The following is a 65,255-nucleotide window of genomic DNA, read 5'->3' on the forward strand; positions in this document are numbered from 1 at the left end:
ATCAATGAGGCGTGGCATGTGCCAAGCAATCTGCTAACACTTCATAGATTAGCCCAAGGCGTCTTCTGCACAGTCCTCTGAGTGAAGTGTAACTGTCCCCTTTTTACGAGGGACCGGAGGTTTAGGATGGAAATGCCTGCCAGGCTCACAACTCTAGTGGGAGAGAGCCCACGGCCTTAGGAGAGCTCTCCCATCACCCTGTTCCTAGTGGAATTCTCCACAACGAAGTGGAGGCATGCATAAAGCGCTCTCCTGGGCCCCGCGCTCCTCCCCCTCCTCTGAAGTGGCCTCCCCTGGCCATGTGCGCTCACGTCCTGTATGAAGGACACGGCACCACAGGAGAGGGCGGCCTCCACTCCTTGGCTCCTCACCTTACACCACGACCCTCTCTGACTGCAAGTCTGCAGTCCGTATTACCATGAGAATCATGGAAGAGCAAGCTGGCCAGACTCACAGGGTGGTGGGGCCCGTTGAGATAGGGCACATTTCAGTCCTGATGTCACGGACTGGCAGGCCCACCCATGTGACCGACAGTGTGCCTTCTCATAGCATGGACATCGCCCTCACACCTTCCTTCCAGTAGCCCTAGAAACCTAACGTGCGAGTCCATCCCCAGTTCCTCTTTATCTAAAAGCTCCCATAAGCTCAGGACCCGCTGAGCGTTCACTCACATGAGAAAGCAGGAAAAAGCTTCTGCATCAGGACTCAGGTGAAAGTGTCTCCGGGCCAGGGGTTTGATGCGCTGCCAACGTCGGAAGTTACTGTACTCTCTCTGGGTGTTAGCGGAGCCATCCTGCGAGGCGTTGGACTGGTTGGTGGCCAGGCGGCCCTCCCTGGAAGCGCCATGTGGCCATGGCCCAGAGTTCACTGGGCGAATGATAGGGGCCAGCTGGGCAGCTGGTGGTGGAGCTTGAGGAGGAAAGCCTGGGGTCCAGCCTCCCTTGCCAGCCTGACGTCCTCGAAAGGGAACAAAGACTCTGAGCACGAACGGGCCAGTGTCTGTTCGGATGGGCCTATGAAGAGCCTCAAAATCAATCGCTGGTGGGCAGGCTTCATCACTGACCCCTCGATGGCGGTCTTGGTCGTGCCTCTGGGCACCTTGGCCGGCGTGGGACTCAGATGGACTTGAGCCCATTCCGGGTGCACTGTGGCTCGGGGCTGCCAGCCCACCTTCCTCCTCTTTCAAGTCCAGGAGTTGTTTCTGCACCAGCTGGTAGGAGGGAGGAGGACAGTGACGGCTCCACGCGCACGTGTGAGAGGAGGAGCACTGGGCAGTGGGACAATGGCCCTGGGGGGGAGGAGGGGACGGGTGACCCCAGGACTAGACTCCAAATACAGATACGGTGGCATTCCTGCCATCCTCCTGCACCTTATTCCCAGCTGTGTGTCCTTCCCTCCGCTCCCGGCTCCCCATCCTCTCCTTCCTATCACCCTGCGCTGCACCCACCCCGGAGAGGGCCCTTCCCCATGCCAGGCCTCCGAGGCAGGGAAGGGACGGACAGAGCCATGTGGGCCTCCTGTTCTGGGGCCCTACCTCTCCCCTGCTCACTGGGGTCCCTCCGTCTTCCTGGGTGTCCCTTGTCGCCCCTGTTCTACCTGCGATCCCTCCCTCCTCTGGCTCCCCTGGGCCACCTGGTTTCCCCTGTCCCCTGGATCACCTGGGGTCCCCCCTCCCCTGGAGTCCCCTGGCTCCCTAAGTGTCCCTCTCCCTCCCCTGGCTCACTTCTTCAGGGGTGAGTCCTTCCTCCTGCTTCAGCTCCTCAGCAAGGGCCAAGACATCCAGCTGTGGGTCTGGGGAAAACAATTCTGCCGGGAATCGAGGGTGAATGACTGCCTCCACCTCGGACAGAAAGAAGAGGCTGTGAGCATCCTTGGCCAGGAGTGGCCTGTGACACAAGAAGACCAGGAGGGAAAGTGAAAAGCAGAGACCCACCCCCACTCTCCTCCACAAGGCGGGGATGGTCAGCGCACACACACACACACACACACACACACACACACACACACGCACATGCACATACACAGTCACACACAAAAGAGCACATATACAGATGCACATACACAGACACACAAAGGCATACACACAGACACAAACATATACACACATACATCTGCGTAAACCTCCCCTAACACCAGGCTCAGGAACAAGGAGCTGAGCTTAAGTCCCATCGGCCTGAGCAGAACCCAGATCTTGGGTGCTGAGAGTTCCACGCCCTGGCATCTTGTAGACCCCAGGCTCCAGGCCCAGCCTACCTTGGTGACAGAGTCTTCCCGGGAACGCAGCTCGTCAATGCAGCTCAAGAGACACGGGTCCAAGTAGGTGTCGTCCTCTTCCTGGTTCAGCTCATTTCCGTCCTTTCCACATTCTGCAGGTGACTTGCCTGTGGCTGAGTGGACGTGCCCCGCCAGCGCCTCCATCCTGTCCACATACTCCCTCACAGTCTCAGGGGGAATCACCTTGGGCGCCTTGGGCTCCGGGTTCCGCTGGGATCTGTGTGGCTTCGGGTGCGAGGGCTGGGCCCTGGGGCCGGACATCCTGGGAGCACAGGCTGAGGCAGAGCAGGAGGAAGGGAAGGAAGGTGAGGGACTCCCGGTCCACCTCCTGACCACCAAGCGCACGTTGGTGAGGGCATTGTTTGGGGGACGTTGATGTGGGTGTGGGAAGGGTCAGGACCATCTGAAGCCTCATGCACAGTTGGAGAGGGGAGGTTAGGGGGTCATCTAAGAGAGTCACAAGTAAGGAAGTGGGGAACCTCCAATTTTCTAGGGGTCTCCCCATCAAGCCCACTACTTAGGCAGACTTCGTGTGGGGTCCTTTGACAGGGAGGTGTGAGAGGAGTTACAAAACTGACCAAGTCAATACCCCGTAGTGACAAAGGGCAGCTGAGACCCCACCTCCCCACCCCCCGCCTCGGTGGCTCTTTTGGTTGAAAGACCAATGCCCCTGTCTTGAAAGAAAAGGATCCACATGGGGACGGTGGCCAACCCTAGGCCCCTGTTACCTGTGCCTTCAGCTCCAGTGGGAAGCTGGGTGCCTGGCTGAAGGCCCACTTTCGGGGCTGGGGGCCCCCGAGGATCCAGCTTCGGTGGGGCTGGAGGAGCCAGGTCCTGCGCGCACTGCATGCACTGCAAATTCTGAATGTGCATCTCCTCCTCGGCTGCAAATTCCATGAACCTGGGGGGTGACGGAGGCACAGGCCACCCTGAGAAAAAGGCCTGGGCTCTGGAGCCCAACAAAGGCAGCCAGGACTGAGGCAGTGGGAGAGGACGTGCCTTGGGGCCGTCAAGGCCCTGTGAGGTGCTGTCCGCAGCAGAGAGCTGCTCCTGGAAGTGATAACAAGATCTGGGACCCTTCCTGCCTCACCAGCACTGGAGGGCATTCAACAGCATAGACCCAGGTCGCTGAATTGAACCAGGTCAACGGGACACATGGTTGACCCAGGGGGCACCCTCCTCATGCCCCCGTCCCCATCCAGAACCACATGAAGGGCTGACAGCCAGAGGCTGGAACAGGCATGTGTTCCCCACAGGGGTCCTTGCCCGAATTCAGGACCCTGGGCTAGGACTGAGAGTCCTGGAACATAGACCTGGAGACAGGGCCCAGGAGAGGCTGGACGATGTGGATGCTGAGCTTAGAGGAGAGGCTTTCCCTTCCTCTGAGAGGCGCTCGTTTGTTTGCTTTTGTTTCTTAAACCAAGGGGATTACCATGGAGCAAACACTGGAAGGGCCGGAGACCCTTGGGCCGACGACAGCTGGCTTCCCCAGCCTCTTCAGGGATGCCAGGGTACCCACTCAGGGCACTTTTCATGAGGAGAGGTGGTCCCAAATCTATGTTAGTGGCCGCCAGCCACCCACCACTAAGGAAGCAGCAGGCTGGCGGGTGGAGCTCTTTCCCCGGCCCAGCCCATATGGCCGGAGTTGGACCCCTACTGGACTCACAGCTTCACCCTGCCCCGTCCTGAGACCTTCATGTCAAGGCAAGGGTAGGTCAAAATCAGGGGAGGGCAGAGCTCCTGGTGGAGGAAGGACAGAAGTCTCAAACTCTCAAGGTGAGGGATGGGTTTCTGGGGGAGAGTAGGGCCCCTGGGCTGCGGGGACCCTGTGCTGGGTGACAGCCCTTCTCCTCTGTCCTCTCTGATGAGCACCCCCACGGCCAGACCCTGCCCTCACCCACTGGCCTCACCCTCCACGCAGCCCCTGGGCCCAGGACGCTGACTCACTTTTCCGCCCTCTCGTAGTAGATCACCCGGTCAGGGTTGCTTCTGCACCGCCATTCCTGCACGGCCCTCCACAGTCCCTCCTCCAGCGGCATGTTGGGATTCAGGCGGGCCACGGATCGAAGCACTGGGCTGTAAGCCCTCGGGGTCAGTCTCCGGGCCCAGCCCAGCCCCCACCTGCCTGACCCCACCCGCCCATGTGGACCACACATCACTCAACCCAGAATGACTGAGCAACAGGAGGGTGAGAGGCGGGCGTCTGGGAGGGCAAAGACAAGCCTTCCCGGCCACTGCTGTCACCGCCTCACACTCACTCAAGGATGACCATCCACTCCCAGGCTAGAGCTGGGACATTGTGCCTTGGGGAGCTCTTTTCCTCCTCAAGGCTGCATTTTCATAATAAAAATCATCATCATCAATGAGGCGTGGCATGTGCCAAGCAATCTGCTAACACTTCATAGATTAGCCCAAGGCGTCTTCTGCACAGTCCTCTGAGTGAAGTGTAACTGTCCCCTTTTTACGAGGGACCGGAGGTTTAGGATGGAAATGCCTGCCAGGCTCACAACTCTAGTGGGAGAGAGCCCACGGCCTTAGGAGAGCTCTCCCATCACCCTGTTCCTAGTGGAATTCTCCACAACGAAGTGGAGGCATGCATAAAGCGCTCTCCTGGGCCCCGCGCTCCTCCCCCTCCTCTGAAGTGGCCTCCCCTGGCCATGTGCGCTCACGTCCTGTATGAAGGACACGGCACCACAGGAGAGGGCGGCCTCCACTCCTTGGCTCCTCACCTTACACCACGACCCTCTCTGACTGCAAGTCTGCAGTCCGTATTACCATGAGAATCATGGAAGAGCAAGCTGGCCAGACTCACAGGGTGGTGGGGCCCGTTGAGATAGGGCACATTTCAGTCCTGATGTCACGGACTGGCAGGCCCACCCATGTGACCGACAGTGTGCCTTCTCATAGCATGGACATCGCCCTCACACCTTCCTTCCAGTAGCCCTAGAAACCTAACGTGCGAGTCCATCCCCAGTTCCTCTTTATCTAAAAGCTCCCATAAGCTCAGGACCCGCTGAGCGTTCACTCACATGAGAAAGCAGGAAAAAGCTTCTGCATCAGGACTCAGGTGAAAGTGTCTCCGGGCCAGGGGTTTTATGCGCTGCCAACGTCGGAAGTTACTGTACTCTCTCTGGGTGTTAGAGGAGCCATCCTGCGAGGCGTTGGACTGGTTGGTGGCCAGGCGGCCCTCCCTGGAAGCGCCATGTGGCCATGGCCCAGAGTTCACTGGGCGAATGATAGGGGCCAGCTGGGCAGCTGGTGGTGGAGCTTGAGGAGGAAAGCCTGGGGTCCAGCCTCCCTTGCCAGCCTGCCTAACTCCAACAGCTGAAGCAGTCACAACGGTCCCCATCACAGGGGTTGCTATGAATTCGGGTGCAGGACATGCAGCACTCCTGCTGAGGGCCCCTGGAGCGCTCCAGTTGAGGGGGGCCTGAGTAACGACAGAGGTCTGAGTCTGGGGGGCCTCCACTGTCCTCCCTTGTGACCTGACTTCGACAGTGAGGTTGCAAGCCCCAGGGGCACTGGGGCCACGGCCACCATTAGCCACCATAGGCGTCCTGGGGAAAGCTGGCAGCAGCAGGCTGCTGCCAGGAGGGAATGCTGGGGTGATGGGACGTGGCAGGTGCTGCTGCCAGGGTGGCCGGTGCTGGGCGCCAGGAATGGGTGGAGGGAAGGGCACTGCCGTGAAAGTAGACAAGGAGGCACCGGGGTTCATGGTCACATCCGTTCCCAGCACTGGACATGCTGTTGAGGCAAAGGAAAGGAGTGAATGGAGGAGGAGAATGGGCAAGTGGGACTGAGGCTTTCTGTGGCATCAGAGTGTAAATCTCCACAGGTGAGGGACACTTGGACAAGGGAAACTGTGCAGCATGCAAATGTCTTCAAGTGATTTTCATGCCCTGACCTCCACTTGAGAATTATTCCACTGGTGACCCCGCACCCATCCACCAAGGTCCCTGACCCCTGTCTGCCGAGAAGAAATCGCCTCAGCAAGCACTGACTTGGAGAGCCTCCCTAAGGCACCCCCTGGCACCTAAGCCTCACAGGCTGTCTCCCAAGATCTGGAACTGTGTGGACATCCGCTCTGTGAGAAATGCCCCTCAGCCGGCGTACTAGCAGCTAGGGACCTTCTCCAAGGTAAGTTCTAGGCACCCAAAAGCCCTTTGTGGACAGGTATTGTGTAAAATATTAGGGCCCCACCTCCTCCTCAGTCCTCCTTTTCCTGATGCTCAGTAGAGATCCCCTCTTTCTTTCCTAGCCTCACAAAACGAAACAAAATGCTGGAAAATATCTCTCTAATGGAATCCTGATACAAACCCATAACACTGGCCCAGAATGCACCTGCATCTCAGAACAACCCACAGCAGACACGTAACATGGGCCAGGTCCTGCCACCCCCTCCCCAGTGCCCAGAGTCACTGTCATCACTCAGGAGTTCTGTTCCTAGGAGGCGGGGGTGGGGGGAGTGGTGTGTGAGAAGTAGGCGCGTGTCCCTTAGATTCTGTCATTTCACAGCCAGTGATGGCTGCAGAGGATTAAACAAGGGCCAGGGAATTGTCATGTTACATTGGTCATGGGAGTACAGACCGCCTGTGGTCCTTCCCCCTCCAGCTCCCAATAACGGAAAGTCAATCTGAGAAGCAGGCAGAAGCCAGTTGCCATGGCGATCAAGTTGTCTGGATCACATCCCTGTTCACGAGAACAAGGTACACACCACGGTGCACCTAATTAACCAGAACAGGTGTCATAGGACGTTTAATAATAATACAGAAGATCGTCTTCCTGCCCCTGGGCTACACTCCTTCCCCCTTTAAAAGAGGAAGCAGCCTTCACTGACATTCCACCCGAAACAACCCCACTCCACATCTGTCTCCTGTCCATGAAGGAGTGACAGGAAATATGAACAAACTCTTCCTCTCAAGGCAGCCTGAGGGTCCACCATGAGATACTGGACGAGATGAAGTAGGTCTGAAGTACTGCGATTCCACAAAAGGAAGAACAATTCAGAGCAACTCAGGAACCTGAGCCCTCTCTTGGCTGAAGTTACACGGTTGCCCATCCCCTGTTGAATCCAAAGCAACAGTTGCCTGAACTGAGAAGTGAGCTCTGGGCTGGGAGGAGTGGACGAGGTGTGGGCTGCGGCAGTTAGAGTAACCTCCTGCCTAGCTCTCGGAGAGGACACTTCACTGCAGGTGTGGCCACACACAGCCCCACTGAATAGTTTTCTCACCAAGACCATCTCTCCCCACGGCCCCCTTAGATACAGTATGCTCCTGTTCCAATCCCTTAGAAAGATATGGTGAGGCAAGCTTCAGGTGCCTCAGGAACACAAGACACGTCTAGGCTTTCCTCATGACCCTCCCTGTGTCACCACCAGGACATCACACACATCCTTACACACACGTTTCAAAGTGGCTTGTCTCCCTTCTAGAAAGAATCAACCTGCCTGCTGCCATCCTTTCTCCATAGCCAGGGCATTTCCTCTTGATCCACCTCCAATGACCCCTCCTCCCCAGTGCAGTCTCAGGTTTCTTCAGGCTCCCCAGTCTCCCCAGGTGAAATGTCCTCGTGTGTCCAGTGCTCTCTTCTCCCTCTACTTCAGTCCAACTGTGTGCCCACCGTGAAGTGTCACGTGTGAACCCGAAGGATGTGAGGGATGGCAGGGTCTCTGAGAACACACCCCCAGCCTATAGGCTTACCTCCTTCTGAAGTCGTCCTGCAGGCTTGGGCACGGACTACTGCTGCCTGGTAGCCTCAATGAGAAAAGTCAAGACCAGGACCCAGAGAGTGACCTGCTTCAACAGACGCTCAGGGTCCAACTGAAGGAGGGGCCGGTTTGAGTCATAACAGTAGAATGTGGCTGAAACGTTCTGCAGTGCGGGAGGGGCAGAGGGCACGTGGGTCTGGGTAGGGTGGGGGTGGGGAGACATTCCACGAGGGCTCTGGCAGGTAGGCAAGAACCGGAAGTTCCTTCCACCTCACACAGTGGCAACACAATTGGCGTGTGCCTCTTTACGCAGTTTATAGACTGTTTTTTTTGATTCACGGCACCGAGGTTGGACTTGACGGTCCCTTCCTTTCACTTCTTTTTCCATCAACCTAGTTTTGTGTCCCTCAACACACTCTGCTTCCTACCTGGCTCTTGACTTACTTCAACAGAGACTAGACTTTCTGAACAAAATTCAGAACGGTTAGTCTGATAAACACTTGGGTATTTATGGCCACATGGAACTGAGTATTTGAAATTAGGATTGTCTCAGCAGATCCAGTGTCTTTGACTGCTGTATGTACATCACTCCTAAGGGAGTGGTCCTTGTGCTCCAACCAACATCCAGCAGGACCAGCCTTACTAATGATCCTTTGTGCTGGAAAGCCCCCGTCCATCAAAAAACCGTCATGCAGCCCCCATGTCCAAGACCAGAATTCACTAAATGTCTTTCTCATAGTATTCCATGGTTGTAAAAGATTTAGTTTTTTACCTTTTAAATGATTTTAGTATAATATTTTAAGCGAGCAACACCTTCTCATGGTTCAAAATTAAATTGTGCAAAATGGAATACGCAGTGGCGAGTCCTCCTCCCACCTCTTTCCCCTGTCAACCCAATCCTCTTTCCCGGAGGAAACCAGTGTTATCTCTTTCACTAAAATCTTCCCAGAGATACGTCATGCAACTAAAAACGAAGGCAATCTGTTTTCAGTTTTTAAAATGCCTTCATTTTTTTTCTAGATGAAAATTCATATATGTTCCAATATATCTGACGAGATTTTCAATGATTGTCTTTCTACGGGTGTCGTGGCTCCTCTGTTTCTGCACTAGATTCCTAGAACAAGACTTTCTAGTCTCTTAAATTTCAAAGCACCTGAAAGAATAGGGTGGCTCGATCTAGTAAAGAAAAGTATCAAATGCCTAAATGAATTTGACTTTTGAATTTCACATAAACAATGAATTCATTTTTAGTACAACTTTGTCCCATGCAACATTTTGGACATAGTTTTACTGCAAATTCTTTCCCTGTTTATCTGAAATTTATGTTTAACTCAAAATCTGTATTTTATCTGGCAACACTACCAAAAAATTAGAACATACTAAGCTATTATCAGTTACTCATCCTTATGAGAAAGAGAACTTGGAGTGACGAGACTCAAGTGTGCATCTTGGCTCCAACAGAAAACACAATTGTAAACATACACAAAATCTGCAGGCTCTTTGGATGAAATGGATTTGGAAGAGCAATCATATAGCACTGAACATCTTGGCTTAGTAGGGGTAAGGACAGAAGTAAGGAACAAGAAGGCAGAAAATCTTCTTCTCTTTCCTTATGTTAAAGGGACTAAACATCCTAGAGCCCTGGTTTTTCTAGGTGTTAAAAGTCCACTACCCATGAGATGGATGTGCACCTTGACACAATGCCAAGAGTTTATCCACCAGTGTCCAATCCCCATTCAGACAAGCCCACTTCCATCTAAATCCTAGCCTGCAAGCCCTGCTTACAAGTTTGTTAATTTCCTGTCTGCATTACATACACTTGCTCTTTACAATCTAGGCTCATCGTTGCATATGGCCCCATCTGCATGGGAATGATGGTAGCATTCCTTTTACAAAACTTGTCTGATTATTATTTTCATATTGAGAATCCATGTCAGTCAGTTTACCACTATCAAAAGGATATGAAAGAGTATTCGTGTTTTGTGTTGTGAGAAGAGAGGACTGTTAGGAAACTTGTCAAGGGAGATGAAGGCTGAAAACCTCAGAGGATGGCAACCAAATCTCTTGCGAGACGAGATTCTCTCACTGCTGTAGCTGCAGTAGAACTCCACCTGATTGTGGGGTGTTGGGGAAGGAAACAGAGGTTTAGAAGGACTGTTCCACAGTGTGAAAAAGACTCCTGTTGGTGCTTAAGAAGTTCCTTGCCTCTTGTCAGGAAAAACTGACTCAGAAGAAGATGAGAAGATAAGGTGAGAATATTTCAAGCAACAGCATGGTGAACTTTATATCTAAAGAAACTCCTGTCGGGGACTGAAAAAAAATAAACAGTTTGGGAATATCGCTCAGTACTGGAGCTTTTACAATGAGGGAAAACTCATATGATTTTCAACCAATAACTTCATACTAGAGGGACGGTGAGGCAAAATATTGTACCCAGGCACTCGAGAAAGGCAGGCTTCCTTGTTGCTTCCTCCCTTTGTTCAGTCATTCAACCAATTATTTACAAGATTCTCACTCATAATTCTGATACAGTATTTGAAGGACTCTTCTCAAGGCCACTGATACAAAAATTGCACTGTGCAAAAATTAGCCAGTCCCAATTCTGCAATCACTTTTGTAATACTTCAAAATCCTACACCCCAGAGACAGAGATAATCAAATTAGCCCAAATGTAATTTGGGAAGACCAGTCACAGAAGCGAGTATCTAAAAGTCCTTTGGATCATGATCTCTGACTAGTCCTGCACAGAGGCTGCAGGCAGGCATTGACTACTGAGAAAAAATAATTCTGGACATGCATCACAAGCCTCAGAAGACATTTCATCTTCCACTCAATCACGAAACGTTAAGGAAACGAAGAGATACCATGTTTGTGTCTTGTGGAGTTTTCAAGTCTGTGCACTTGGAGGCGCTTAGTGCTGTTAGACGTGAGGGGTCTTCAGAGGCATCCTGTTGAGTGAGAAATGCTCTAATCTTGCAATTGACCAGAAAGAGGATCTGATGATTGAAGTTTCTTTGGGAAGTATTACAAAGTCAGGTCAGTTAGTTGATCCTGCTACTATTTTTGTTGTTGTTGTTGTTTTTAATGCCAACTGAAAGTCTGCAAGATATTACAAAAAAGGAGGGAGGGAAAGGAAAATTGTTCCCATACTACCTGCTGTGTTGAAATTGGCCCAGATTGTCCACTCTCTTTCAAAGTTATTAAAAAAAAAAAAACCATACAAAGGAAACACCTGTGAATCAACATTTATTGAAAAACCTCCATGTATTAAATACACTGAGAAAAAATATTCTAGTAGAGTAAATGCGTTTGGAAAGACTCTAGGAACGGAGTCAGGAGACAGTATCTTAAGAGTGTTTCCCAGGTCTGAATTCTTTGCTAGAATTGTTCTTTAGCGGAAACTTCACGCTTGCAAGGAAAAAGGACCTACTGTTTTTTGAAAGGCATAAACAAGAACCAAGGAACTGCAGTCCAAAGGGCATGAAAGCACTTGCCCCAATTTGAGGCTACTGTGCTTAGAGCGGAGCTCTCCAGAACTCTTTGTAGCTAAGTGCATGGGTTTCACGTGTGCAATAGAAAAATCACGAGTGCACATCTCACAAGAGCTGGTTTTAAGAAGACACTGTCACGAAGGTTCCCGGCGAGGAGCGTCGCCAGAGATGCTGCGTAGCGTGCCCGACCCTGCATTTCTCTCCTCTCCTGCAGAGACCTCCTGGAACAGATCCCCGCGTGCCCCGCGCCTGCACGCCTGCGCACGCCCACTGGGGCGGGGCTCTCAGGCACGCGGACCGCCGTCCTCCAACAGCTCCTGGCGTCTGTTGGGGCAGTTGGCTTGGCTCCGGAAGACAGGAGCGCATGCGCGAGCGCGGAGGTTGGGGCCCCAACGGCTGTCCGGCGGGGGCGGGGCCTGTCATGGCCGCCTCTGGAGTCAATTCCAGGAACCCTGAGGTAAGGGGTACGGGGACTTTTCACCCTTCCGGTGTCACCGCTCTGCGCTGTTGTTCACCCTGTGGGTTGTTTGTGCCCTTGTCCGTGTAAGGAGACTCCCCACAATGTGGATTCACGCCCCCATAGAGCTCGAGTCCCGTGAGGGGTTTACCCCAGGGTTATTGGCACCACTGGGGAGCCGGCTGCATGAAGGGTTCAGTGATTGCGGGGCCTACGGTGGGGGGGGAATAGTGTGTGTGAGCTATTAAACAGGTGCCCAGGTGCCGTTCTAGGCTGCGCGTTCTGAAGAGTACAAAAGCTAGAGGGACGTTCTTGCGAGTTGAAAACCCTCATCTGGTTCCAAAGGTGTAGCTCAGGTGATTGGAAAATGAGTGAAGATCTAGCGAACATCCTCATAGCTTCACTAGTAACTTTTTAACATAAAAATACCAAACAACACTTATGTTCAAACGGTACTCTTTTGTCAATGAGAGGAGTAAGTTTGCTGAATCTAACAATAAACATGTATTCGTAGTCTGATACTCTCAGATCATGACGGAATTGCAAGCATAGTTTGGCTGGTGATGCAAGAGTTCAGCAAAAATCAACGAAAGGATTAGGTAAGAATCAATTCAGTATATAGAATTTACAGTGAAGAATAGTGTACATTTTCAGTTATTTGTAAATTATGTGCACACATCCATTATATCTTTAAAATTAATTATATGGTATATATCTCCACATTTCTTTAGGGAGTGCTGATTCAGGTTATTAAGGCTTTGCTTGATGACACACCACTGCAGGTGCGTATGGGGCTTAAGGTAGTTTATGTTTGTATTCTGGGGTTGTGAAAGTACTGTGTGGGTGTGTTTGTAGTGTGAATTACATATATGTGCGTTTGTGGCTTGTTGGAGTTCAGTGTCTGTATTTAAGGATATTAAGAAGTTACATCCTTGTTTTTGGCAATTGGGGAGTTGTGGGTGTTTATGTGTATCTGGAAGTGTCATGTTGTATATGCCTATTTGTAGATCTTCCAGGGATTGTAGGACCTCATGGGCAGTGGGTGGTTTTATGTATATCATTATTTGGGAGTCTATTGGGAATGTGTTTCCATGAATTCCTGGCGTGAAGTTTATTTGTGTATTTATGGAGTTGGTGAGAATCTGAGTAGTGTATTTGTATTTGAAATATGTTAATATAAATGTTTCAGACATTACATGAAATTTCTAAAAATCTTATATTTGTATTTGTATGGAAATATGTATGGAAATATGTTAATATAAATGTTTCAGACATTAAAAAAAAAAAAAGGAAGGAAATTCTGATACATGATGTAGCATGGTTGAACCTTGAGGACATTATGCTAAGTGAAATAAGCCAGTCATAAAAAGGACAGATACTGTACAATTCCATGTGTATGAAGCATCTACAGTCATCAAATTATAAAATCAAAAAGTAGAATGTGGGGTGCCAGGGGCTGGGGGAAAGGGAATGGAGAGTTAGTGTTTAATGGGGAAAGTTTCTGTTTGGAATGATGAAAAAGCTCTAGAGATCTTTTGTACAGCAATGTGAATACACTTAACACTACTGAACTGCACACTTAGAAATGATTAAGTGGTAAGAAAAAAGATTACCTACCTATATCTATATTGATAGATCTCTTGTATCTCATTGGTCACAGACCTTCTTGGAGAGTATCTCTGTGACTGTGTCAATCTGTGTCCAGTCAGAGGGTAGGGACCACACAGTGACCCGAACAGGATGTCTAATAGGCCCAGTTAGTAAGCACTGATGAGACATAAAAGAAAGCTCCAGAGAACCCAGGGCTGAGGGAGGGCACTCGCGGAGGTCAGCTTGGAAGGAGCTAGGCCTCAGTGGAGAAGGCATGCCTGATCCCACTAGATGTCAGGGAAATCTGCTGGTTTGTGTGGGCCAGGCTGGTCTGCAGCCACCATGGCGCAGGCGCTGTGCCTGGTGGCCAGGTACCTAGCAAGCTCAGGGCATCAGGATGCAGGTGGGGGCTGAGAGCGGGAAAGCTGAATCTAGAGGCCTTGGAAAGGTAATCACCAGGGTGGGGCTGCGAGGTCACAAGGGAATGTCATTTGGGGTGCATGGCTGGGCACCAAATGTCCTGACCCCCACACCTCAGACCCCCAGGCATCAGAGCCTCCTCCCCTTTCCACCCCTCCAGTGCCCTGAACTGGGGGAGCCTGACATTTTGCTCACCAGGAAGGAGAAACGTCCAAGGGTATTTGGAGCTCAGAGGCAATGAACTGGTACACTGACCTTGGGAGAATAAGAGGCCTCCAGTACAGGATGCCAAAAAAAATAACTGGTAAAATAATATAAAATTATTATTTTATCTGAATTTATCTGAATAAAATTTAATAAACTGGACTACATAAAATGGAAAACTTCTGCTTATCGAGGAATGGGCTGCTGATACACAAATAGCACTGGTGAACCTCAGAAATATTTTGTGAGTGAAAGAAGCCAGACATATAATAAATGAATCCGTTTATTTGTGGTTCCAGAACAGGCAAAGTGAATTAGAACAGTGGTGGCTTCTGCAGTGGGGGGAGAGGGCTTGACTGCACAGGGGCCAGAGGAAACTTTCTTGGGGACAGCAATGTTCTAAGACTTGATATTCGTGATGGTCCATCTAAACAGTTCTCAAAACACATCAGTCTGGACCTCCAAGATGAGTGCTTTTTCGGTGTATGTGAGTTATAATTCACTGCTAACATCTAAAGCATATCTCACCCTGGCTGGAGAGGTAGCTCGAACACGGGCTCTCCCTGCAAAGTTCAGAGAAGTAAGACCAAGGCCTGAGGCTGCACGGCCAGAGGGCAGAGGCCAGCCTTGAGACGAGAGTGTCCCTCGGGTTCCCTCTGCCCTCCCCAGTCCACACCCTGGTGACTAACTTCTGCATCCAGGAGCCACCTGCACACCTCTGGCCACCCCAGCTGACACAGGGCGTTCCCTAAGGAGTGTGTGATGGACAGTGCACTCAGTGGGTGGTGGGCTGGGAGCAGAGGCCACCTTTGGTGGGGGGCAGGGGTGGGTCCCTCGGTATCACTGGGGGGCTATGGGCATCATGGAGGTCATGAACATCACAGGGGCCATGAGCATCACTGGGGACATGTACATCACAGGGGGTCATGGGCATAATGGGGACCATGGGCACCATGGGGCCTGTGGGGGTCATGGATATCATAGGAGCCATAGGCATTTGGGACAATGGGCATCATGTGGGCCATAGATATTATGGGAGCTATGGGCACCAAGGGGGCCAAGGACATCATGGGGTGTCATGGACATAATGGGAGGACATGGGCATCACAGGGGCTGTGGGCATCATGGAGGACACGGACATCATAGGGGAATATGAGCATCATGGGGGCCATCAGCCTCTGGGGCCAGTGAGGTGGGAGATGTCCCCAGTCTTAGGCTGGGCTCTCGCTTTGGCCTGAGTGGGTGGTGCCCAGGAGCCCAGGGTTATCCCCACCCCATCTCTGGGGATGCAGAACCAGGACCCTGGTACTCTCTGAAGCATCCCTGATCCTACCTGGCCTGTGCCTTCTCCTGCATCCACTCCTGGGGAAGCTGTCACCTGAGAGGGGACAGTGAAGCCAATAGACGTGCCTTTGACTAGGGATCAAAAAGACCAGCAATACTTTTTAAGTTGTTTCTTTTAACTCTTTTGTCTGGTTATAAAATAATGTAGGAAGTATACACACAGAACTGTAACTGACAGAGGCAAGTCCTCTAAAAAAAAAGGCATTTTTGTCATGCCATTTTTGTTATGGATGAAGAAAGAAGCCAGCGGGCTTACAAGGTGTCACATGCCCACTGGAGAAAGCTTGGTAAGTCAGCAAAGGTGATTAGGAGGAAGACCTCATCCCACCACCCAGGGAAAACCATGGTTAACATTTCAGTGGGTTTTTTCTAAGGAAGTGTGTTTGTATCATTGAAATCACTTAATTTTGCAACCTCTCCCCATAACAGTGTAGTGTCAGCCATAACAAGCTGCACTGTAAGCATCTCTTGTAATGGTCACATGATATTCTATCACGGAGGGGCCACAAATCATCCTTTCCCTGGCATGCATTTAAGTTGCCTACAATTTTTCATTACTTCATATAATGCTATGGTGAATTATTCATAATGCTTTTATCATATTAAACAATGTCTCTTCAGAATAGATTCCCAGCAGCAAAATTATTTGGGTCAGAGGATATAAATATTCTAAAGGCCCTTGATATATATTGCCAAATTGTTGTGTGGAAGAGTCAGTCACTGTGTTTGCAGATGCTTCTCATGTAGCAACTGTGGAAATTTGTGTACATTCAGGGTTTGTTGTTCATTGTGAATCATGGTTTCAACATATAGGTCTTTAGCTCTGAGGCTATTTTTTAAAATATGTGGTAGCCCTTTATATTTCTTTTGATTCACTGGCAGAGACAATGCTCAGAGTTTGTCAAATTATTTTCTTGGTCCCATACATCTGGGTGTGATCACATGACTAATTCTCATGTGTGAGAGGAAGTGACCTGCTACTAGATTGAAATATGCTGGGTCCCTGGGCACCACTTGGTTGAAAAGCAGGAGAGCCCCCTTACCCACATCAGGTGTGTGAGAGTGAGAAATAAACCACTCTGTATTAGCCACCAAAATGCTGGGGTTTATCTGATACCACAGCAGAGTTTGGCCTCTCGACCAAAATACTCACACTATTAGTTATCTATCACTTTAAAACAAATAAGTGGCTTTAAAAAATAATCATTTAGTGTCTCTAATAGTTTCTGTGGGTCAAAAATTCAGAAGTGTCTCTGCACAGTGGCTCTGGCTCAGGGCCTCTTATGAGGCTGCAGTCAGATGTCAGCTGGGGCTATAGTCTCACCTGAAGATTTGAGTGGAGCTGGGGATGTACTTCCAAGGTGATTCACTCCCTCATGGCCAGCTGGTACCGGTGGCCATTGCTTGGAGGCTTCAGCTCCTCCCCACACTGGGCTCTCCTCAGTGCTGCTTGAGCATCCTCACAATACGGCAGCTGGCTCCCGCAGAGAGAGTGATCCAGGAGAGGAAGACAGAAGCCACAGTGCCTTCTATGACCAAGCCATAGAAGTCACACACCATCACCTCTGCTGTAATTTATTGGCCATATACACTAGCTCTGATTTACTGTAAGAAGAGACTACAGAAGGGTGTGAAAATGAAAGCAAGGATTATTGTGGCCATCTTTTTTTTTTTTTTAATTTTTGGCTGCATTGGGTCTTCATTTTTGCACACTGGCTTTCTCTAGTTGCGGGGAGAGGGGGCTACTCTTCGTTGCGGTGCACGGGCTTCTCGTTGTGGGGGCTTCTCTTATTGTGGAGCACAGGCTCTAGGAGCGTGGGCTTCAGTAGTTGTGGCTCGTAAGCTCTAGAGTGCAGGCTCAGTAGTTGTGACACACGGGCTTAGTTGCTCTGCAGCATGTGGGATCTTCCTGGACCAGGGCTCGAACACATGCCCCTTGCATTGGCAGGCAGATTCTTAACCACTGTGCTACCAGAGAAGTCCCTTGTGCGCATCTTGAGGCCAGCTATCTCACTCCCTAAATCTGCTTTAGAAATTTATTCTTTAAAAAAGCCATGGGTATGTGCAAAGATTTAGGTACCAGGAGAGGATGATCATTGCAGTATTGATTTTAGAAGCAGAAGAAAAAGGTGGGGGGGGGGGGACATAAATTCCATAAAGTTGAATAAGGCGTAATATGACATTAAAATAGAATTGTATGCAGTCATATGTCGCAGAAGAATTTTTATGACACGGAAAGTTGTGTTTGTAACATAATTAAGCAACAAAATAACATAAGTAGAATGATTCTGTTGTGTAAAGAACATGTCTTTATAAAAAAGCATAGAAAAGGTATGAAAGGCTATACGTCTGGGGTAATTTGGATTATAAATGGGCATGTATCCACACACCTCCCCTTCAAATGTGAGTGGAGGACACTTTCCCACCATGTTGATCTTGGGCTTGGCCAAATGGCTTGCTCTGGCAGCAGCATCAGTAGCCGATTCCAATCCTAAACCTTCAGAGGACTTCCATGCTCTTCTTGCCAATCTGGGAGCTCCGGACTCCCAACAGGAGAGGAGCATGCCGAGAAGCATGTCCCAGGAGAATGGGAGACATGCGGAGCACACCTGGACCACACCTGAAGCTGAGGCTGAGCCCCATCCAACCCACAGGTGCAAAAGCAAGACGTACACCCTCACCCTCCTGCACCTCCTAGTATTCACGATGGCTGTGACTGATGATACAACATCAAACTAGGAAAAGCTGTTATTCCTGCATGATAGAATCATTTTCCTTTTTTTCTCTTACCTTCATTGTCTAAATTTTCTGAAATGGACATAATATTATATTATTATATTAACTAATTATATATTTTATTCAATATATTCATTATTTATATAATATATTATATTTTATTATTTAATTATATTATATTATTTATATAAATTTTTATTGTTTATTTAAATGTTTTTATTATTTTATATAAAGAATGTGTGCATGTGTGTGTATGTGTAAAACAAGGTTTTGGGAAGTTTAAAAAGAAAACCTTGCCCTTAAGGCCACCCTGTCTCTCTGTTCCCTGCCTCCTGCAAATGCACCGTAACTAGTGATAATCACAATGCACATTTTGATATCCTGTCTTTTCTCTGAAGTTACATTGTAAACACTCTTTTTGTTACTATATGTCCTTCACGAGTAACATTTACAGTGATGACAGAATATCCCACCAAGTGAATATAACAGCATTCTCATGTGTTTTACCTGCTGGAAATTTAAGTTACAGGCATAACTTGTTTTACAGTGCTTTGCTTTATTGCACTTTGTAGATACTGCATTTTTCACAAATTGAAGGTTTGTGGCAACCCTGCATCAGATGATAGTTAGCATTTTTTAGCAATAAAGTATTTTAAAATTAAGGTATGCACATTGTTTTTTGTAGACATAATGTTATTGCACACTTAATAGACTACAGTATAGTATAAACATAGCTTTAATTTGCTCTGGGGAACCAAAAAATTTGTGTGACTCACTCATTGAATTGTTCATTTTATTGCAGTGGTCTGGAACCAAAGCTGCAATATCTCCAAGGAGGTCTGTATTTCGGAATTGTCGTTTAGTGAATGTGTGACCATGAATATATTCATGTATGTGCATTGTGTTTTTCCCTTTGCTTCCCAAAGATAAAATCACAGACTTGAGACACACAGAAGGGGATGAATATTTTACTCGCTCTTGATATGTATTTAAAAGTTTGCCTTCCAGAAGGAATCAGCCAATGTACCTCTCCACCAGCTGTACTTACAGGTGTGCCGGCCTGTAGAAGACACCACAGATTACCCACTGCATGTCCCTCAGGAAATGAGACCTGATTTGATTCTGGAGTGTGGGGGGCAATTTGCCCATCCCACCCTGTATCTATGGGTAGCTAATGAGATGTAAGCAGAATTACTGAGTGAGTCATCTGGAAAGCTCCTTAAGAGGGGATAACTGGAAATGAGCCCTTTTTGCCCCCATGCCTGCTTTCTGTTGTGATGGTTGGATCTCCAGCAGCCATCTTGGGCCATGAGGCTATTTTGAGGATGGAAGCTCCACACTATGCAAGGCAGAAAAGAAAGATCTCCCACACTCCCTCCTGCTGAGCTGACATTGCCCTGTTGCATATCCCAGCTGCTCTGTGGGTTTTGTGAAACTGTGTGTGAAGTCTCTATCTCATTGTATTATATGCAGGCAAGACTGAACTCTCCTACAGATGTCTGGAGTAAGCTATGGTGTAGTGTTTTTTTTGGCACATAATAAGCACGTTACAGCAGAAAAAAAAATAATAATAATAATACTGTGGAGGAGCCATGCCAGCCTTAGATTTCCTGTCTCCAGGCTTGTTTCAATGTGAGGGTAAGATAAATCCAGTATTAGTTAAGTCTTTGAATTTTAGACCTCTGTTACTAGTAACTGAGCTACTTCTTAACCTCTCCAGAACATTACTAGCATTGGCTTTAGCACATTACATTTTTTAAAATTATGTATAGGTGTCAAATAAGACTTATTGTTGCTTAATTGTACATTTTTTTTTAAATTTTTATTTATTATTTATTTATTATGTTTATTTTTGGCTGTGTTGGGTCTTCGTTTTTGTGTGAGGGCTTTCTCCAGTTGCGGCGAGTGGGGGCCACTCTTCATCGCGGTGCGCGGGCCTGTCACTATCGCGGCCTCTCTTGTTGCGGAGCAGAGGCTCCAGACGCTCAGGCTCAGTAGTTGTGGCTCACGGGCCCAGTTGCTCCGCGGCATGTGGGATCTTCCCAGACCAGGGCTTGAACCCGTGTCCCCTGCATTGGCAGGCAGATTCTCAACCACTGCGCCACCAGGGAAGCCCGTTAATTGTACATTTTTGGTGGAACATTACAGGCAGAAGGAGTAGCACAAGCAAAGCTGTGCAAGTTGGGAATGACAGCCATTTTCAAAATCACAACAGTCACTTCCTGGGGCATAACACCGTCTGATATCATCTTACTGAGAGGGTGTCAGGTAAGATATAAATGCACGTCACTCCCATCATGGAGAACCATTGAGGCAGAGCATCCCTATGGAAACTCAACCTGTGTTTTCACGTCTCTAGTCTCTCTCTCTCCGCTCTTGCTCGCTCTCCCCCTTTTTCCCTCACTCTCTAACAGTTTTAGCAGGAGAGGGATCAGCGAGTCCCCTGCCCAGGACAGGGTGAGTAACTCACATAAAAAGGGACAGGTTGCACAGCTTGGAGAAAGAGCTGGAAAACTGACACCCTCAGAGCAGGAGAGCCCAGCCCTGCTGGCACTCTGTGAAAGGCTACTTCTCTCCTCCCTGCATTCAGATGGAGACACACCATCCAGCCCAATAAATGCCCCTTTGTGCTGGATGGGTTTCCATCAACTTATGAGATGTCTTTAATGAGAGCTGGTTGTACTCTGCCCAGCCTCTGCCCAGCAACAGGCCTGCCAGCCTGGACACCGTAAGAGCCAGCAACAGGAGATGGACGTTTTGGGGAGACTCCCCGGAGTTTTTAGCATCTGCACAGTGCAGACAACATCCATGGGCTGGACAGGCAGCTGGCCCCATGGAGAGGCCAGTGGGTCACATGCAGGGCCTGGCTCTTGGACCTGCCTTGAATATGCAGCTGGAGGCCCCAGTGGTCTGGTGGTTCGGCCCCCAAGCAGTTGTGGCCCCAGAACCAGGCCCTGGGGTCAGCCAGCTCCCATCCCACTCCATGTCAGACCAGGAGGACACACCTGCTTCCTACCTGCTCCTAAAGGGACAAGGGTCCTTTCCTTGGGCAGGCCAATTCACCCCTCAAACCTCCACACCCTCTCCCTTAGATGGGAGGTAGCAGTTGTGGAATTGAAATGGAATATCTCAGCTTCCAAATTCTTCTGATCAGCCTTAGCTGAAAGCAAGGAAAGAACCAGGGGTTAGCCAACCAAACAGGATTCAAGAGAAACTTGAAAGAAGAGGCTGTGGGGACCAACATTTTCAGACCGAGAAGCACAGCCCAGGCATTACAGCAGGCGAGCAGCGGCCAGAGGGCAAAAGGCAAGTTAAAGTAAAACCATCTTGCTCCCTCACCTCGTTGCCCTACAGTTGTTCTTAGCAAACAAGGTCCTCTGGGAACTCCTGCTTTTGGATGACATAGGCTTTACCAGGATGAAGGTGGCCTTGCTATCTGTTGGACCAAATCTGCTCATCAACTGTGAGAAATGACCGATGACAGGACATCACCTGGTCATCGGGAACCCAGCCAGCATGGAAACTGTGTCGGCTGACCCTGGAACCTATACAGGATCCCTCTTTAGGACTCTTTTCTTCACGGACTTATGCAAGTAAAATAACTAAAAATGGTGCCTTTGCAGTGTAGTCATTTCTAACATGCTACCCTGAGCAGTCAATTTTTCCACAGCAGAAGACACATGCCCTGTGCTGAGGGGCAATTAGTGAGCGCATCTGTGCACAGGTGCCATGGCAGGTGCTGAGAAGCGGGGTCTCTTCCCCTCTGCACCCCTCAGTCAAATCCACTCGACTCAAATCCCCACCTTGGGGCTCAGGGTGGGGTCCCCAAAGCAGCCACACCAGCCTCCCTGGGACCTGGGTAGAAATGCAGGGGGTGGGCAGCAAGGAACGTCTCTCAGCAGTTCTGATGCTGGCCTAAGCAGGATCAGAACAAGGACACCCCTTTGGATGGCACTGCCTGACGTCCGGCAGGCACAGGGGCCGACCACTGTCCCCTCCCCACCTCAGAGCAGGAGAGATCTACGCCCGTGCTCGAAGCCCCCCCCCCCCTGCTGTGGCTCCTAGGGCATTCGCAGGGGTCTCCCTAAGGAAAGCGAAGCCATGGGTCAGCCTGCGATCTGAGGTGGGCCACGCTTCTCCAGGGTAGAGAGGAAAGGGCCTGAGATGGCTGAGTGCTCCTGCGGGACTCACCCCAGCCTCGCGGTAGCTCCCAACACCCATCTGGGGTAGGTGGGGTGGACTCAGGGGACCTGGGTTAAAATCTCAGCTCTTAGAGCCTCAGTTTCCCCACATGCAGAATGGGTTCATAGTGAGATAGTGCACACCAAAGCCCCAGACCAGGGTCCCTTAGCAACGCCTGCTAGTTCTATCCTTGGCTTCTCAGTGGCAGTGTCTCCACTTGTCCACAACCTGTGGGAAGCTGTGGGTGCTAAAGGAGACAGCCCCCAGCCTGAGCCTCCAGAGCCTCAGTGGGGCTGGGGGTCGTGAAAGGTGGTGGGAAAGACCTGGGGATGCAGAAAGCATGTCCTCAGGGGCATCTGGAGGTTTCCTGGAGGAGGCAGTCCCCAGACTTGGATAATGAGGAGACTGACCCTGGGCCAGGAAAGGCAGGAAGGCGGGGGGCTTCAGGCTGGGTATGTGCGGGCCCCACCAGTCCCTCAGCAACTTTTCTCTGAACACCTGTGTGGAGCTTTCAGACCCAGTTTACTATGGAGGAGCCATCGCCTGTCCACAGGACCTCCTCATGGCCTGAGTTTGGGCCTTCTGCCCAGCTGGCTCCCTGGACAGGCCAAGGCTAGCAATCAACCTTCGGGAAAGGAAGGGGGGTACTTAGACTAGACCTGACCTGCCAGCAGACACCTCTTTGCCAAACCACAAGCCACCTACCCCAGCAGAGCTCCAGACACCTGTCCTCACTCCCACGTTCACCTGTGGCCCAGTGGTTTCGTGGTCTGAGTCAGCGGTCAATGTCAGAGCCAAGAACATGGCGCTCCATCATTAGTGGTTTGCAAAGCATGGGCTTGGCCGAGCCGGCTAGGCTGAGGAACTCCTGGAGACTGGACAAAGCCCACACGGCCAGGGCATGCCCCGGGCAGCCACCAGGTGTGGACTGAGGGTCAGCAGTACCTGGGGTTTTGCGTCTGTGGTTGCGAGGGAGGGGGCAGTCAACACACAAACAGCAAGCATGGTGCTTTCAGGAGCTGGCCCAGTGCACGGGGTAAGGGAGGCCAGGGGCTACTGCAGACAGGTGGTCTACAATCAGAGGTTATGAAGAAGCAGGCCACATGGAGACCTGGGGGTAGGATCTTCAGGTAGGGAATATGGGGAGTGCAAAAGCCCTGAAGTAGAGATGAGTCCAAGGAACAAACAGAAGGGCAATGGGGAGGGTGAGGAGAGGGGAGGATGTAGGGGCTTCAGTTGTACAGGTTCCAGGAGTGAGGATTTTCATCAGAAGACTTCAGAGGGACTTAAGCTGGTCAGTGATATAATCTGATTTACTTTTTCAAAATAGGATTGTGGGGAGGGATGAGTGTTTTAATCTGTTATATGTCCTGTGTTTAAAGAAAAAAAAAACCTATTTATCAATGAAAAATATAACATATAAAAACTAGGACTGAGATCAGATGTATCAGGAAAAAAACAAAATTACAGTACCCTAAAACAAGACAGTGTTGGTTTTTTTTTTCACATTTAAGAAGTATTGAGGTGGGCAGCCTAGGGAAGGCCTGTGATCCAAGCATTGGGGACACAGGCTCCTTCTGTCTTTGGTTCTGCTGTGTGAGACTCCCATGCCCAAAGTCTCATGTTCCAATATAGCTGCTGGAGCTCCAGCCATTCCAGCCACATTCCAGCCAATGAGAAGGCAGAAGTAATAAAGAATGGCATACGTCCTCTGTTTAAGGTCTCTTCCCTAATGTTGCACAACCCTTCCATTGCCAGAATGTAGCCACACGGCCACACTTCGATGCAGGAGAGGCTAAGAAATGCAGGAGAGACCCCTATTCTGGGAAGCCATTTGCTGAGCTAAAAATCAGGAGCCTGTGACTAAGAGAGAAGGGAAGAACCAATAGTAGGGATGACCACTGTTCCTGCCACCTTTGCCCTGCTCCTGGGGACAAGGACTTTGCTGGGCATAGATACCCATAGACGGCAAGTGGAGTCAGCCCCTCGGGGACTGGGGAGAGACCAATGCACAGACAGGCAGGACGGATGGGTGGATCAGGGCTCCACAGAAGAAGCTGCATCTCACTGTTCTCTCTCCACAGTACTGGGTGGGCACCTCCAAGCCAGCTGACCTGCCTCTCACTAGCTCTGTCGATAGCTACATGACAGTCCAGAACATGATGAGCATAACTCAGCGACAACCTCATGGGGGGAACTCACTTTGTTTTGGGGTTGAGGGCCTTACTGTGTGACCTTGGGCATGTCACGTCTCACTAGAGGATCAAGTGAGGTGGTGCATATGCCTGCCTGGGTGCCCATCTCATGCTACCTAGTCCATTACCATGCTTGACCCAGGCATGTCTGCATGACCTTGGCCAGTGCCTCCCCACCCCCGTCTTTAAAATGGGGGTGATGACACAGAACCTCCTCACAGGCCTGGCCTCCTTCCTCTGTCCTTCTGGAAATGGGGTGGCAGCCCTGCCCTGCCTCCCGGCTCTGTGCCCTGAACTAGTGGGAGCAGTGGAGCCTGGAAGTGCCTGACAGGAATGCAGAATCCTAGGCCCACCCCACTGCCATGAGATGGTTCCCCTCAGGTGGGTGGCGGGCAGGCGGGCCACCAGCTCCCAGGGAGTGCCCATTGCCCCAGGCTGGCCTCCTCCTCCCGCACTCCCTGCTGGTGGGCATGTGTAGGCCAGCCTGGCCCTGGCAGAGGCAGGAGCTGTAGCTGCAAAGCCAGCCTCCCAGGGCAGTGCTGAGCACAGGCCTGCTTCACTCCGCAGGTGCCTGGGGCACCTCAGACATGCCACACCATGTTTCCAACCTTGGTCTCTCTCTCTCTGTAAAATGGAAATGCCATCTCTGCCTCCTTGCCTCTCAGGAATGGAAAAGGGCCAGGGATTCAGCCACTTTCGAAGGTTCCCGTTCATGAGGTCTATCCGAATGCACATCTTCCCAGATCCCAGGTGACACAGTCATGATCTCCCCACAGTAATTCGGGGGCACAGGCAATGTTCATCCCCCTCCTGGTGGTGTGTTGGGTGAAGTGGGGCCCAGGCCCTTCTAGCCATGAGACCCCCATCCCTCCTGATGAGTGAAGCCGGTCAGGCATCCTCATCTCTGTATCACCCAGAGCATGAAGCCACCGCCCTAAGAGCCACCAGACTCTGGTGATGCGGCCCTGGGCTGTCACTGGCCAGCAGGGTTTCAGCACCTGCTCAAGGCAGCAGCATGAGGAGGGGGCTTAGGTCAAGGCCGCCATCACCCTCAATGCCGGGAGCTGGTCTGGGCTTCACCTGGGCTGGGTCAATTCATCTTCACAGCATCCCCATTTTACAGACAGTAAATGTATCCCCAGTCACACAGCTCGGAAGGGGCAGGTGAACTCAGCATCATGCTGCATGTGTGTGTCTGCACATGTATGTTGGCTGCACATACAGCCCCTCTATCACATGTGTCTCTCTGCCGGAGCATAGCGGCTGGCCCTGTCCCTCCCCAGCCCACCCCCTCTCCTGGGACATTACCCAATTGTCACTTCCCCTTGGACCCAAGCCTCACGGGCAGCAGCTGGGAACCGGCCTTGGACAGTCATACTGGTCTCTCCAGCATTAGAATTTGAAACCAGGTAGATGTGAGGACACACGGTAGGCACTGCCCCTTTCAGTCTGTCCTGGGAACAATCTGGTAAACAGACACAGCATAGGCAAATGAAAACGACAAAGCAGACAGGGGAAGTCCCTCCCTGAGGACAGGCACGCCTGGAGAAAGAGACCCTGCCCAGGGCTGACCAAGCCCCCCCCAGGTCTACCCTGGGAAGGTGAAGTGCCTGCCTGAGTCCCTGGTGGTCAGTACAGAGCAGTTACAAACCCAGGTTTAAGTGCCCAATTATTCCACCACGATCTTCCCTCGCTCCCGCCTTTTGGACAGAGGGAATAATGAACCTCAGCACAGAGCTGCCACGTGGCCCACATGAGAGACCCCTATGACACCCACCGAAACCCTCTCACTCAGCAAACAGGCAGGAACAAAGCCCTCTCCTCCCGCCTCTCTTCATCTGCCCCACCCCCGCACCTGGGGCCTCCCCTGCAACCTCAGAGCCCTCTCTCCTGGCTGCCTTCTCCCTGGCCCCTCCAGGAGCCAGCACTGCCCCTAGGGCAGAGAGGCTAGTGCTTTTGTATGAATAATACCAACTTAAAATATCTGGATTTCCAGCTGCTCATGAATAGTTAGCTGTGGGTTATGTGAGAATAACAGTAACTGCTACTTGTAATGGCCACCATGCCCAGGCCTGATCAGACCCCCAGGCACTGCTGTGTCCCCACTCATGGTGTCTTTGTGAACTAGGCCTGAGGCAGTAGCCACCTCTGTGAGCCTCAGTTTCCTTAGCTATGAAGTGGGCCAACAGCAGTTCCTCCTTCACGAGACGGCTGTGTGTGGGCAGAACTGATGTCCCGTTGGGATGCATTGGGCCCTCAGCGGTGCTGCGACTGGGCAGGCCCTGCCCACACCTGCACAAAAGGGATACCTGTCGGTCTGAACTGTGGGCTGCAGGACTTCAGGGCTAAGGTCAGGACAAGCTCCCAGGGCAGCCCATACAGACCCTAGATACTAGGCCCCCACCATGGGCAGAGCACTGAGGAATGAAATCCAAACACCTCACTGAATGGAGACGGAAACCAGCCACATACAGCGGGCGAGCGCCCAGCTGGGTTCAGCCAGTACTGTGGGCACCCCATGGCCCCCAGTCTGTCCTCTACCACAAATGGTTTGGACATGGCAGCAGGTCAGGAGGAGGACCTGGAGCAGGGTTTAGCAGAAGATTCTCCCCCTGCACCTCACCTGGCTTTTCCACAGCCTTTTCTCCCGGCAGTCCCTGCCTGAATCTGAGCCCCAAGCTCCTGCTTGAGGAGGGGTAGAAAGGCTTGCTGGGAGGAGGGGCAAACCCCAGGATCTTCAGATGTGTCCCCACTTAAGCAAGAGCCCCAGACAGCAGGGTGTGTGGGCTGGGTCACCACTATGTCCTTGGCTGCAAGAGGACTGAGTGGGAGGCCCAGGCCCAGAGCCCCCATCGGTCTCGAGACGCCCTGCCATGGGGCCTTGGGCAAGTGCAGACCCTCTCTGAACCTCAGTTTCCTCCTCTGTGAAGTGGGCAGGATCACTCACCTCCCAGGGTGGCTGGGCTCAGGGAAGAGTTGTATGTGTAATCCATGGGCAGATGAGACCTGTCGGGCCAGGGTGGTGGGGGAGCTCTGCAGATGTCCCCCTCCACGTGCCCCATATCCCCATGGCCTCCATGCAAGGCCGGTCTGCTCAGGTGCCCCGCAGGAGTGAGTTGGAGTCTTCACTAAGTCAGCTCACTTTTGGCTGGCAGCAGAAGGAGTAGTAAACAGCAATTTTATTGTGAAAATAAATGTGGCCCTTGACTGTGTCATGCCCAGGGATTTATCTCAAGGGGCAGCTGCGTTGGACCCTGCAGCAGACTCTGGGACCACAGCCAGCTGAGGACACAGCAGGGAGGTGGCAGGACAGGGTGCAGTGAGGCTCCTGGGGCTACAGTTGGGCTTGGAAGCCAAGTCCTGGGAGGGAGGGGGGCGTGCACAGCCTCAGCTGCTGGGGGAAGTTTGCTCCTTTTCTCTTAAACTTTTTTTTTGGCCATGCTGCACGACATATGGGATCTTAGTTCCCCGACCAAGGATCGAACCCATGCCCCCTGCATTGGAAGCGTGGAGTTTTAACCACTGGACCGCCAGGGAAGTCCCAAGTTTGCTCTTTTTCTCATTTCTGCTCTCCTGGCAGATCCCGAGGCTGGTGGGGTCTTGGCCATGTTCCAAAAGGCAGCCCTGACGTGGCTGCGGGGTTACTGCTGGCCATTGCTGAGTCCACAGGAAGCGGGACTGCCCAACCCAGCCCCGCTGCAGCAGGGAAACCCCCCCGCCCCCCGCCCTAGGAAACTTCCTGCCATGAGCTCAGACATGGAGCAAGAGACATCTCGGGGCTGGCTGGGTGCTGACGGTATGGGGACAGTGCAGGAGTAAGCCAGTGTGACCTGAAGCAGGTGCCTTCATGCTGAGTCCAGGCAGTGGCCACAATAACTGCTTACGCCCCGCACTGGTGGGTCAGACAAGGGACACCCCAGGCCCCAACAGATCCTACTCAGTCAGTTCTCAGGTCCCAACCAGAAGCAAGGACACCAGAGCCCGCACATCCACTGTTGCCCACTGAGCCCAAGGGGAGGGGCCTTATGCAGGAGTGGCTGCGATAGCCCAGCATCTGGAGCTGGACCTCCAGTGCACCCTGGGTCTCACTCAGCTCATGCATTTTCTGGGACTAGTACTTTCTCTTCCTTGTTATGGATTTTTTAAATGGAATTAATTACAAATTGGTACAGTTCATTTGGGAGGTAACCTTTCAAAGTGGTGAGGCCTGGGTGGCGAGGAAGAGGAACATCCAGTCCTGCCCTGCACCAGCTGTGCTCTGACCAGCCACTGGGCCTCTGAGCCCTTCATTCACTCCCCCTTATGTGCCCATTTTATAGATGAGGAAACCGAGGCACAGACCAGTCACTCTGTTGGTCCGTGGTGTGGCAGGATATGGGGATGATGAAAGATAGGTGCTGATGGAAGGCCTGCACCCCAGCTCCTCCCAGGGTAGCTGATGAGCCTCATAGATTTGTTGGGAGCTTGGTTCTACAGATGTGAAATTGGGCTCTGGGAGCGTGGGCAGGAATTCCCATGTGGGCTCCTTGTTCCATACTTGTACATGGGGTTTGGAGTCAGTGGCAGAATTGGGGCAGGCAGGATTGGAGGAAGTCCATAAGCAAAACCCTGAGGGGTCCTGCAGGGGTTCAGTGGGCCACGGCCCTGGCCTGCCCTTGTCTCCCAGGGGAGCAGAGAGTGTACAGGCAGGAGGCTGGGGGTGGGCCAGACCTCCTGGGCCCAGCCGGAGGCCATGGGCAGCCCATCCAAGCCCAGGGTGGACTGGAGGATGCATTGTGCTGAAACTGGGTTCTCTGAGTACCACAGATCTGCTTTGAATCCTGCTTCTGTCCCAACTCCCCTCCCTGTCCAAGCTGAGGTTGCCCAGCAGTGTGCCCCTGGGCCAGGTGGCCTGGGTCCCTGCGAGCTGCCTACCAATGGCTGGGATGAGACCCTCTGTCCACAGAAAGTGGGCTCAAGGAGCCAGCCCTGTGGGCACCACTGCCAAAGCCAGCTCCCTCCCCACAGGCTCCTTCCTGGCTTTTAGGGGAAAAAGTCTGGCAGCCCCGAGCTTACTCAGCTTCTGGGATGCCTTTGAGGTTTCAGGGAAGTCCTCTTGGCCCTAGGGACACGTTAAACTGGGTATTTGTTCCCTGCACTGCCCAGGTCATGGGCAGGGGTCTCGGTGAGAGGGTCCCAGCATGGCTCCTGGCAGCTGGGTGGGCAGGTGGCCTGTCCAGGCCCATAGAGCTCCGCACCTGTGAGAGGTGGGCTCTGACCGCCCCCCCAGCCCTTGACCTTCTCAAGATAGCAGCCTCCCTGGGATTCACCTGTGCAGCAGTCACCTCTAGGGCCCAGAGCTCCCTCCACAGCTCAAAGCCCCTCCCTCCGCAGAAGGCCTAGGACACCAAGGTCAGGCATGGGAGAAGCGCATCAGCCCTGCAGCCTCCTCCCCACCCAAGCCCCTACCGCACAAACCTCCTGGGCCCCCTGACCAGGGTGGACATGAAGCTGTGCCATGTCCTGGGTGGCCCTAAGCTCTGAGGTGGACAGGCTGGTTCCAATTCTGATCTGCCCCTCCCTCACAGTGGCCCTGGGTGAGCCCCCCTGAGCCTTAGTCTCCCACTCTGTGGAATGGGAGAACAGTGCTCTTTCTCAGTGTTAGTGGGGGCACTTGGGTTGTAGAGCTTCCCAGACTGTGGCCTGGGGTGTACAAATGGGGAAGCTAAAGCCCAGTGAGGGGGAGCATGTTGTCAAGGCTACACTGCCAGGCTATAGTGAACTGGGGCTTGACCAGAGCTCCCCCCACCAGCCCCCTGGCCTGCAGCCTCTGGCCAGCGCTCCTTATCACTGCACAGGTTGAACAGGAAGCAGATGGCCATATGGGCAGGAAGTGCCCTGTATCAGGAGGGGCACATGGCCTGGGGCCCTTGCTTGCTAACTGGGGCCCTGAGACAGTGGCCAGACCCCCCAGAACCTCCCGGCATGTTTGCTCCGTGGCCCTGTTGCACACATGGGAGACTGAACCCCAGAGGGGGCTGGCTATCCTGAGGTCACTCAGCTAGAGCCAGGGGCTGGAGACTTCTGAGCACTCAGGCTCACAGGTGACCCAGACCCCAGACCCCCACTGCAGGGCCCAAGGGGACTGTGGTGTCAGCTCTCAGGGCTTCTGAGCCCTGGGACCTGGGTTCAAATCCCAGTGCAACCCTCACTTGCCATTGGCTTTGGGCAGGGTTCCTCCCCATATAGCCTCAGTTTACCCTTGGTAAGTGGAGTGTGAGGACAGGGGGGAACTCCCTGGAGGAAAGCACCTAGCTAAAGGGTGAGTAAGATGATGGACTGTGCCCTGGGCACCCAAGGTGGAGAACAGCGGGGCACAGGCGCCCTGTTCTGGGGGCACTGCTGCTGATGGTGTCATTCTGTATTTGAATGTGCACGTGGCTGCATGGGCATAAAATATTTAAACAGTTCAAGAGAGCTCAGAATAAAAAAGAATTCTCCCTCCTCCTCAGAAGCCTCCACAGTTAGCCTGGATGTGTACATATGTGTGTGTATGTGTGTTTGTCAATGCATATATACATATGTATTGTATATGTGTGTGTACATGTATGTATACGTGTGTGTGCATGTGTGCTCATGTGTGTTTGTGCATGTGTACTGTGTCTACATGTTTGTGTATGCTTACACACATATATGTATTGTGCTTGAGATGTGTATTAGGTACTTACGTGTGTGTGGAAGACATTTTGGCACTTCTGGTTTATGAAACATAGGGGCACATGGCCAGCGGGCCAGTGTCTCCAGGATGCCCGCACCCAGAGGAGCACACACATGGCGAAGCATGGCCAGCTGGGCCGCTTTGCAAGAGCAGAGCTGGGAGACAGCCTGGTGCTTTTGAGGGGGGTGGGGCACAGACCCTGGGGAGGAGTGGTGTGCCTTGGGTGTTCTTGGTCTGGGGGTGTGGCCCACCCAGATGTGAGTGCAGCTGTAGGCCTGGCATGGAGAGGCAAAGGGGAGACTTGAAGAAAGAAAGAGGAGACCCCAGGCTGCACATGGAATTTCCCAAAGAGTAGGCCAGGGCCCTGGGTCCAGCGGAGGAGGCTTTCCCTGGGGGCTCTTGGGTCTAGAATTTTAAACCAAGTGGATTTGCTACTTAAGAACAACTGACACTGAGGGAAAGCAGGACATAGCAGAGCCACCTACTTTCCCATCCTCCCTCCTGGGCATGTTATTCTAGATTAAATTTAAAAGACATAATGTAAAAATGAAGACCCCGCCCTTCTGTAGTTCTGTAATTTCCATGGTGAAATATCTCCAGCTGCAGAAAGTAGAGGCTTGCCCTCCCCAGAACCCCCACCTCCCATCCCTGCATCTTTCATGACTCTAGAAACAAGATCTGAATGGCCCCAGGAGGCCTAGTGGCTCAGGGATTCCTGTGGACACGTGGCCAGGGCTGAGGGGTACAGGTTTGTCCTGGGAGGTTGGGGAGGGGCCTGGCCAGGGGCAGCTTGAGGAGGGCAGATGGGCTGGATACAAAGAGGAGGCCTGGCAGCTTAGAGCTGGCTTCAAGTGAAACAGCCGCCCCAAGAGGTAAACTCCAGTCCTGGGAGGGGTCTTCGTGGCCTGGACTCCAGCCTCGGAGGCAGGCCTTCTCCTGCCTAACTACCCTCCCCACTCCTGCCCCAGGAGAGAAGAGCCTATCCAACAGGGGGAGTCAGCTCTGGGTGGGGCCTTGGGGCATGGAGGGCACTTGGGAGTGACAGGGGCCCTGGCCTTGAGGACTGGGGATGTTCTCAGGCAGAAGTGAGGGAAGAGGTATCAGAACTTGTGTTCCTGTTTTATCAACGTGAACGTGAAGGCAGAATGAGCCCTGGAGATGGACTGTGCAGCATGTCGTGACCAGTACAGCACTCTAAGGCTGATATTAGTATTATCACAAATACTAATAATAAAGGGTCAGGAGAAGACTCTGGATGTGTGGTGGCCTGGATGTGGTGATGGTGTCACGGTACACATTTAGCTCCAAACTCTTCAAGTTGTTCACATTTATTATGTACAGCTTTTTATGTGTCAATCACACCTCAGTAAAGTGGTTTTAAAATTTTTTTTAATAAAAATTAAGGAAGAAGCTAAGCTCAGTTGCATTGTAGAATGCAGCGGCATCTATTGAGCACCTGCTGTGTGACTGCACAGCTGGGAGATGGCCTGGGTGGATCGGCCATCCCAGGAAGACTTGTTGCAGGTCTGGGCGAGTATGCAGGAATCTGGGATCCAGCTGCCGTCACGTCATTTCCCGCCCTGGCACCAATCACCTCCTGGAAAGGAGGGCAGGCAGGGGCACGCAGGGAAGGCTCCCAGACGGCCCCGCCCATGGCAGGCAGACAATTGGCGGCATTTTCCCATCTAAAACCAGAGTGTGTGCTAAGGTTGTGTTTTGTTTCCTTTCTCTTCCAGGACTTGATTCGTAGGGTGGGTCTTGCAGGGGCTGCACAGCCTTCTCTGGGCCTCTTGTTCTATTAATAAGCACTTCCCTTTCGAGCCCTCATCTGGGCCCTCACCTGCTGATCCGATCAACCCCCACATCCCTGGGAAGGAGACCAGGCTCAAAGGGGCGGACACCAGGGTGGGCCCAGGCCTGCAGCCCCCTGCCACAGAGTCCGGGCTGACCACCCCCCTCCCTGCAGGCACCCCTCTGGGGCAGGAACCGGCCCATCAACATGAACCATTATGCCAATAAGAAGAGTGCGGCAGAGAGCATGCTGGACATCGCACTGCTGTTGGCCAATGCCTCCCAGCTGAAGGCTGTCATCGAGCAGGGCCCTGGCTTCGCCTTCTTCATCCCCCTGGTGGTCCTCATCTCCATCTCCCTCATGCTGCAGATTGGTGTGGGCGTGCTGCTCATCTTCCTTGGTGCGTGCCTGGGCAGGGGGCCCCAGCAGTGGGAGGGCCCTGGGGTACCCCTGCCCCACGGTCAGCTGATTCTGCCTGCACGCACCCTGGGATGCGTCACTTACCCCACTGAGTGTTTTCCAGGCCCTCACAGAGCTGCACGGAGGCCCCGGCCCTTCTCACTAGGCACGTGGTCCAAAATGTAGCTCCCATCGTGGCCCCCAGAGGGACCCCCATGTCTCCATCTTTCCACTCACCCAAGCTGAGGACACAGGAAAATGTCATAACCACTCTCTGCTCTTCTGAGTGTCTGAATGTCCCATAAAGAAGGTTTTTAAAGGTGATCCACACATGGGATGAGGTCCATGAAGAAGCAAGACCAGCAGGTAGGCAGTGGGTGGACACATGTTCCCAGAGGATCCAATGAACCTGGGGCCACCCCAGCCAGAGGGGTCAGATGCAGAGCTGTGCAGGTGGCTGGGCCCTGGGAGCAAGTGGTACAGAGGACCACCCCTCCTGCCGCTCACTATGAGCACATCTTACCTTGGCTGTCTTGTTATTGCCAGGAAGCAGCAGAGGTCAGGCTCCCGGCTGTGAACCTCCCCTACCACCTGGCCCTCATGGTGGGTCCAGAATGGTGTCCGGGCCCATGCCCCCAGGTCCAGCCCTGCCCAGGGCCCAGCACAAGTGGATGCTGCCCAGCCCTACATGCCTGGTGTAGCCTGAAGCAGTCTGTGGCCTGTGGTGTGGGCTGGCTGGCAGCCATACCAGACGGATGCCAGCCTGTGTGGACCATGGACGTGGCCAACAGATGGCCTAGTTCCTCCTTTGGCCAGGACAGGAAGCTGGCCCAGATGTGGCCAGAGGTTAAGCCCCAGATGGCTAGACTGGGTCCCTGGTCACCAAGCCAGGCTGGCCTCCACGGGTGCTAGGGGCATTGGGGACAGGGCATGACAGAGGGTGGGTCTGTGCATCCCAGCCCCCTACAGCCCCTGCCCCAGCTGCTCCCACAACAGGTACACATGACAGCCCCCCACCTGCCCACCCACCAGCACCCAGGCTCATGTCTCTACAGTTCCGGCCCCCTGACCCTCACTCCAGATGTATTCCTGTCTCAGGTCCATGGCATGTGCTGCTGCCCTCTAGGGTCAGGGCTGTGCCCTGAGGTCTTCCCCACTGGCCCTCCTGACCACCACTGCTGGTCACTGTCATGGTGGGCCATTTGGGTTTACTCTGCCTTTGGTGCCATTGGCTAGCGTCACTGCCCACAGTGTCCCCCTGGGGCCCATATCTGAGCCCTGACTACCCTTGCACCGTCTGGCCCAAGACCAGGGCTGCTCCCTGAGAAGGAGGGTCCTGCCCACCAACTCCCTGAAGGCTGAGGGAGCTCTGCCTGAGCTGGGGGAGGAGGTGGACCCCTACTCATACTTGCACTTCTATTTGGCCTGACCTGGCTCTCCCACCGGTTGCAACCACCCACAGCCTATGTCCCCAGCACTGTGTCTGACATACAGTAGGTACTTAGTAAATATCTGCAATAGATTCACTCCTCCTCGAGTTCCGAGCCTTGTGCATGTGTCACAGTGGCCAAGGGATGGACAGAAAACCGAGGCCCAGAGAGCGAGTCAGGGCCAAGCCAGACCCAGGGGGTGTGACAACCCTCAGGGAGTCCTCCTAGACCCTAGCACATCCACTGCTTGTTAACTACCCCCTCTGCCCTACCATGCAGCTGCCCCACCCGGGGACACTTCTCTGCCCTCCCTGGGGATGGCAGAGACCCTTAAGGAGTAAGAAACAAGGAAACATATGTGCCAAGTTGGAGGACTCCACAGAGGGACACACAGGGAAGTCGAGAGCTGGGGAGCTCTCAAGACCGATGCTCTAGGACCCAGGACCGGGAGGGAGCCCCAGGAAAAGACAGGCTGTGGTGCACGAGCCCTGAGGCCACGTGAGCTGGGGCTGGCTTTGAAGGAGTGTGGGGTGGTCAGTGCAGCGGAGGGGGCAGTCATGCAGAGCTTGTTGAGCAAGCTCTGGGGGGACTGTGTGCTTAACCTTCTTACTGTAAAAGATAGAGAGATGATGGCTGACGGATGGATGACGAAAAGATGATAGATTGATGGACAGATGGATAGATGATAGATAGATAGATAGATGATAGATGATAGATAGATAGATAGATGATAGATAGATAGATAGATGATAGATAGGGGTAGGGATAGATGAGTCATCCCCAGGTCACCCCTGGCAGAGTCACCAGATGAGGAAGTAGCTCTGTGCCAGTGGAAGCCCAAACAGGACCCCTCTGTCCCTCCAGGAACCCTTGTTCTTGTCTCCTCATTTCTCATGTCCCCTGCATGTGTCTGAGGACACCACAGTTTATTCCCACCTGGCTCAAACCCTGGGAGTATTCTAGGTCCGTTTCACTCTACACGTTCTCCTTCCCTGACTCTCCATCCCCACTGTCCACCCTTCAAGGCCATGGCCCACTTGACCTGGGTGGGGGGAGGACAGGGTGAGTCAGGGGGCTCTGAGGAAGGTAGGCCAGGATGGGATGGGGGCCAGTGGACCAAGAAGGTGGACTTTTGCTGCAGGATTGGGTCATTCCTCCTTCCCACACCTGCCACACCCACCTACCCATTTCCCTCCCCTCTTAGGTGCCTTCTCTCCCACCTGCCTTTAATTGAACTTAATTCCTCTTTTCTCACCACATTATTTATAAAAATCAAGGAGCTGAATGTTTTAACAGTTTTCTTCCTTTTCTCTCAAGTATTTATTTCAGGGGAAACTAAGCTAAGCTGCTGGATCTGTGTGTGGCCCAGGGAAGATGCCCCATGGCAGCAATGCCCCCCAGGCCCTGCCCCAGCCCTTGGTGTCCTCAGAGGGGAGATGGGGCTCCAGTCCTGCCTCTAGGTGGAATAAGAATTGAGGTCCCAGCTGCCACATGGCCAGCGATGAGGAAGGGCCCCTGCTCCGTGCTCCCAAACCCCCATCCAGTCTACAAGACTGGGGTCCCAGAGCCCAGACAGCAGGGACCTGACCCAGGGCTTGGTCAGGCCTGGGGTTTATGCAGAGGTTTTGGGGGCACAGGGTGAGCAGTATCTTCTCTGAGATAGTCCACAAAGCACTGACCTGGCGAGAACTGGATATAACAACCCCGGATTCCAACAGTGTCAGCACCCCCACCTGGACCCTGCGCCCTCCCCCCAGAGGGAAACCCTGCATTGTGCAAATTGCAGTTGCATTTCTGGTTCCACAAACACCATCCTGTGACCTCATCCGGCCTGAACCACATCACTGCTGGCAAGAGTATCTAGGGTCCTAACTCCCTCCATCACAGGACCACTACTCTTCACACACACGCCTTCTTCTTCACAGACACACTTCTCCCAAATGCCCGCATCACTTCCGTCCCTCCCATCCTCCTCACCCCCTCCCTCATTCCTCTCCCTACACATGGGAGTTCTTCCCCACCCCAGGCAGACTGGAGATGGGAGTCATCCCAGCACTGTGGTAGCCAGGATGAGGAACTACTCTTTTCTTACTAGAGTTTTGGGGGGACTTTCCTGGTGGAGATGGCATTTTACCAAAGACCCAGGTTGAGTAGATGGGGGGTGGAGGGCGGATGGTTAGTAAAGAGTGTTCCAGCCGAGGGAATAGCATGTGCAAAGGTGCAGAGGCTTGGATCATGGGCAGTTCCAGTTGTTGAGCTATGGAGGTGGGGACAGGGGACAGAGGGTCAGGGGGCCAGCAGGGGAGACGGTGGCCCACGGTGTCTTTCACATCCTGATGAACTTAATTCATTCCAGGTCATGGTCACTGACTGACAAGGTGGTTGGCAGGGCATGGCCTCATGCAGGGAGGTACTGTGCCTAGACATGGATGCCCCATTGTTCTACCTCCCTCAGTCCCAGCCCAGGAGTGGAGGCATTGCATGGCAGCGACCAGCCAGGGGCAGGCAGATGGGAGAGGGGCCTGGCTGCTGGTCTGGGCTGTTGTTGCAGACTTCAGCTGCAGGCATGGAGTCCAGGCACAGTCGGGGAAGGGGCCGTTGAGGCAGGGATCCACGGAAGGGTCCAAGAACAGCCTGAGCTCGGGGGCTGCTTTGGACCTCCAGGGCAAGGCCTTGGTAGGTCATGGATGGAAGGAGAAAGTCAGCAGTCTCAAGAAGTAGCCCAGCTCGAGCCAAGGGAATAGGTGTCCTGGACTATCACAGCTCACCAGACGGGTCCTGAGACCTGGGACAGGCACTCACTGCCCCTCGCTCAGGGGATGGAACCCTGCCACAGGGCCTCACAGGTCTCAGGGGGTGGACAGTACCCAGGCCTTCCCTGCCACAGGCCTGCGGGGCCACAGTGGTCTCATTTACTTTTGCCCAGATGTCTCTATCACCTACAGTCAGGCGTCTGTCACCTTCACCCAGTAGTGCCCTTTACCTAGTTGTGTCTGTCACTTTCACCGGGCATGTGTCACTTTTACCCAAGCGTGTCTGTCAGAGAGCAGGACAAGCATCAAAAATACCCCAGGCATCTGCCCAGGAAGCAATTACCCTCGGAATCACAATCTCGCTCGCTCACAATGGGTGGAGGGGCTGCAGACTGGACAGGACATGCTGGGCTGGGCCTCAGGAGTCTGCTGACCTCGAGAACCCCTGCCACCTTCTGAGCTCAGAGTCCAGAGCAGGTGCAGGGACTAGTCCCCTGGTCTGGCTGGCCAACCGGGAAGGTGGCCTCCAGTCAGTCTCTGCTGCAATAAGAGCCAGTTTACATGGGGATCTGTCTGCAAGAGATCTGGAGTGCGGCGGTGCACGTTCACAGCCCTGAGGCTGGAAGGGAGTGGGCACGTTCACAGCATCCCTAACCCTGGACTCTGAACAAGATCAAGAGGAACCTTCACAGCCATTGGGGGATCCGTTCAGCCCATTCAGCTCAGGGCGGCACCTGTGTCCTCCCCGCTGACCACTGGCAACTGCACTCCTTTCACCCAATGGGAGTCTGTCCCAGAGAGAACATGCATTAGCTGTGCCTTCCAGCAAAGTGGTAAATTCATGAAGCAATTTCCAGAGAACAGTACTTGGAGCAGTGCTATCCAGCTCAGGATAACCATGCTCAAGGAGGGGTCCCAAGGTTGTGTCCCTTTTTACAGATGGGTAAACTAAGGCTCAGAATTTGGAGACACACACCCACAGCCTGCAGTGCAGAGGTGGAGGAGCGAGTGGGAAGCTGCACTGTCCCGGGCTTCAGGGTAGAAAGGAGAGCTCTTATGCCTGGCTCTCCCTTGCCCTGGCCCTCACTTTAATGGCTGGGCATGCAAATGAGTGAACTAGCCCACAAGCTGGCTGAATGAATCAGCCAGAGACCATGTCCTGAAGCTGATTCCTCTGCCTCCCATCTTGTCTCCTTCCCACATGCCCTGAGAGGCTAAAACCTGGGAGTGGAACCCTTCCTGGGGGCCCAATGGTAGCGTCATTCCTGGAGTCAGGCTGTGGGTTCCTCCAGAAACCCCCTATGGAAAATGCAAGCTCATGATGATTCTTGGGTTGACAAACATACTTCTGTTTCCCCAAAGAGGCTGGAGAGGGAGGAGCTGACGGGATGGGGGCAATGGGGAGAGGAACCCATCAGGGGCCAGGCCCAGGCCCCGGCAGCCCATGGCTAGTGCGGTGCACGTGTGTCTCTGAGCATTGTGCACGTGTACATGTGCACACTTTTCGTGTATGTGTGTATGCCTGTGTGTGCACGTGCACGCGCGTGGGGAGGGCACTCTTGGCAGCTGTGTGGTCCTGGGCTCTGAGCTTCAGCTTCCTCATCAGTAATGAGGGTGGTGACAGGGGTCCACATAAAAGACAGGTGCCAGACAACCACAGCCTGCAGGAGGGTAGTAGGCACTGGGGACTTGGCTCACAGGGCCCCCAGAGCCAAAGGCAGAGCACCCTCTTGGACATGTACACTCACCCTCTTGTGTCCACGAGGGACATTTCCATGACAAGATCCTACGCCTGAGGCCGGCAGGTGAGACAGATAGGTACAAACACCCTGGTCAAGGGGACAGGCCCATGTCCCCAAGACAAATACAGGGGCTCAGCTCTGAGGAGGACAAGGTGCTGGGTATGGCCAAACCCCAGGCTGTTGGGGGAAGGTGTGAGGAGCCAGAGCCCAAGACTTCAGATGGCACAATTACATTTTTCATCTCTAAAAGTTCTAGAAGTTTTTGTGGACTCTTTTTTTTCTGTCTCAACCTCCTCTCCACCTGGGATCAGGGACAAGACTTTGTACTTATTTCTAGGCTCTGACCACATCCGTGTCAACTGAACCCTCCCCAGACCCGCCAAGCGCAGGTCATCGCCTCCCAGGGGGGAGGGGCTCCATTTCCAGGATAGTAGTCTGCGGGGCCTCGAGGGCCCAGGAGCTGGGTGTTGGCTCTGGTGACTGGACAGAGACAAGGGGGATGATGGGGGAGGGGGTATCTCCTTGGGACATGTCACAGGAAGGGAATGACGATGGTGGTGGAGCCTCTCATGCACTGGGCCCCCCTTTCCTGGCTGAGTGATCTCTCCTTTCAGTCTTAGATTCTTCATCAGGAAAGCAGGGGCAGCAGCCCACCTCCTGGGGCTGCTAAGAGGAATCAAATGAACACATGCTGGTACTAGATATCGTGAGGCATTTGGCTGGCGCCCCTCCATGGCCCAGGGCTCGGGTAACAGAGCAGCCCAGTGGGCCCTGTCCCTCCTCGCCACCTGGGGCTGAGGGCTAGGGAAGGAGGGAAGATGGGCAGGGGCAGGTGTGGGGACCAACAACACCCAGGCAGGGGATGGCAGGAGGGGTTCAAGGTAGGGAGTTCTGGAGAGAAGCAGTGGAAGGCGGCCAGGGAGGGAGGGAAGGGAACACGTGGCGGGGGATATCTGGACGTGGGCACTGGGGGACACAGCAGGGGTCATCTGGGGCAGGTAGCCCACATGGAGGGGTGAGGCCCAGGCCCACAGGGGTCTGAGAAGGCGGCCTGAGCAGGACCTGGGTCTTGGGTTGGACTCGGGAAGCCAAGAGCCCACAGGGTCAGCCCCAGCTAGACATGCTGTCATGTCTTGTGTTGGTATCATCTAGAAAACACTCCTGAGAGAAGGGATAAGACTCAAACGTTTAATATTGTTGAGCACCTCTGTACAGTGAAGGTAAAGTGCTTGTTACATAAGTTATAAACAGTGAAACGTAAACACTTAGAAAAGCCAGCCAGCCCCAGGGCAGCAAGCAGCCAGGCGGGCATGGCTGGGATTGGTCAGAGCCCCCCCCAGGTCATCTGTGAGGAAGGTCAGCAGGAAGCGGCTGACGTGCCTGTCGACGATGACAGGGGAGAAGCCCAGGACACGCCGGGCCCCTGGCAGCACCTTGGGGTCTGGAAGACAAGGGGGTCTCAGAACCCATCGAGAAGGCGCCTTCTCTCAGCCTCATGGCATCGCTAGCCCCACACCTGAGTGATGTGGGGTCCCCATGCCGAGTGGGCCTGCTTGCCACTGGCTCCCCACACAGGACCTTGACAAGGTCAGCATGGCAGGAAAGGAACCGCAGGGCTGCCACGCTGGGCCACAAGTAGGGGGCCTCAGGTGTAGACCTCCGTCCATCCGGCAGGGCTCTGCCCCATGGTCTGGAGAGGACTGGGCTGAGGCTTGGCCAAGCAGCACCCACCTGGGGGGCAGCAGTAGACGAGGAGGAAGGGGGTGGTCCACAGCTGTCCAACCCTATCCCCTCAGCTTGACCACGTGGAGGTCACACTCAACTTGCCATCACCTTCTTGGCGCCTTTATCCAGCTGTTCCCTCACCCAGAGCATCGTCCCTCTTCCCACCCCTCCTCTCTCCATGTCCAGGTCCTCTGCGTCCTGCTTCAGATACCTCTTTGTGAATCTTCCATAGCTAATTTCCTTCAAGGCAGAAATAAACTCCCCCTTTCCTCTCAACTCGTATCTTTAGCCTCTCTCGAAGGTAGAATTTTCTGGTTTCTTTATTGTTATCCATTGAAATATGTATGTGTGTCACTGTTGGCTCTTAGCTCCTTGACGACGAGAATGTCATTTATCTTTGTTCCTCACATAGTTAAGAATATTTAAAAGGAAATCCAGATCAAGTGGTTCTTCGGGGCGTGGGTATTTTCATTGCTGCTGGTGGTGTCTGTCTGTCTCCCTCCCTTCCTCTCTCTCTCTGCCTGTCTCTCTGCGTTTTGGTACAGACACACTCTTCATAAAGGGAAGAAATGAGGTGGATTTCTTTCCCCAAAGTGCCTTTTCTTAGAAAGGAAAACAAACGTCCCTCGTCTTTAAAAGTGCCTCCAAGATTTTTCCCTTCCAATGACTGGAAGGGAAAAAATCTCGGTGTACATCCAGGGTCTGGACATACACCTGGATTCAGGTCAGCGGAACTTTCAGGTCAGAACCCCGCTGACCTCTGCGCCCGCCCCAGCCTTTCGCGCAGGCCCAGCCCCCCGGGGGTGGAGCCGCTCCTCCCCCACCCCCTCGCAGCGGGTCCTTGATAAACCCGGAGCCGGGCCAGCGCGCCCGCCCCGTGCCGCCGGAAGGAGGGCGGCTCCGCAGCGTGTGCGCCCCTCGCCATGGCGGCGCCGTCGCGGCTCCTGATACGCGGTGGGCGCGTGGTCAACGACGACTCCTCGCAGGTAGCCGACGTGCTGGTGGAGGACGGCGTGGTGCGGGAGCTGGGGCGCGACCTGCTGCCGCCCGGGGACGCGCCGGCCGGGCTGCGGGTCCTAGACGCCGCCGGCAAGCTGGTCTTGCCTGGCGGCATCGACACGCACACGCAGTTCCCCTTCATGGGCTCGCGGTCCGTGGACGACTTCTACCAGCGCACCAAGGTACCCGCCTCGCCGCGCCCTGCACCCCGGGACGCCCGCCGAGCCCTCAGCCGCCTCTGAGGCTGCCCCCCGGGGTCTGGTCGGGCCGGCTCGCGCCGGCGTCGCGCGGGGGCCTGAGGGGGCGGGAGCGAGGCGCGGGGGCCTGAGGAGGCGGGAGCGAGGCGCGCGGGCCTGAGGGGGCGGGAGCGAGCCTCGGGGTCCTGAGGGGGCGGGAGCGAGGCGCGGGGGCCTGAGGGGGCGGGAACGAGGCGCGGGGGCCTGAGGGGGCGGGAGCGAGGCGCGCGGGCCTTAAGGGGCGGGAACGAGCCTCGGGGGTCTGAGGGGGCGGGAGCGAGGCGCGGGGGCCTGAGGGGGCGGGAACGAGGCGCGGGGGCCTGAGGGGGCGGGAGCGAGGCGCGCGGGCCTGAGGGGGCGGGAACGAGCCTCGGGGGTCTGAGGGGGCGGGAGCGAGGCGCGGGGGCCTGAGGGGGCGGGAGCGAGCCTCGGGGGTCTGAGGGGGCGGGAGCGAGCCTCGGGGGTCGGAGGGGGCGGGAGCGAGGCGCGGGGGCCGGAGGGGGCGGGAGCGAGGCGCGGGGGCCGGAGGGGGCGGGAGCGAGGCGCGGGGGCCGGAGGGGGCGGGAGCGAGCCTCGGGGGCCTGAGGGGGCGGGAGCGAGGCGCGGGGGCCTGAGGGGGCGGGAGCGAGGCGCGGGGGCCTGAGGGGGCGGGAGCGAGGCGCGGGGGCCTGAGGGGGCGGGAGCGAGGCGCGGGGGCCTGAGGGGGCGGGAGCGAGCCGCGGAGACCCGAGCGGGGTCAAGGCGCCCACGCTGAGCTTCCTTCTTCTAGGTGGCCCTCCTCGGTGGCATCAGCCCGGCTTTGGCCAAGCCGGGCGCCCCCTACTCACTTTGGGTATTTGTCCGGTTTACGGCAGCCTATTCCCGCACCCTCGTTTCTCTGCACCCCTCCTCCCGAACCCCTCTTTTTCACTGGGTGTTCTGTGGAAGTCCACAAGTCCTCCATAAAGTCGATAGACTCTTTTAAGTCGACACTCCCAGACGTTTGTCCCCATCATCCATCCCCAACCCAAATCGAGTGAAAAATCCATTCACCCGGAAGTTACTGCCGTCACTCAAAAGTTGCCAGTGCGCGGAGGGTGATGGTGATGAGCCCACGCGTCCACAGTCTTTGCCTCCACCCACCAGCCGAAAAAGTACGACGCGGACAGGGGTTTCCAAGAGAACTGTTGCAGGAATGGTCTGCCAGCACTCGCACTTGGCCTGTCCCCACCCCTTCTCCGACGTGCTTGCCCCGGGGACATTAAACACAGACCCTGATTCTTGCAGTTTGAGCACCTGCATCTTTACTGATGGTGTAGGAGGGTCAGATCACAGGTCCCCAGGTGAGGGAGGCTTGGGTTTCTCTAGACACAAAGGCCTAGAGGCTCAGTCTATGAAAAGAACCTTAAACGGATCTTCAGAGCTCCCGAAACCAAGATCAGGAGATGAACAGGGCAGCCTTACAGGAACGTAAAGTTAAAACTGCCCGCAGCACTTTGGCCGGAGCCAAACCTACACCCTCCTTGAGGCTTGCGTTTGGGGATGTGGTGGGAGCAACGGCTCCTTGCAAAGTGGAAGTATCGATACCCTTAAGGTCTAAAATGTCACGGATGCGCGGGTTTTTTCCTCGTGGGCCACGCCCTGGTGTGTGTGAAACAGATCGGGCTGTTTAGTGCAGGTACAGGCTGCAAACACTTTCAGAGCAGTTTTGAGGCTATATCCGTTACCCAGCCGATTTCTAACCGTTTTCCTCTCCTTACACCTCTCTCCCTCCACGTTCCCCAGTCCTCTAGGATAGACCAGAATGTTTCACAGAAAAGAGAACCATCTGACCCAGAGAGAGGGGTCTGGGGCAGGCTGCTGACGCCAACATTTGCAAAGCGTCCTCCTATTTACTAATTATCAACCTTTATCATCAGGCCAATGGTCAAAGTCGTTTGTAGGAAGGATCGTTATCTGTTTTGAAGAGTATTCATTTTTCTCTCTTGCTAAAACGTGAAATTTGCTAAATTTCATTGAATTTATGTTGACATTTAAAATACGTTTTTTAGATATCCAAGCAATACACGATTATAGACAATTGGAAAAAAATAATAGGAAAGTAGAAAGAGGAAAAGTATTACCCATAATCTCCCAGTCAGTGACAACCCACGTTTTGGTGTATTGTCTTTATGGTTTTCATATGCTTTATTTTACATAATTGAGGTTGTATTGTGCATGTGTGTATGAATGTGTGTACCTGTATTACAAAAGTTTTGTAACCTGTTGTATTCAGTTATAGTACATGCACTTTCTGTTATCACAGACTCGTCATTCACTAAGTGCATTGCTGATGGCAGGGCATTCCATTGACACCCCCGTTTGCCAAGTGGGGACCTGCTGCTATGGCTGACCATCAGTCACCAGACCCACTAGCGTTATTCCCCCTCATTATTTCCCTTTCTCTGATCAGGGTTCCAGATGAAGCAGCCAAGAAGAGGGGTTAGAATGTTGCCCGGGCAGGACATTCCTTCTCATTCTCAAGTTTATCTGTGCATGCCCCAAGACCCTGGGAGGTGGTTCTTAGTTTTCTATCTGTTCTTGGCCATTCTGGGATTCCAGTGTGGAGAGATTTACGGTTCCATACTTAGAAGGCAGGTTTTTGTAGCATATATATATATAGTCTGTTCTCACCATTTGAAAGAACTTACTCACCAGTTGATTCTGTAGGCGTTTCTGTACTTAAAGGTTGTCAAAACATTAATAAGACCCAGGACTTCAGATGTAAAAGGTTTTATGGATAATCCTCCTCCTCTTGAAATATTTATAATAATCCAGGACATACCTTCTGGTCAATCATATCATCTAGATAAATACTATTTTTAGTTTTTATTACTTATTCAGTACCTATGGAGTATTACATAATGCAGTGTAGTCCAATTTATATATGAAATACAAATTTAAAGAACAGAATTTGGTGTATAGTGCACCTTTATTTCTTTTAAACATAGACATATTTTAAGAGGTGAACTTTATCAACTTTACATGGACATATCTTTTTGGAAGTGGAGTATTAAGTTTGAATAGAATAAAGGTTTACAAATGGATATTGGCTAATATATGCATTTATATATATATACATATGTTATAAAAATAATTTTGTTTTATTCTCTAAAACATCACATACATGTTTTCACCCTGGGAATCATTCCTATGTAAGTCAGTGCCTTAAAATATATATGCTAATAAACAATATTCAATGTGCTACAAAAATAATTTAGTTAAATTTTTAAATGAACTTACCTTCTAGTTACCTCATTTCAATATTTATAGATTATAGGAATGAAGTACAGGAAACTGAATTTTACCTTATAGGGAACTTGCATTCAGGAGCACCATCAATTTTAGCCTGCAATGATTGTGCAAATATGTCTAAGAAAAGAAGCATGCACTTAGATGCAGAAATTCTTCCATCTTACAGCTTACAGTGTTTAAGAAGTTGATCTATATGCATATATAATAAGAAAGCTTTTAAAAATATGCCTTTGAAATTCAGTTGTTTATACAAATATTTTTAGGACAATAAGTTTGAAGAATATGACAAGAATTTAGAGCACCAAAGTGTTTTTTTTTTTTAATTGCCAGGTGGTTAAACATCTTTGTCATAAAGCTACAGTAAAGGCACTCATGTGAAATGTACATGTGTGAGGTGTAAGAAGGGATCTCCTCTCTTGGTTACACTATTGCCAATAGCTATTTCAGTCTCGTGAATTCAAACATAATTGGTGGATGCTCCAAGCTTAGAGTCCAAAATCATCCACATGTTTTTGATTGAAATCTCCCAAGATCTTAGATAATACTAGAACAAGGGTGGGAAGATGTTATATGGAGAACAAATGGAGCACAAGTACAATGAAATGTGATTTTTCACTTGATGAAACAGAGGTGATTTAGAAACTATAGAAGAGAGTGTACAAAATACCCCAAATAACAGCAATCTAAAGTCCCTATTAAAAGCTAGCTTTTCATAGGATATTTTAAAAGAATCAAAAGAAATCATTTTTTTTGGTTTTAGTTCTTCAGCATTTTTTTTTTTGTTCCTCTGTATGTGTTGTGTCTTTTATTTTCTGGATATTTTAAAGATTTTCTCCTTATCTTTACTCATCAGTAATCTGAGTATGATGTGCCCAGGCTTGGTTTTCTTTGTATTGATATTTATCATGTTTGGGGTTTTCTTTTTTTTTTTTTTTTTAATTAATTAATTAATTTATTTATTTTTGGCTGTGTTGGTTCTTCGTTTCTGTGCGAGGGCTTACTCTAGTTGCTGCGAGCGGGGGCCCCTCTTCATCGCGGTGCGCGGGCCTCTCATTATCGTGGCCTCTCTTGTTGCGGAGCACAGGCTCCAGACGCGCAGGCTCAGTAATTGTGGCTCACAGGCCTAGTTGCTCCGCGGCATGTGGGATCTTCCCAGACCAGGGCTCGAACCCGTGTCCCCTGCATTAGCAGGCAGAGTGTCAACCACTGTGCCACCAGGGAAGCCCCCGAGTTCTTAAGCTTTTTTATAAGATAGCCTCAATTTAAAATAATTACACTAATTAGTTTCACTCAGTAAGAGAATGCGATTCTGTGCAGTTTGTCAGACATATATCACAAAATAAAACAACCGAATAAAATAATTGAGCATCCCTTCTCCAAACCGTCTTCCTCTCTGTTGCGCTCATGTTCCCTCTTTCTAACACCTAATTTCTATTCGTGGCAAGCCCTCCACCTCGGGTGACGCTTACTGTGTGAGTCCCCATAAACCAGACGTCCATCTGTTCTTTCTTTCTTTCGATTACTTCCGATGATAAAGCCACTCCTCTGTTATTGAGGTGGTGGCAACAATGGAAATTTGTAGTGCGCTCCATCTTTTGTATGCCCTTCATTGAATGCTGCTGAGTTGGTAGCTTCACGAAGGAGGATGCACTCTTCGGCATTTGTATGTGTGTGTTTGGGGAAGAGGGTTTTGTAATCGTTTTCATTCAAAAATAAATGCTGACAGCTTCACTCCAAATTAATAGTGTATACTTTTCCATGCCATCAATATTGACATTTGGAAATCTTATTCATTAGTCCGTGATCTGGAAGGAAACTATTTTAATGGCTCTTGGCCCTTGCATCTGTGATTCTCTTGTCATTGAAATCTGTAAAAAATTGATATTAACTCTGAAATTTTATACTTTTAAACATTATTGACTTCCTGGGAAGAAGTCATATGTTAGAACCTTACAGCATACACTTCAGCTATAGAAAAACTATTAAGTGCTGTTTATTTAATTTAATAACACAGATCTAGGCCATATAATTTTTTAGCTAGATTTATTCAGATATAATTCACATATGATTATAACTCATCCATTTAGAGTGTAAAATTCAGTCGTTTTTAGTATATTCACAGATATGTGCAGTGATCACGACGGTTAATTTTAAAACATTTTTGTCACCTCAAGAAGAAATCCCATACCTATCACCCTACTATCCCCACAAGCCTCCTAGCCCTAAGCAATCACTTACTGCATTTTTGTTAAATCTCTAAAACCTTCATGAATCAGCACTTTGCTACAAATCTACAACTCTCTCTGCCACTATTTCTTTAAGTAGAAACTTTTTTTTGAGCAGTGTTAGGTTTACAGAAATATTAAGCAGATATAGAGATTCCATTTATTCTATTCTCCTGCCAACGCCCCATTCCCTTTTCCCCAATTATTAACATCTTGCATTAGTGGTACATTTTCACAATTGATGAACCAATACTGATATATTGTTGTTAATTAAGTTTTACATTAGAGTTCACTATTTGTGTTGTACGTTCTATAGGTTTGGATAAATGTATAATGACATGTATTGACCATTACAATCTCATACATAATAGTTTCACTGCCCTAAAAATTCTTGTAATCTACCTGTTCATCATTCCTCTCTTGTCCCTAATTCCTGGCAACCCCTAATCTTTTTAGTGTCTCCATAATTTTGCCTTTTCCAGAGTGTTGTAGAGTTGGAAGATTTTCTTCCATGTTATCTTCCAGAAGTTTTATAGCTTTGTGTTTTATACTTAGGTCTGTGCTCTATTTTCACTTAATGTTCGTGAAAGGTGTAAGGTTTGTTTCTAAATTCACTTTTTTTTTTTTTTTTTTTTTTTTGCATGTGGATGTCTAGTTATTCCAACATTGTTTGTTGAAAAGACTATCTTTGTTCATCATATTGCCTCTGTTCCTTTGTCAAAATCAGTTGACTGTATATGTCTTGGTCTATTTCTGGGCTTTCTATTCAGTTCCATTGATCTATTTGTCTATTCTTTTGCCCATACCACACTGTCTTGATTACTGTTAACTTTATAGTAAGTCTTGATTTGGGGTAATGTTAATCCTCCAACTTTGTTCTCTCCCTTCAATACTGTGTCAGCCATTCTGGGTTTTTACAAACTTTAGAATCAGTTTGTCAATATCCACCAGATCACTTGGGATTTTGATTGGGATTAATTAAATCTGTAGATCAAGTTGGGAAGAACTGACGTCTTAACAATTTTGATCATCCTATACATGAACATGTAGTATCTCTCCATTTATTTAAATTATTTGATTTCTTTCATCACAGGTTTGTAGTTTTTCCTCATATAGATATTACACATATTTTCTTCGACTTATACCTAAGTATTTCATTTTTGGGTGTTAATGTAAATGATATTGTTTTTTTTTTTTTTTTTTTTTTTTAATTTTTATTTATTTATTTATTTATTTATTTATTTATTTATTTATTTATTTTTGGCTGTGCTGGGTCTTCGGTTCGTGCGAGGGCTTTCTCTAGTTGCGGCAAGTGGGGGCCACTCTTCATCGCGGTGCGGGGACCGCTCTTCATCGCGGTGCGCGGGCCTTTCACTATCGCGGCCCCTCCCGTCGCGGGGCACAGGCTCCAGACGCGCAGGCTCAGCAGCTGTGGCTCACGGGCCCAGTTGCTCCGTGGCATGTGGGATCTTCCCAGACCAGGGCTCGAACCCGTGTCTCCTGCATTAGCAGGCAGATTCTCAACCACTGCGCCACCAGGGAAGCCCGATATTGTGTTTTTTAATTTCAAAACCCAGTTGTAAATTGCTGGTGTACAGGGAAGCAATTAATTTGTATACGTGAAAAATGTATCCTGCAACCTTGCTATAATTGCTTATTAGTTCTCAAAGTTTTTTGTTGATTCTGTGAGATTTCCTACATAGATGATCATGTCATCTACAAAAACAGTTTTATTTCTTCCTTTCCAATTTATATACTTTTAATTTCCTTTTTTTGTCTAATTATATTAGCTGTGAATTCTAGGACAATGTTGAAAAAATGTGTTAAGAGGCGATATCCTTGCCTTGTTCTTTTTATTTATTTATTTATTTATTTTTGGCTGTGTCGGCTCTTCGTTTCTGTGCGAGGACTTTCTCCAGTTGTGGCAAGCGGGGGCCACTCTTTATCGCGGTGCGCGGGCCCCTCGCTATCGTTGCCTCTCTTGTTGCGGAGCACAGGCTCCAGGCGCGCAGGCTCAGTAGTTGTGGCTCACGGGCCTGGCTGCTCCGCGGCATGTGGGATCTTCCCAGACCAGGGCTCGAGCCCGTGTCCCCTGCATTAGCAGGCAGATTCTCAACCACTGCGCCACCAGGGAAGCCCCCTTGCCTTGTTCTTAATCTTAGTGAGAAAGCATCTAGTTTCTCACTAATAAATATTATATTAGCTGTAGGTGTTTTGTAAATTCTCATTCTTAAGTTGCAATAGTTCCCTTCTATTTCTAGTTTACTGAACGTTTTTGTCATGAATGAATGCTGGATTTGTCAAATGCTTTTTCTGTATCTATTAATAGGACCATATAGTTTTTCTTCTTTAACCTGTTTATATGATGAATTACACTAGTTGGTTTTCTTATGTTGAACCAGCCTTGTATACCTGGAAGAATTCCCACTTGCCCATGGTGTATAATTCTGTTCATACATAGTTGGATTTGATTGACTAATATTTTGTTCAGGATTTTTGCAACTATATTCATTTGTCTGAATTTTTCCTTTTTTTTTGTAATGCTTTGTATGCTTTTGGTGTTAGGATAATGCTGGTTTCATAGAATGAGTTAGAAAGTATTCATTCTAGTTCTATTTTTAGAGAATAAGCATACATTTTCCCTAAAATATTTGTTAAAATTCACCAGTGAAACAATCTGGCCCTAGTGCTTTCTTTTTGGCAGGTTATTAATTATAGTTTCAAATCCTTTAATAGATACAGGCCTATTGAGATTGTCTGTTTCTCCGTGTGTAATTTTGGTGCTGGAACAACTGGACAGCTACATGCAAAAAAAAAAAAAATGAATCTAGACAAAGACCTTACACTTTTCATATACATTAAATGGATCACAGAACTCAATATAAAATGCAACAGGACTTCATTAAAATAAAATAATAATAAAATAAAATGTAATGCCCCCGGTAAGCCTTTTTAGATTCTTAAATCATGTGTTTCTCCCTAATTATGCCTTAATTTCACCTGGTTTATACCTCTGCAATATTTATAAAAGAAATCTTGCATGTTATATGTACATGCCTCTCAACTCCATTGGACTGTGACCTCGTTGAGGGCTGGTAGGATGTGTCATTCATCTTTGGTGCCAGTTCAACATTTGTTCTGGTACAAAATAGTAAGTAGAATCTATCCTTTGAATTGAACAATGCAGAGTTTTTGTTAATTTAAAATTCAGTTTCACAGGCCTACAATTACTAAATGGTATAGGGACACAAAACTCTTTATAACTAAAACATTCACGAGTCCATTTATGAAATCAGTGTCCTCTCAGCTCTCCTTTGCTCATCATAGTGGAATTGATCCCCACCCACCAGGTCAGGTGTTTGATTAGTTCTTTTTGATAGGGGAATGGTGCCAATAACCACTAATCAAAACAATTGCAATGAAGTTGATTGCAAGGGAAATAGTCCCATCAAAGGAGTATGATTAGACTTGGTAAAAGAGGGGCAAAGGGAAGGGAGAAGGAAAAGCAGAAGTGTACAAGCAATCTCCCCAAGTAAGGGGGAAGACCAAAAAGAAGGAAGAGTGGGGCAGTGGTGGAGGTTCTCCCCAGGTTCTCTCCAGGCAGACAGCGGGAACAAGCAGGGCAGGGAGGTGGTGGTGAGTGAGGACACCTCAGTGTTGTAGGTGTAAGGACACCTACAGTATGGAGCTGCAGGCTTAAACTTTCCAGAATAAATCTCAGCTTTGGCTAGGAGCCTGTTATCAGACCCACCCTCAAATCACTAGGCACTAACTATCCTATGGAAAAGGGCAGAGTCCAAAATTTTGATTAAAAATAATATATGAACTTAAAACAAATATAAGCCTACATATTTGTAACAGAGAAACTTAACATATCTACTAGATATTGGGAAATCTGAGCTCTTATGAACCCAAATAAAAGCAGGGAAAAGATAGCAGAGATACTGTTTGAAAGTGACCAGTTTTTTGGTGTGTATGTCCATGCAGGTAGCCCTTACTTTGTGTGCCCATGGTTTGTTGACTGGTGCACATTGTGCTACTCACAATTGCTCCTTGTCAAAGTATCATTTTCATAAATTAAACTCATGACTCTCATGCAAATGTAAAATGAGTATATGTCACAGATTTAATGAACCCATTAATAAGAGAACTGGCATGATGGTAGTGCTGATTCAAAAGAACTAAATGGGGTGGAAGCTTTTATAGTAGCTGGAAGAATTCTTAAATAGGATTACTGATTTTAGATAAAAAATAGCTAATGTTCTGTAGGGAAAATCAGCTAACATTCTGAATTTTGGAAATTGTATTTTCCATCAGAAAGGAATCATTTGCATCCCTACTGAACAGACATTATTTGTATTGCTCTCTGACAGAAATCAAGGTACCAATTAACATCAACCCCTTCAGAATTACACCATACCTTTATCAATAGTAAATAACAAGTTAAACAAAGATGCAAAGGTACATGCCTAGAGATTCAGATAATCCTCAGGCAGGCCTGATAATCAAACCCTAGCATAACTAAGAAAGAACAGGCAAAAAGTCCCTTTAGTTTTTTTCAGGCTTTTGGATAATTTTCCTTAACACCATTTTACAAAGGTTTTTCTCTTCCGTATGTTACTGATGTCAAGGAGACTAGAATTACTGGGAAGGGTATTCTCAGATATATTATCAAGTTATCCCATTGTAAAAAATACCAAATCCAAAAAACTAATCTTGAAGCTATCCACATGATTAAAGAAAAACTATACAATTTTGAGTGAGAGCAGAAAGTGCTCTTAGAAAGCATAGTATTAGTGAGTTCTTACAGGCTCCCAGGTAGCTACATCATCAGAGAGAAGGAAGCACCAGAAGAGGTATTTTACCCATGTTTGGTCAATACGAGGGAGTGCAGAATTGCTTTTGACACAGTCTAGAGGCTGACATTGATACCATGCCAGAGACCCGTAAGCATGTTGTGCTTTCTCAAAGGTCTTCTCTGTGAGCTGAGCTGCCTTCGAACTTAGAACATGAATTGTATGGTTTTACCTTGAACAAGATTCTGGAAATAGTTTATAAAATAATATCTGCATATAGGCCGCACCTTGGAGAGAGCTCATTACATTCCTGGGCACTGCAGTGCTACCAGATATCATGAGAAATAGAGGCAGGACAAGAATACCAAGGGAGGGTTGCTCAGCATAGATGACTGATGTGACCATTGTGATGATTTGACCAACTCCAAAGTTCATTCCCATGTCACCACTAAAACATTTTTTCCCCTTCATTGCTAATGTCTGAGAGGAAATTTCTTTCCTCTACCCTCTTAGGTTTATTCGTAGGGGCCTGCAAAGTAAACTGACAAACGACAGAATAATGGAAGAAAAAAATAAATTATTTTAATGAATATTTTCTGTGTGAAAGAGTCCAACAGGAAGGAAGTGAAACTCAAAGAAGTAGTTAGACTTGGGGGCTTATATTCCATTTTTAAGAAAGGAAAGGGGGTTTGGAGGAAAGTGAGTAGGAAATGAATGGGGAAACTGATGGGAGATAAGCGCTATTTTCATAAGGTTTGTTTATGTAGACTCACCTCAGTGCCCATTCTCCACCTTTGGTGACAAGAGTCACTCTCTTCTTCCTGGTTCGGGCGAGGGGGCCCCGGTCTCAGGGAAAATTCATGCCCTGCTTTTAGGGAGAAAAGGGGAGGGAAGATTTCTTCCTGCATCTGCTGATTTTCAATGGCTTTCAGCTCAAAACCGTATTTATGCCAAAGTGGCATTTTTTGAGGTGGCATTTTTTTTTTAAAATTTATTGATTTTTGGCTGTGTTGGGTCTTCGTTTCTGTGCGAGGGCTTTCTCCAGTTGCGGCAAGTGGGGGCCACTCTTCATCGCGGTGCGCGGGCCTCTTATTATCGTGGCCTCTCTTGTTGCGGAGCACAGGCTCCAGACGCGCAGGCTCAATAGTTGTGGCTCACGGGCCCAGTTGCTCCGCGGCATGTGGGATCTTCCCAGACCAGGGCTCGAACCCATGTTCCCTGCATTGGCAGGCAGATTCTCAACCACTGTGCCACCAGGGAAGCCCAAAATACTGTTGCTTTTTAATCTCTCCAATAACCCAGTGGAGATAGGTAGTATCTCCATTATACATATGGGAAACTATTTCAGAGGTTAAATGACTTGTCTAATGAGTTTGGCTTCAAAGAAATAGTTGGAACAGTAAGTGTGTGGTCTGTAGGTTATATTGCCTGGGTTTGAACAGATTTGGTGGGGAGGGATCAAATAATTGATGGAATGGGCTTAACTCATACGAAGCACTTAATATTAGCTAGTGTTATGTATTTATCAGTGATTCCCCAACTTTGGGATTTGGTGGAAAAATAGATAAAAAAGGCAGGGGGGGTTAGGTGGGGGTCGGTGGCAAGACTGAGTGGTCTGACTCTAATTTTGCCAAGTGAGGCTATTAAAACACCTACCAGCACAATATTCATGAAAGAAAGGTCATTTTAAAATCCAAGTTGGTAGTGAAGGGCATAGTGTCAGGACTGTTCTTTAAATTGAATAAAACTTCATAAAAGAGGCAGTATAATTCTTATTTTTCTTATTTCACCATGAAGTAGGAACTAGATGTTCTAGAAGTCTCTCTGCAGTTCTGAAATATTTTGATTCTAATATTCATACTCTCCCCTAGTCCTCCCTGTTTCTACACTTTCCCCCATCCGATTTAGAAATACTGTTGACAATCCATAATCTAAGTGAATTTTTACCTAAGGAACCTGTGAATGACTGCTCTAAGAAATCATAAAGACTACAGTCGAATAAAATTGGACTTGTTAAAACAGTGGACACTATAAGAAAGCAGCACAAACAGTAATATACGATCATTCATCTAACAAATACTGTAGTAGGCCCTGGGCGTATGACCAAGCGAACACAAGTATTGGGCTGGCCAAAAAGTGCCTTTGGTTTTTAAGTAAAAATAAAAGACACAGTCTTCATTTTCACCAAGAACTTCATTGAACAACGTATTCACCCTTTTGTTCCACTACTTTCTGCCATTTTCCAGGCAACTTTGTAATTCTATCTTCCCCAAACTTTATCTTTTTGAGCACAGAACTGTTCCAGGTGCCTTTTACAGTCTTCCAGGGAATTGGAGTTTTTTCCATTAAGAGAATTTTGTAAAGACCGAAATAAATGGAAATCTGAAGATGCAACATCTGGTGAATACGGCAGATGAATCAGAACTTCTCAGCCAAGCTGTAACAGTTTTTGCCTGATCATCAAAGAAACATGCGGTCTTGCATTATCCTGATGGAGGATTATGTGTTTTCTGTTGACTAATTCCAGATGCTTTTCGTCGAGTGCTGCTTTAAGTTGGTCTAACTGGGAGCAGTACTTGTTGGAATTAATTGTTTGGTTTTCCGGAAGCAGCTCATAATAGAGGGCTCCCTTCCAATCCCACCATATATGCAATATCACCTTCTTTGGATGAAGACCAGCCTTTGGTGTGGTTGGTGGTGGTTCATTTCGCTTGCCCCACAATCTCTTCCATTCCACATAATTGTACAGTATCCACTTTTCATCGCCTGTCACAATTTGTTTTAAAAATGGAACATTTTCATTACGTTTAAGTAGAGAATCGCATGCAGAAATATGGTCAAGAAGGTTTTTTTTTGCTTTACGTGGAAACTAAACATCAAAGCGATCAACATAACCAAGCTGATGCAATTGATTTTCAATGCTTGATTTGGATATTTTGAGTATGCCAGCTATCTCCCACATGGTATAACGTTGATTGTTCTCAGTTAATGTCTCGATTTGATCACTATCAACTTCAACTGGTCTACCCGACTGTGGAGCATACACCAGGGAGAAATTCACAAACTACTTTTGACACGTTCCATCAGTCACAGCACCTTCTCCACACACTGCACAAATCTTTTTTTGCATTTCAGTTGCATTTTACCTTTCTTGAAATAATAAAGCATATTATGCCGAAAATGTTACTTTTTTCTTCCATCTTCAATATTAAAATGGGTATACAAAAATTCACCAATTTTGATGTCTTTTTTTAAATGCATGCTGATAGGACAGCTGTCACATACAATCTAACAAAATTGTTTTTTTTTTTTTAATTTATTTATTTTGGCTGCGTTGGGTCTGTTGCTGTGCACTGGCTTTCTCTAGTTGCGGCGAGCGGGGGTTACTCTTCGTTGCAGCGTGCGGGCTCTAGGCGCGCAGGCTTCAGTAGTTGTGTAGTGCAGGCTTAGTAGTTGTGGCTCACGGGCTCTAGAGCACAGCCTCAGTAGTTGTGGTGCACGGGCTTAGTTGTTCCACGGCATGTGGGATCTTTTTTTTTTTTTTTTTTTTTAATTATTTATTTATTTATTTATTTATTTTGGCTGTGTTGGGTCTTCGTTTCTGTGCGAGGGCTTTCTCCAGCTGTGGCAAGCGGGGGCCACTCTTCATCGCGGTGCGCGGGCCTCTCACCATCGCGGCCTCTCCCGTTGCGGAGCACAGGCTCCAGACACGCAGGCTCAGTAATTGTGGCTCACGGGCCCAGCTGCTCCGTGGCATGTGGGATCTTCCCAGACCAGGGCTCGAACCCGCGTCCCCTGCACCAGCAGGTGGATTCTCAACCACTGCGCCACCAGGGAAGCCCGGCATGTGGGATCTTCCCCGCCCAGGGCTCGCACTCATGTCCCCTGCATTGGCAGGCGGATTCTTAACCACTGCACCACCAGGGAAGTTCCACAGAATTGTTTTGCATGAAGTTAAAGACAACTAAGTGCCACTAGAGCCATCTTACAGAAAAAACTGAATGAACATTTTGGCCAACCCAATAGTTCATGCCCTTTGGCCTTTAACTTTTGGATTATTCCTGTCTCCCAGGCCAGGTATGTTCTTGAGGTTTCAAGATAAATATGACATATTCTTAGAGCTTTAATTTTCACTGAAGGAGAAGTGGGGGTGGGAAGATAAGTAATTTATCTGGTAACTTTTTATTTAAAAACATATCCACAAAAAGGAATGGCATGCAAAATGGGTTAAAAGATTACAATAAAGACAATTTTACTCTTGTAAGAGCCAGTTTGGTCTTTAGCTCCAGATTGCATGCATAGTTTCTCTGCCTCTAGGTTGGTGATTCTTGGCATTTAGCTTGCATAAACATCATCTGAGGGAATCTGTTAAGAATACAGATTCCAAGGTCCTAGAGATTCTGATTCAGTAGCGCTGTGGTGAAGCCTAGAATCTGTTTCAGGAAAAAAACTTTTGGGAGATTCCAATGTAGTAGTGGTCCAAAGAGCTGAGAGGCCTTACCTTAAGGATGGATACTTCAGAAGTTCCAGAAAGCAATACATTTAAAAGGGAAGTCCACAAAGTGAAACTTAGCAACATTTCTTCATTAAAAAAAACCTCACTTTTTGCATTCCATCCCTACTGTCTCTGAATGCTGCCAATTTGACATACGTTCAAACTGTAGAGATTAATTCCAGGTTAGTACTGTGCAACAGGCCAGTTTTAGAAAAGTCCTTGAGAAATTCTTGTCAGATATATTGCAAAAATGTTTGCTAGAGGAGGCTGTCCTGATTCTGGTTTTCCAACTAAGGATCTCACAGCTTTTTTGGGTTTGTTTTAATACATTTACATTATCCATGAATGCATAATGAATGGCTTGGAATCTGGCTTAGAGTTGTTATCTGCCTCTAAAAAATAGAATTCCATTTATTGTCTTTGTATCTTTTAGGGATTTCAGGCCTCTCCAGCCAAAGATCACCAGGTATAAATTTGGGTTTACTGACTTGCTGCAATAAGGGAGAATACTCACCAGGGGAACTGTGAGGTGTCTCAGTTAGAGGGTGTCAGAAATGACATAGGATTTGGGCTTGTGTTTGGTGATTTGGGGAAAGTTCAAGGAAGTGGGCCATTGCTCTGCATTGATGTTGGCAGGAAGGGGTGATAATTCCGACAGGGCATTTTAATTCTTATCTAAAATACAAGAAGAATGGGGTGAGGCTAAAACTGACAAGTAAAGAAGTGACAGTCACTTACAACAGTCAGGATTAGGGGGTTGTTTGGTCATTTCTGTGGTTTGGACAATGTTCATTTTTTGTGTTCAGACGTGATTACAAGGGGTCTTGCTTCTGTTGATTTATCAGGGGCACAATGGCCTTGCGTGATGTTGGTGTTCTGTGAAACTGTTTTATGTTCTACTGGGGAACACGGTGGTCTAGCTGTGAATGCTAGGCCAGCTCGGGGCTTTCAGGGCGAAGACAGAAATAGGTAAAATGCTATTATATAAATGAATGGGATGCAGACACTTTCAAAATGTTTGACAATAACTTTGTGCTGACAAGGCTGAGAGGCAGCTATGTGTGGGGGGGAAAAGACTGGGATTACCTTTCCTATGTAGCCTATAATTGCTGTGTGAAGCTGACAGTAACATTCGTAGCTTCCATTTGTTGAGCACCTACTATGTGCCATGATGTGTGTTGTACTAGATGCTTTACACATGTACAACACCTTTGCAACTCAAATCTATTTTGAACATCCCCATTTTACAGGCAGTAACATTCCTGGAACCAGCTAGTCATTAGGTGGAATTGCTGGTGTATTGAGTTGGACCCGTTTGGAGTCTGCTCCATTACACCAGGATGCCTCTGTTCATAACTTTGGTGTCTGTAGGTAGAGCAATGGACATACAGTACATACTTGGCAGGATTGTTCTGGGATTCGAATGCTATCATCTCTCTGAAAGTACCTAGCATATTAACTGGCTCATGGTAAACAAGCCATAACTAAAAGATTTCCTTCTTTAAGCAGAGTGGAGCTGTCTCTGACCGTGAGTACAGAGTTGATTAGTAGCCTGTGTTGAGTGACTCCAGATGACTTTAACCTCCTGCTCACAAAAAAAGTCAGGCTGAAAAAATTCTTAGTATCACAGAATCAGAATTTTAGAGCTCCAAGATGTTGTCAAGGGACTTCCCCGGTGGTGCAGTGGTTAAGAATCCGCCTGCCAACGCAGGGTACACAGGTTCGAGCCCTGGTCAGGGAAGATCCCACATGTCGCGGAGCAACTAAGCCCGTGCGCCATAACTACTGATCCTGCGCTCTAGAGCCCATGAGCCACAACTACTGAGCCCACGTGCCACAACTACTGAAGCCCGCGCGCCTAGAGCCCGTGCTCCGCAACAAGAGAAGCCACCGCAGTGAGAAGCCAGCGCACCGCAACGAACAGCAGCCCCCGCTTGCCGCAACTAGAGAAAGCCTGCACGCAGCAACGAAGACCCAATGCAGCCAAAAATAAATAAATAATAATAAAAAAAGATGTTGTCAAGGTGCTTTCTTACAGATAAGGACACTGAAGCTTAGAAAGGCAGTTGATGGCCCAGTGTCACACTTAATCGCTGCCAGAGCAAAGCTGAGACCCCAGTTGTTCCCACTCTTAGGCCCCCTGGTTTTTCAGGCCACAGAGTTGCTTCTCTTCAGGAAGCCAAGCGTAGAAGTCACAGGGCACCGGGCCCCAGTTTGCTGGTTGGCCGCCCTTACCAGTCTAAGGGATCACCGCTCCCGTTTCAGGTGTGGGGTCCTCGAGCTCTGGTCTCAGGCAGTAATTGGAAGGATCCTCTCCCTTCTTGTTCCGTAATCCTACTGTGAAAAGTCTCCAAATGCTTTTATTCAGTACAGTCAGCAACTTAAGGGTTTCACCACGAGTTCTGGCAGCATGTTTTGCGGGAGTTAGTACGCGAGTTCCGCACCCGGTGGAGAAAACCGAGGAACGCGCGCAGCGGATTTTCCCGGCAGAGAAAAGAACCCGGGATCCCGCCTCCGCGTCCCGGCCGGTGGCTCCGCCCCTAGAGCGGAGAGGGCGGGGCGTGCGGGGCGCGCGCGCGGAAGCAGGAAGGGCAGAACTAAGGCGGGCGGGCGCGTGGGAGCCGGCGGTGCAGTGGTGGTCCAGCCATGTCGGCGCACCAGCGGGGCACGGAGTTCGGTAAGGGTCCGCGGTCGCTCCCTCCCCTCTCCGTTGCTCCCAGTCCCCTGTCTCTTCGAGCCTCGCGCCGCCCGGTACCCTGGCCAGGGGTCCCCGTGGCGCGTGCTCCCCAGGGCGGGAGGCGCAGGCTCGGGGGGCCGCACCTGGGAGACACAGCCCTTGCGCACGTGGACCCCGCAAGCCTTGACTCCCAAGCCTTATATTTATAAGCTGAAGGAATAGGAAAGGATTAGACTTTTATCTTCCAGCTCATTAGCTCACCTGGTTGCGAAGAACAGCAACAACAAAAACCCCGCAAAGACCCCCAAACAAACCAGGTGAAAACCTCCCTTCCACGCTCCTAATAGAATTATCTTGTGCGGTTTAATGCCGGGTTTCCATAGGTAATTGTTAACACAGCCGTATCCCCAGAGTGATCGTGCTGTTGGAAAAGTTGTCTCTGGACTATATAACTTAATGTAAATTGTATGATTTTTAGAAGTACAGCGACTTCTAAAAGTGCTTGGATTATTTCGCCATTTATTTCATTTCATTGGTGTTCTAAAATATTTCTGGCAAGAAAACTTGGTTTTGATTTCCCAAAATGTGAAAAATTTGTAATTCAAACATAGCAAAACCATGATGGAGCCAAAGGTTAAGGATCTCAGTTTAAGTATTATAGCTTGCATGTCGGTATCCTGGATCTTCAGTTTAGCTCTGTGACTTTGGACAAATAATCACTCTGTGCTTAAATTTCTTAATCTGTAAAATGATTCTAATAGTAGCACTTACCTCATAAAGTGGTTTGGAGATTAAATGAGAAGATGTTGTTTGGCACATTGTGAGTACGTAGTAAGTATATAATAGTATTTTATATATATATAGTAAGTATATAATAGTTTACTAGGTACTCACAATGTACCAAGTAAGTATGTACAGTAATAGTATTAAAAGGAGAGTTCTGTTTTTAGGGGCCAGTTTTGAGAAAATTAGCTATAAATTGTATGTAAGTCATACGGGTACACTTTTTTCTTTAAAAGTGACTGTTTTAATTGGAGTCTAGGCTTCATGAGATGGTCCAGAACTTTTGTCGAATGGTAAGAGCTTGTCTTTATAAAGGCAAGTGATTTCCTCACCAAACTGATTCTCCTTTACTCACTGCCCTTTTAGCAGGTTATATTTTAAACTCTAGTTCTATCTTTGGAATGTGGACTTTAGTATAGTAATAAAGGAGTTCCCTAGATTGGAAGATCCAGAAAGATGATGGGCGGGGGATAGGGTTGGGCTGTAGTTCTTAGTCACCTTGGTATCTTCAGGGTACGGCTGTGTGACTTTGTTCGCCATTTGATGCACTGTTATTTCCCCAAAACTTAGCAGTTTATTTTTCTTTCAAGAAACACAAACCTTTTTCTTTCTTTTTCTTATTGAGGTATAGTTGACATAGAACTTTTTTTACTTTATTTGCAAGAATTAGAATTACATCCATTCATTTGTTGAAAAGTAACAGTATAGACGAAAATCAATTGCTATGTAGAATAATAGTAAATGTGATTTTTATGCAGCTATTTAAATGATCATAGTTTTGTTTTATTCTCTTTGTTTAAATAACATCAGATATATTTCAAGGGTGTTTTTCCTTCATTGGTATTAATCATTAATCCAGACAGAGATTTGGCCTAAAATGCTAAAATAAATTATTTGAAATATTTATGTACTAGGGAAAAAAATCATTCAGTATTAATTTATGCAGTTTATTAGTTGATGCCTTTTATAGAGTTTTCTAATTAAAAGTCTTTTAAAATAAACACTTTCTTAAAGAAATAAACTTTTATTCCCTTATTACGAAGGAATTCATGTTTATTGTAAAAATTTTAGAAAATACAATTAGAACAAAACTAAAATTATTACTGATACAGTCACTAATTTATATTGTAGTGCATGTATATACTTCTAGTTAATAGACTTTTTTTTTTTTAATAAATAGGTTCATTTGAGACTGAATCTGACCCTCATGATAAAACCTTCAAGGAAAACATTCTTTTATGGACCCATTGGACATGAGAAAGAAAGAACAGACTCTCTAATGTTCATTTTTATGTCAGTGTTTAGTGATCAATCCTATCTGTTTAAGATATTTTCTACTTAAAACATTAATTTCTGATTTTCTCCAACTTATACATAAAGCTAAAAACCTCTTTTTCTTTGGGCAGTGTTTGCCGTTAAGTGGGTAGGTGACAGCTGTGTCCTCCTATGGAGAAGGCTTGACCAGTTTGGAATCAGAAGGAAGAAGAACACTAAATCTGGTCTAGCTCCAGCCTGTGGCTTTGGCCAGGCTACTTGCTTTATTTGAACAGTAGATCAGCGGTTCTCAGAGTGTGGTTCTGGGACCTACAGCATTAACATTAGGTGACAGCTGATTAGAAATGCAAATTCTCAGGCCACATTGATCTCTTAATGAGTCAGAAACTCTGGGGGTGAGGCCTGGCATTCTGGGTGGTTTTGAAGTGGTTCTGAAATGCACTCAGATTTGAGAACCACTGGCTTAAAGATCTTTATGGCTCTATGGAGTGCTTCTGGCCCTTTGCATTCTATTAAAATGGACCGATGATGTTCTTTTCTTTATTCTGCTAGATGCCTGTTAAATTTTGCCTAAAATGTAGGTGAAGCAGGGGCAGTGATCTTTCTTTTCTTCATTGATGTATCCCAGGCAGTTAGGATAGTGTCTGGCACACGGAAGGCCCACAAACATGCCTGCTGAATGAAGGAGTGAATTTAGAACTACTCCTTGCTTGGGAGCACTGGGGTGTCCACCTGGGCCCTTGTGTGTGGACAGGTGCTGTTCAGTCTCTATCTTCTCCCTCTTTTCTGAATAACGTTACAATTCAATTTTGTTACTTCTGTCTTTAAAGAGACCTCAAGAGGCTTACGAAGGATGTTGGCAGTGTGGCTTCCTTTCAAATGTGATTTTCTTTGGAGGCATCTGGAAAATGGGGGTGTTGTATTAGGTGACTTCTAAGGGTCTCTGCTCTGTATCTGTCTTTATATCTGTAAGGTCTTGTGTACAGAAAGGAAATTTTCAAAGATATCTGAAAAACAGAAAAAAACTAATTGAAAACTGATTTTTAAGTGGGACGGGATGGGGACAATTCTACGAATTTCCTGTGTTGCAGTAAAAAGAGATTGTTTTAGGCATATATCCACAATTGGAATGATCAGGGACCATGATTACTGAGGAATGTTTTGCTCCGTAGGGGCATTTTTTGTAATCCAAGTCAGAACAAACAGAAAGGGCAGTTTATTTGCTTAAAATACAGATAAACGAGATCAGTTTTGGATTAGTTGCCAAACCAAGAAGCAAGATGGGGTTTTGTATTTTACGAAGCACTGTTATTCATCTAAAAAATAGTTATTGAGTACCGACTGTGAACTGGGTAGTATTACCCTGGGCTCTGGGGATACAAGACGGACAAGGGTAGTCCCTGCTTTCACAGAGCTATGTCCGATCCCTAGCTGGGCATCGAGCCAAAACTACAATTAAAATAAGTGCAAATGTGATATGCAGTTACTTTCCATTTATTTTTGTCTATTTAAGAAATTAGATAGTTGTGCCTAAACTGTACCTTAAATGAGTTGCCATAACAGAGTTCTGGCCCTCTTGGCATTGTAACTTTTATTTTCCCTTTAAGAACTTAGATAAGAATCAAAATGTAAGGAGCTCATTTCTGCCACTTGTGCTAAGGCATAACTTTGGTGTAGAATGCTTCTGATTTTGGTGGTGGTGATTTTTCCACTGCAAAGTTATCTTAGAAAAGTTAAAAAAAAATTTTTTTGACTGGAATCTTTAACTTTAAAGTTAGGCAAAGCATGGGTTGCTTGCACGATAATTCTTTATTTAACACTAGACACTATGCCTAGGTGCTGGGTATAATGATGGTGGTTACCATAGAGCTTTAGTTTTGCGCCGGGTACTATACTGAGTGCTTTTTGCATTATCTCATTTAGTCTTCACAACAGCCCTGTGAAGATTTTATTATGATCTCTGTTCTACAGATGTGCAAACTGAGGTATAGAGAGTTTGAAGTAACTTGCCAAAAGCCAGTTAGGCAGAGCTAATGTGGCAGAGCCAGAATTCACACCTAGATGGTTTGGTGCTAACACTACGTGCTTCCCCACTGCAGTTGGTCTATTGGTGCTGCCTGGGGCACTCGATCTGTGATGTAAGAGAAGGCAAGTCGATAGCTAGTGAATAATTTTACTGTGACTTTCTTAGCTTTGATTTGCCTGTGTCTATGTGAAAGATTTTTGTTTTATTACCATAACCTATATCTTTTTTTTTTTAACTTTTATTTTATATTGGAGTATAGTTGGTTAACAATGTTGTGTTAGTTTCAGGTGTACAGCAAAGTGATTCAGTTATATATATATATGTGTGTGTGTGTGTATATATATATATATATATATATATATATATACATGTATCTATTCTTTTTCAAATTCTTTTCCCATTTAGGTTGTTACATAATATTGAGTAGAGTTCCCTGTGCTATACAGTAGGTCTTGTTGCATAACCCACATCTTAACCATTGCAGTTTGTCTGGGGGAAGATGAAGTTTATCCTGAGGGAGAATGGAAATATCCAAACTTTGGTGGATTATGAGACTAGGCTTAGATGTAACTGAATAAGAAACTTTCTGGGGTGGCATCTTAAAGCCAGCCTTCCTCTGGGATTTCTTCAGGTAGGTGTGCTGACGTGCCTTAGAGCGTCATGGGGTGGGGACCTGCGCGTGAGCGCCAAGTGGTCAGGGTGTTTTTTTGTTGGTTGGTTGGTTTTCTTTTTCTTGTCTCTTTGTATTTTTGAAAACCCCAGCTCTCATACTCTAGTCTTTGAGCTAACTTTGGCTTCCTGGGTTTAAAAACCAATCGTGTCTCTTGATGTGATCTTTAGGTGTAGAAAGAAAAAGAAAGAAAGAGATAGAGAGAGAGAAAGAAAGAAAGGAAGATCGAGAAAAATTTTGATAATTATGTTTTGTTGATTTGAGGAGACTTTTTTGTCTTTGTTTTTTGTCTTTTTTCGGTGTGTTTTTTTGGATTTCTAATTTTGGGACCTCTTTTTATAGTTTCCTGAGAACTGGAATCTCTTTAGTTATAAAGAAGGCAGTTTAAGGAGTCTATAGATTTCAGGTGAGAAACAACGTGAATTACCTTTCCAGAATCCCTTTTGTTGTTTATTTTTTGTGAGACAGAAGGGCATTGAAGATTAGGTAAAAATAGAATTAAAAATTTTTTAGATTTCTGCAGGGGATTTCCCAAGTGGAGTTAACTGGAGATTTCTTCTTAACTGTAAAATTGATTTGTGCCGTATTTTAAATTAGTGTGGATTTTATATCTGAATCCAATATTTTTTCTTTTTAATGCTTAGTATATGTATATTTCTTTA

At 49.0% G+C, this 65,255-nt stretch overlaps 1 protein-coding gene and 1 long non-coding RNA gene across 4 annotated transcripts; both read left to right on the plus strand.

Annotated features, from left to right (window-relative positions):
• Positions 1 to 11,420: 11,420 nt before the first annotated feature.
• LOC130706721 (uncharacterized) lies at positions 11,421 to 21,837 on the plus strand. 2 transcript variants are annotated; one of them, XR_009006872.1, is made up of 6 exons: positions 11,421 to 11,929; positions 12,444 to 12,528; positions 12,661 to 12,711; positions 19,026 to 19,060; positions 20,372 to 20,491; positions 21,378 to 21,837. It is a non-coding gene; the product is annotated as an uncharacterized LOC130706721 (long non-coding RNA). The 2 variants fall into 2 exon arrangements; XR_009006871.1 differs by lacking the exons at positions 19,026 to 19,060; positions 20,372 to 20,491; positions 21,378 to 21,837 and having other exon boundaries at positions 12,661 to 14,665.
• Positions 21,838 to 33,268: 11,431 nt separating this feature from the next.
• Positions 33,269 to 55,889, plus strand: LOC103001120 (ninjurin-1). Of its 2 annotated transcripts, XM_057539422.1 has the most exons (3): positions 33,269 to 33,489; positions 42,125 to 42,319; positions 54,962 to 55,889. In XM_057539422.1, exons 1-3 carry the CDS (start codon positions 33,297 to 33,299, stop codon positions 55,027 to 55,029), a joined length of 456 nt encoding a protein of 151 aa, XP_057395405.1. In that variant the 5' UTR covers positions 33,269 to 33,296; the 3' UTR covers positions 55,030 to 55,889. The 2 variants fall into 2 exon arrangements, with proteins under 2 accessions (XP_057395405.1, XP_057395406.1); XM_057539423.1 differs by lacking the exons at positions 42,125 to 42,319; positions 54,962 to 55,889 and adding an exon at positions 33,613 to 33,812.
• Positions 55,890 to 65,255: the final 9,366 nt, after the last annotated feature.

Source organism: Balaenoptera acutorostrata, unplaced genomic scaffold, assembly GCF_949987535.1.
Source record: "Balaenoptera acutorostrata unplaced genomic scaffold, mBalAcu1.1 scaffold_762, whole genome shotgun sequence".
NCBI classification, from domain to species: domain Eukaryota; kingdom Metazoa; phylum Chordata; class Mammalia; order Artiodactyla; family Balaenopteridae; genus Balaenoptera; species Balaenoptera acutorostrata.

What these genes read in the sequence shown, in the direction of transcription:
- LOC103001120 (XM_057539422.1), top strand. Translation starts at nt 33,297, where the DNA reads ATGAACCATTATGCCAATAAGAAGAGTGCGGCAGAGAGCATGCTGGAC. An exon ending in CGTGCTGCTCATCTTCCTTG is followed by an intron (nt 33,490 to 42,124) that starts GTGCGTGCCTGG and finishes GACTCCTCGCAG; the next exon opens with GTAGCCGACGTGCTGGTGGA. An exon ending in ACTTCTACCAGCGCACCAAG is followed by an intron (nt 42,320 to 54,961) that starts GTACCCGCCTCG and finishes TTTTGAGCACAG; the next exon opens with AACTGTTCCAGGTGCCTTTT.